Source organism: Bos mutus, chromosome 8 (genome assembly GCF_027580195.1).
Source record: "Bos mutus isolate GX-2022 chromosome 8, NWIPB_WYAK_1.1, whole genome shotgun sequence".
Classification (NCBI taxonomy): Eukaryota; Metazoa; Chordata; class Mammalia; order Artiodactyla; family Bovidae; genus Bos; species Bos mutus.
Genome location: NC_091624.1, coordinates 90,105,653 through 90,177,741, shown reverse-complemented (window position 1 = coordinate 90,177,741; position 72,089 = coordinate 90,105,653).

Here is a 72,089-nt window from a genome sequence, read left to right as displayed (position 1 = left end):
GAGAGAATAAGAAACAATTCTTGAACTTTAGGAAGTTAGCCTTTGATTACTAAGCTAGGGTGAGGGTAGCAGAGTGTCAATACCTAGCAATGTCAGGTTCTAGGAGGAAAAGGCAAACATTGAAGACTGTGTGTCACAAAGCAAACAGGTGCTCACTAATACAAACATTTCCCTGGAGGTCTTGTCATTCTCACTCTTTCTGTAGCATAAACCTAGGCACAAAGGAATGAAGACAGAGTTTCACTTTCCCAGTAGGTTTGCCCTCTTTAATTTACCCTCTCTTTTTAAGACCAAGAAAATTATAACCCTTTGAAACATTAAAATTTTGAACCAGTTGGAAGCTTTTAGTAAGATATAATTAATAGTTGGGAGGAACTTGACTAGACATTTGGAATGAATTGAACCATTGTCTAATTATCATACTAAGAAAATCTTTTTCAAAAGAGGCTTGGATATCCAAATCACTTAGGAAACTTAAAAATGCCACTTTAAGTGAATTGTTGTGATGTTTATATATTGAAGCTCTCCTGAAGTTGTATAAACAGGAAACTACAGGACTAAAATGAATATTTTAAAACCATTAGCCACTGAGTTCCTTGCTAATTGTGTAATTTTATATACAGTGAAAATCTAGCACAGCTTAAGTTTTTCATGAGATAAGACCTTTTGAATTTGAAATTCCATTTTATTTCATTGCAGTTTTAATTTATTGGTTAGTACTATGTTAATATATCCACTTAACTTTCAACATTTTTTGCAAATGCCTTGAATTTTTAACTCCCTAGCATCTCTGAAACAAATGATAGCACATAGGCAAGGCGCTCCAGCTCCACTTGTCTAACTACAGATGAAAAAAGGCATTAAGCAGAGAAAATAATCATTAAAGGATCTTTTACAGTTGGCTGAGGGATTGTTATGATTGGAATGGGAGGGACATTAACTTGCACATTACTCAAAGCAAAATATAATGATATATTTTACAAGTTAAAGAGGCTTTGCATTCTACTAAGATCATTTTCAACCATATAGAAGAAACAGCTGAGCAATTTCATAGTATCTTTTTGTCTCAGTGTATTGGATTGAAGCATAATTGATCCCTACTAGTTTTTATGAGTTGGGTACAAATGCACACCATTAATGTAGAACCTATTCAAATACGCCAGCTCTTTAATAATACACTTCTACTGGAAAGACCTGTTTAGTCCTTACACCAGAAGTCCTTTTCAGAGATGCCTGCTTGATACTCTGGCCAAAATTCAGCACAGCTCCAGTCTCTGATAACAATCACATCATAACCTCATTGAGGGGTGCTGAATAAACATTAGGTTAGAAGCCTATAGACTTATTGTTAACTCCTCCTTGGATCTTTTGCTCCAGGCTCTCCAATGCCACAAACAGAAAGGAGTGTGATCACAACTAGTGATCATAATCCTTTCAAACATCACAAATCCTTATTTTCTGCTTCAAGAACATCTAGAGTTTATCAAATGTAACTGCACATGCCCTGAACTGTGCTTTTTTCCACTGATGTCACCCAAATGTCATGCTCATTTACCTAGGAAATCAAAGTTCAAAGAAATAAAGAAACTTGTTCACGGTCTTGTTTTAGTAATGAGTAAAGTGGGAATTTAACTCACAGTTTCTGACACCAAGTCATTGTTTTTTGTCCTGTAAGAAGTTTCTATCCTAAATGATGCACAAAATTGAACTTTATCTAAGGTTAATCTACTTCACAACCACTAGACAAATGGGATCATCTTCCTCTATCTCTAAAGGTTGGTTCTATTCTGATTCTGTTGTAGTTGAAAGGTTTTATTACAGCTGTCCTGTGAGTTTACCCCTGGACTGAAACAATTCAAGCAATCAACCTCATGTTCAGTTAATGAGTAAAGTTTAAAGGAGTGTCTAATATATGCAAATCTTCATTCCAGTCTCACTGAGAGGAAGAATTATATACGGAGAATTATCAATCACATACTCATACACAGTCATATATTCAAGAATGTCAACCATGGCATTATAACAGCATAGAATTGGAAACACTTCAATTATTTTCTGTGTATTACCAGTCTTTCCTAATCCATCCTAAAAGTTGTCGCAATTTCAACTTCTGAAAGCCTAGCTCTAGTAACTTTTAAGCTCAAAAGCTGTCATCCTTTACATCCTTTGCTTCTCTTCTCTAACTAAATAATTGTAAAACTTCTCATTTGTCATCCAATGGGCAGTGTCTTGAGGTGGGCATGGCAACCCACTCCAGTATTCTTGCCTGGAGAATCCCATGGACAGAGGGCCCTGAAAGGCTACAGTTCATGGGGTCCCAAAGAGTCAGACATGACTGAAGCAACTTAGCATGCACACACGGGCAGTGTCTTGGGCCTTTAGTTAGTTAGTTAGTTTTAAACCTGTAGGAAGTGTGATAGTATTCTAACAAAGTTTGCATGGCCCTCCCCTACAACTCAGTTTTTCAGTAAGTATCACTATTGTTCAGGCAATCTAGGTGACTCCATGGACTATAACCTACCAGGCTCCTCTGTCCATGGGATTCTCCAGGCAAGAATAATGTTGTGGGTAGCCATTCCCTTCTCCAAGGGATCCTCCCAACTCAGGAATCAAACCTGGTTTCCAGCAATACAGGCAAATTCTTTATCATCTGAGCCATCAAGAAAGCATAAAGCCTATCAGGAAAGGTTAAAATTTAACATATTATAAACAGGAGCTGTCCTTCTCAAGGTGAATCAACAAATGAGAAAAATATTTCCAACTATGGTGATTTTTTTCATGGGAGCTGAGGAGTGGGTGGGGGGGGGGGGCAGGTGGTGGGGGAAACTGGAATAGGCATTGCTCTCCTTTAAACTGGAGAAGTAAATGGCAACCCACTCCAGTATTCTGGCCTGGAGAATCCCAGGGACAGAGGAGCCTGGTGGGCTGCTGTCCATGGGATTGCACAGAGCTGGACACAACTGAAGTGACTTAGCAGCAGCAGCTCCTTTAAACTGGATTCTTAATGTCAATCATGTATCATTACTCATAGGCCATCAAACATGTCTTCATTTTTCTGAATCCCAGCTGTGGAAGGGGTTAAGCTTCTATCCAAAGTGATTTGGGACCAGTAAAAATCAGGGAATGTAGATAGATCAACATATCAGAATTAATGTGCCTAGAGTAGAGGAAAATATTTGATGATTCCATTGTCCTTACACTGGAAAATAAACATGACTTTAAACTACCAAAGCACCACTTTCTGTACCAAAATAAACTCTTGGAAAAAAGCAAGTCAAACATAGTAACTAGAAACCTAGAGGGAAGAGAGAAGAAAAGGGGAAAATGACCTAACTTCACATGCCTCCATAGGCTGCACAGCCAAACCAAAGGATAGCAACCTGCTGCCGTAACACTTACATTAGTATCACCCTTTGTACTTTACTAATCAAAGTGTAAGTTGCTCAGCCGTATCCAACTCTTTGCAACCCCATGGACTACACAGCCCATGGAATTCTTTAGGCCAGAGTACTGGAGTGGGTAGCTTCTCCCTTCTCCAGGGGATCTTCCCAACCCAGGAATTGAACCCAGGTCTCCCACATCACAGGCAGATTCTTTCTGCCTGAGTCACAAGGGAATTTTATATATATAATCTTATTCAATCTGAATTTATGTTGCATTTTGGTAGCACTGTGATATCAGAGATATTCATATCCTAATTTTCAGAGCCTGTGAGTATTTTTGGTTACATAGCAAAGATAATTGTGATTGCAGATGGAATTAAGGGAGATTTCTTTGGAATATCCAGCTGGGTCCAGTGTAATTCCAAGGGTCCTGAAAAGCAACAGAAGAAAGTCATGTATAACTGATTCACTTTGCTGCACACCTTAAACTAATACAACATTGTAAACCAACTATACTCCAATTGAATTTTTTTAAGAAAAGAAGAAAGTCAGAGGGAGATACAACTACAGAACTACAGAGATGGGGTATTAATGACTTTGAAGATGGAAAAGGGGAACCACAAGCAAAGGAATGAGGATAGTACCTATAGGTCATGTAAGTAAAGGAAACAGATTATTCTCTGTAGCCTCCATAAAGGAACAAAGCCCTGACATGGCCTTGATCTTAGCATAGGGAGATCCTTGCCAAACTCTGAACTACAGACAGTAAAATAATAAATGCATGTTGCTTTGAGACAATACATATATGGCCATTTGTTCAACAGCCTTGGGAAGGTTTTTATGTATACTCCTATTTTAACATATGTATTCACACCATCTCCCTTCTACTGCTTATGTATTCCTTGTGGGTATGGTTGCCTTACTCATTTTGGCATCTTTCAATCTAGAATGCTTATCACAAAATTTAATAAAGACTATAACTGATATAACTTCTGCTTTTTAGTCTCTGATTAATATTTTACTTTTGAGTCAAACTTTCAGATTTTTGCTACCATATACTGATGTATCAACTCCCATGTCTATGAGTTTTGAGAAGACTAAGTCCACATTTCATTTATTTAGTGCCTGAAATGTAAAAGAAACTTAAAATATATTTGATATTAAAGGAAGAAAGGAAGGGAAAAAAAGAAGAAAGAAGGAAGGGCGTAAGCTATGAAACTAAGGCATGACCACAGATATCATGATACTAAATACTTAAGAAAGTTCAAGTTTACAGCTTCACATAATTAATAGTGCCTAAGGCAATGGCACCCCACTCTAGTACTCTTGCCTGGAAAATCCCATGGACGGAGGAGCCTGGTAGGCTGCAGTCCATGGGGTAGAGAAGAGTCGGATACGACTGAGCAACTTCACTTTCACTTTTCACTTTCATGCATTGGAGAAGGAAATGGCAACCCACTCCAGTGTTCTTGCCTGGAGAATCCCAGGGATGGTGGAGCCTGATGGGCTGCCATCTATGGGGTCACATAGAGTCGGACACGACTGAAGCGACTTAGCAGCAGCAGCAGCAGTCCAGAATAGGTGTTATTTACATATTTGCTTAATGACTGTCTAGATTTGCTTAAAGCTTTGTTAAACGGATGCATATCAAACTTTCTTAAGTTTATTTGATTAGCATATTCAGGAATAGTCTATGTTCTATTACTGAATCTTTAACTTTTTACAAGTGGATAACAGATGGGCCAAAGATTTCCAAGTAACATATATAATCAACCAATAGAATGACAGTATTATGAAAACTGAAAACATTTTAATCTTCTTATAAGGACAATTTGCACTTCACCCTTAGTTAAAAATAGATTTGCAATCTTTTGCTTAAAGTCAAAAAACATCACCTCAGTTCAGTCGCTCAGTCATGTCCAACTCTCTGTGACCCCATGAACTGCAGCCCGCTAGGCCTCCCTGTCCATCACCAACTCCCAGAGTTCACCCAAAACATAGGAATTGTCCATTTTAGCATGAAAATACAAATATAATGTGAATCAGGTAATGACACAAGATTCTGTGACAAACTTTCCTTATAACTTCAGAAATTTTAATTTTATTAACAATGTTCATGTCAGACCATTCATTTTTAGACTTGATATCTGAATAAACTCCTGCCTCTTAACTCTATCACAGAAGCTAATAAAATATTTCAGCTTCAGGTAACCTATTTTATAGGTGATTACTGCACCAAACTGTGCCATTGCTTTCATTTTCCTGTTAGTCTCACTTCTACTTGGATGGTTTTGTTTTGTTTAGCATGCAAACTGATTTGTTCCTTTGAGTTCCTGATGTTTTTAACCAGATGATCAAGTTTAAACTGATCTGAGATTTTTATAAAACAGAGCTGTTTATCCATTGGCTACAACTATATTTTCCTTTCTTAGTGATTAAAACTTGGAGAGCCATATGCTCACTCTTATCTAAGTCATATCCTTTTGGGTTTTGGCCTTAGTCTTTCCTGCTGTTGGCAAACAAAAGGGAATGCTTCCAATATGTAGGTCTGCCCTCTAGTGAAACCTATAAACCAAAGGGGACACTCGTTTTTAAAGGTGGATTTAGTTTTAAATTACCTTTCCAAAGTAGATAATTCTCCAGGTTCCCTCTCAGATTGATATGCCAAGCCAGCCACTTTGTTAGAATTAAAATGGCCTCTTGAATTTGCAAACTGCAGATGGCGAAGGCATATAAATGTATTAGTTGGAAAACAAGCTTCTATAAAGATTCCTAAGCAGCATAAATTATGAATGTATTTCTCACTTACCTTTTAATTGCAGGCACAACATGTAACTTAAATGATATACTGAAGGAAATCTCCCCCTAGTTATACTTGCCCATCCTAGTTGATTGAAGAGGTTTTGAATCAACTGAGAGAGAAAACCTATTTCCGTCTAAGTAGGTCACAGATCTGAATACTATTAATGAGTTGAGCATAAGGTATTTTCTATTAATAATTTATTTTTTCACTGCAGTTCCTTCAGTCTTTCTATATCTCTGTTCTAGTTTCCACTTTACTACAGTATTTACAGTACTCACAAGCAAAGTTGTGCCTTCCTCCTTTTGTTTCTGACTCAGTTTTCTAGTTTATTGTCTCTTATTCAAGCAAAAGTGAACAATTGAAAATATTTAGATATCAACTTTCCATATGAAAATGGAAAAACAGAGAATTATCTTCAGTTAGGTTTGGAATTGTGATTTCTCTTCCTTGAATTTTAATTCTCACTTGATTAGCCAAACAACATGCTTGATCACTCCTATCATTTTTTAAAAAAGCATAACATTAAAGTGTGGCAAGGTGGTGGAATAGGAAGAATCTGAGATTATCTCCTTCTAGCAGCACACCAAAATTATAAACGAAGATCATGGCATCTGGTCGCAGCACTTCATGGGAAATAGATGGGGAAACAGTGGAAACAGTGTCAGACTTTATTTTGGGGGGCTCAAAAATCACTGCAGATGGTGACTGCAGCCATGAAATTTAAAGACACTTACTCCTTGGAAGGAAAGTTATGACCAACCTAGATAGCATATTCAAAAGCAGAGACATTACTTTGCCAACAAAGGTCCGTCTAGTCAAGGCTATGGTTTTTCCAGTGGTCATGTATGGATGTGAGAGTTGGACTGTGAAGAAGGCTGAGCGCTGAAGAATTGATGCTTTTGAACTGTGGTGTTGGAGAAGACTCTTGAGAGTCCCTTGGACTGCAGGGAGATCCAACCAGTCCATTCTGAAGGAGATCAGCCCTGGGATTTCTTTGGAAGGAATGATGCTAAAGCTGAAACTCCAGTACTTTGGCCACCTCATGTGAAGAGTTGACTCATTGGAAAAGACTCTGATGCTGGGAGGGATTGGGGGCAGGAGGAGAAGGGGACGACAAAGGATGAGATGGCTGGATGGCATCACTGACTCGATGGATGTGAGTCTGGGTGAACTGCAGGAGTTGGTGATGGACAGGGAGGCCTGACGTGCTGCAATTCATGGGGTTGCAGAGAGTCGGACACGACTGAGCGACTGAACTGAACTGATCTGAACAGAAAAACTATCTGTGAGAATGACCTGAAGATTAGCAGAAAATATTTTCCACATCTAAAATATAAAGAAGGAACCACAGCTAAACTGGTAGAAGGGATGGAGGTGTGCTACAGTCAAAACCCACACTTCTAGAAAGGTAACACACAAATAGGAGGGATGTCACAATTATAGTGGTCCTTTCCAAGGAATGAGATTTCTTAGCTCTACATTGAGCTCTCCAGCCCAGAGATCCTGAAGCAAGCTGCTGCTAAGTCACTTCAGTCGTGTCCGACTCTGTGTGACCCCATAGATGGCAGCCCACCAGGCTCCCCCGTCCCTGGGATTCTCCAGGCAAGAATACTGGAGTGGGTTGCCATTGCCTTCCCCAATGCATGAAAGTGAAAAGTGAAAGTGAAGTTGCTCAGTCATGTCCGACTCTTAGCGACCTCATGGACTGTAGCCTACCAGGTTCCTCCATCCATCGGATTTTCCAGGCAAGAGTACTGGAGTGGGTTGCCATTTCTTCTCCTCCTAAACCAAGACAAGCCCCCAAAATGTCTGGCTTTGAAAACCAGCAGTGCTTAGATTTGATAGAATCAGTGAGCTATGGGAAGCAGAGACTTCACTCTTAAAGGCAGGTACAAAATCTCACACACTCTGAGTCCCAGAACAGAGGCTTTAGTTTTAAGGGAGCCTGGGTCAAACCCACTAGCTGATATTGCAGAGCTTCCTGGAGGGGCAGGAGGAAACTCTGGGGACAAAGACACTAGCAACAGTCACTTTAGTGTAAGTCACTTTAGTTGCTTACACTATCACAAGGACACTAGTGTTGGCAAATGCAAAGTGCCATTTTAAAGTACTTCCTTTAACCTATTAGCAATAGGGGCTTACCCATCCACCACTTGGCTGGCAGCCCTGCACCCCCCAGGTCACACAGTAGACTGCAAGGAAGACTATCCCACTCTCCAGTGGGCCAGCAGCCAGCACAAGAGGCAGGTCCTCACAGACAGCCAGTCCAGCCCAACCACCCCTGCCACCAGGGCACCTATGCTACTCAGCCTCACTGTAGCAGAAGAGCTCACAAGCTCACACAGGGGCACTCGATAGGTCTGGTGATGAGGGGAGCATGCTGCTGGGTCCGATAGGACATCTCCCACTTAAGGCCACTTCTCCATCAAGAAACTAAATCAACCTGCCTAAGACTTAGAAATTAACAAATACAATTGGGCAAAATGAGGAGATAAATACATTCTAAACAAAGGAACAGACAAAATTTCAGGGGAAAAAAAAAAACCTAAATAAAGTAGTTATAAGCAAACTATCTAATATAGATTTCAAGATAATGAGCAAACAAATGCTCACCAAACTCAAGAGAAGAACAGATTAACAGAGTGAGAATTTCAACAAAAGCTTATAAAAATAAAGAAGAACCAAACAAAGCTGAAGGATACAATAACTGGAATAAATATACTAGGGGGAATCAACAGTACATTAGATGATACAGAGGAACAGATCAGCAAACTGGAAGAAAAAGTAGTAGAAATTATCCAAGATGATCAGAAAAATAAAAATGAATTTTTAAACTGAGAATAGGTTAAAAGACCTTTGGGACAATGTCAAGCATAATAACATTTGCCTTATAGGGATCACAGAGGAAAAGAGAGAGAAAGGGATAGAGAACTTATTTGAAGAAATAATAGCTGAAAACTCCTCTAATGAGAAAAGAAACTGACATCCAGGCCCAGAAATCACAGTCCCAAGAAAGATGAATACAAAGAGGTACACACCAAAACACGTTATAACCAAAACAGTAAAAACTAAAGAGAAAATCTTTAAAGCAGCAAGAGAAAGTACCTAGGTATGTACAAAGAAAAACCCCATAACAATATCAGCTGACATTTCAGCTAAAACTCTGTAGGCCAGGAGGGAGTAGCATGATATATTCAAAGTGATGAAAGGAAAAAAGCCTACAACCAGGAATACTCAACCTGTCGAGTTTCAAATTCAGATATGAGGAAGAGTTAGATTTCTACAGAAAACAAAACAGAGTTCTGCACCACCAGACCAGTTTTACAAGAAACACTGAAAGGACTTCTATAAAAAAGAAAAGAGGCACAATTAGAAATACAAAAATTATGAAATGAAAAATCTCATGGTAAAGGCAAATATAATACATATTATATCTCTATATAATACATATTGTATATATATATAAAGGTAGGTAGTGGATCAACCACTTATAAAGCTATTAGGAAGGTTAAAAAACAAAAACAGTAAATCATATATATTCACAAGTAATTAAGGGATCCACAAAATAAGACATTATATATTAAGTCAAAAACACCTAGTCAAGATAATTAGGTACATAAGGATTCTCTAAGGACCATGAAAGAAAATAGAAACTGAATAAACCATATGAACATTGGAATGTATGGATCAATAATTTAAAATAAGTGTAACAGTACATTAGGAGATGAGTGAAGATATTCACAATATAAGCAAGAATAAGACATCTTATAATAAAACTGGTACAAATCATGAATATATAAACAGGAGAGGATAATACAATTTAATAATAAACGTGAATTGAGAGAAGATTATATTGAAAACAGAAAGGAAAGGAAAATGAAGATAAAAATAAAATGAGGAAAGCTATAAAATCAAAACTAAAATGTGTGGAAATAGAAGTAAAAATGAAGTTTTTTTGAAGTTTTTTTTTAACACAAAAATGTCCATATTGAGAACATTTTTGATAAAAGGCTCAGATAAAATAAAACAATGATACTGTAAAGTTTTTGTTATCCCTAAAATAGCAATAATCATAAAAGTGAAAATCAAAGTGGAATAGGTGGTCATCTCATGTGCCTTCCTAATACCTTATACAAACCTCTACCATAGTGTTTTCCATTCTTTTTCAGTATAATCTGCTCATGTACATCTTCTCTCAGAGTCAATAATATATCTCAGAAGAACAAGTGTAGGCTTATTTTACCTTTGTCTTCTAAAGTTTACACAAAGGTATTACACTCTATCACAAACCATGGCACTTAATGGACATCCTCTACATACTGGATAAATGGAGCTGAATTGGTTTTTGTCTACCACTTTCAATTCTACTGCTCTTTTACTTTATTTCTTGTGGCCTCCTAGATCATACCCCAAAGATAGTTGACTTCAACTAGTTATTTTGATGTCTAACTGTTTGCTCTGCAATTGGTTCTAAAGCTTCCCCATTCTCTGACCAGTTCATCTGATCTTCTACTCTACTACAATGCCTGATGATGACAAGTAGATGCACGGCAAATACAAAACCCAGACCTGTCTCCCAGTTTTCATTGCCCATGTGATTGCACTAACATTTAGAAAATTGTTAATTAGTGGACTGGATAGAGAGAAGAATGAAAGACACTATCAGATACACTATACAGAGTGCTGGAGGAAAACATGCTGTCAGATAGCCTTAGGAATAAAGCAGCCTCTCCCTTATGTAAGCTGATCCACAAAATAGAACATACATGCCTACCCTGGAGAAAGACTTTTTTGGAGACAAATTGGATGAAAGTCAGAAAGTCAACCTATTTTTAAAAATTTCCTTGCCTGACTTTTAAAATTTTCAACAATTTCCCTTGCTGTTGATTAGGAGATAGATATAGAATTATCGGGTTTCCCTTGTGGTTCAGCTGGTAAAGAATATGCCTGTAATGTGGGAGACCTGTGTTCAATCCCTGGGCTTGGAAGATCCCTTGGAGAATGTAAAAGCTACTCACTCCAGTGTTCTGGCCAGGAGAATTCCATGGACTGTATAGTCCATGGGATCGCAAAGTCAGACATGACTGAGCGACTTTCACTTTCATAGAATTATCTCTGTAATTAACTTTGTATTTGAAGTTCTCATATTGCTACCATCTTTCTAAGCCAATTAAGCATACCTTTATCATGCCTCCTGGTGGGGTTATTAAGTATGTGCTAAATGGTTTAATTAAAATCTGTCCTATTTCCCTAATGCCCATTTGGAAGAATACCTTTCTCAAAATAGCAATTAAATATATAACAACCCATTACTTGGGAAGAAAAAGAATCACCAATTGTTCACTAAAGATCAACAAGCAGACTTTCAATTATCTCATTTTATATCCTACTTTATAAATATAAAATGACATGTTTCTTTCCCTTTCTAACTGTATTGGCCAAAGTAATCCCCCAAGTTGGGAATTTAGATATCTTATAATAGAAAGTGTCCTACTACTATCATTAGAGTCGATGGGAAATATACAATGGCAAATACAGTGATGTTGTCAATAGGAAAGATGCATGGTATGGTGAAGAGAGATTATTTTTTACAGATGAACCTTCACTAATTCTAACGTTAGGGAAGCACTGTGCCAATATCTTTATAAATAGTATTGCAAATCCTTATAAATTTAATATTACTATTTGCCTTTCATAAATGATGATAATGTAGCTTGGGGAGGTTTAGTGGTTCTGCCAAATTCATTAGCCATTAAGTGGAGGACAGAATCTGAACCCAAGTTTACATGACTCAGAATCTGTGTGCTCCATCAGTCAGTCAGTTCAGTCGCTCAGTTGTGTCCCACTCTTTGTGACCCCATGGACTGCAGCATGCCAGGCCTCCCTGTCCATCACCAACTCGTGGAGTTTACTCAAACTCACGTCCATTGAGTCAGTGATGCTATCCAACCATCTCATCCTCTGTCATCCCCTTCTACTCAAGCCTTCAATCTTTCCCAACATCAGGTTCTTTTCAGATGAGGCAGATCCTCACATCAGGTGGCCAAAGTATTGGAGTTTCAGCTTCAGCATCAGTCCTTCCAATGAGTATTCAGTACTGATTTCCTTTAGGATGGACTGATTGGATCTCCTTGCACTTCAAGGGACTCTCAAAGTCTTCTCTAACATCACAGTTCAAAAACATCAGGTCTTCCGTGTTCAGCTTTCTTTGTAGCTCAACTTTCACATCCATAAATGACTACTGGAAAAACCAAAGCTTTGACTAGATGGACCTTCGTTGGCAAAGTAATGTCTCTGCTTTATAGTATGCTGTCTAGGTTGGTCATAACTTTTTTTCTAAGAAGTTAGCGTCTTTTAATTTCATGGCTGCAGTCACCATCTGCAGTCATTTTGGAGCCCAAGAAAATAAAGTCTGACACTGTTTCCACTGTTTCCCCATCTATTTCCCATGAAGTGATGGCATCAGATGCCATGATCTTAGTATTCTGAATGTTGAATTTTAAGCCACCTTTTTCACTCTCCTCTTTCACTTTCATCAAGAGGCTCTTTAGTTCTTCTTCACTTTCTGCCATAAGGGTGGTGTCATCTGCATATGTGAGGTTATTGACATTTCTCCCGGCAATCTTGATTCCAGCTTGTGCTTCATCTAGCCCAGCATTTCTCATGATGTACTTCTACATATAATTTAAATAAGCAGTGTGCTCCATAAACATTCACTTTTTTTCTTTCCAGAAGAATCAATGGAAGCTTTAAGTGTAAGTCACATATTACAAACTTTGGCTGAACTTTATCTTACTTCTTTTCCCTAAGATCTAACTTTAGGTCTCTGCCCTTTCACAAACAAAGGATGTGACCTTAGGGAAGCAACAGCACCACTCTAGACCTCAGAAAGGGTGGGATTTTTTTTCTTTTACACTTAAGATTCCTCCACAGGAAACAGCATAGCAGTGAGAACATGCTTATGGATGCTTACAGAAATAAGCAATATGTCCCAGACTAGACCCCATACAGAAGAGTATATATTATGGTTGAGGCAATGTTCTAAGGTATTTAATCCTTACGTGATAGTAAGGATTCTTAGCCAAATTATTAGCTTTCCTTCCCTAAACAAGGTCCTGACACAAGATGGTTTGAAATGATTTGCAAAGTTTAATACATACTCACTTCCTGTGGCACTCACAATAATGTCTAATGTAGACTGGTAGGGCAGCACTGCTGCTACTGCTAAGACGCTTCAGTCGTGTCCAACTCTGTGCGACCCCATAGATGGCAGCCCACCAGGCCCCACCGTCCCTGGGATTCTCCGGGCAAGAACACTGGAGTGGGTTGCCATTTCCTCCTCCAATAGTGTATCCTAAATAGCTAACTATTTGAGCTAGCTTCATTATGTAGGGAATGCTGCTGCTGCTAAGTCGCTTCAGTCATGTCTGACTCTGTGCGACCCCATAGATGGAAGCCCACCAGGCTCCCCCATCCCTGGGATTCTCCAGGCAAGAACACTGGAGTGGGTTGCCATTTCCTTCTCCAATGCATGAAAGTGAAAAGTGAAAGTGAAGTCGCTCAGTCCTGTCCGACTCTTAGCAACCCTATGGACTGCAGCCTACCAGGCTCCACCGTCCTTGGGATTTTCCAGGCAAGAGTACTAGAGTGGGGTGCCATTGCCTTCTCCGATGTAGGAAATAGAAGACTAAATTCTCCAAAGCTGGATTCTCATGCATTTTCTGCCAACAATAAATTCACTATAAATGAAAAAATTAAATTTTAAACCTATGAATATCTTTAAATGTCTAAGATACACAACAGAATTGAGCTGTCTTTGTACTTACTAAGTTTGTTCAATGATTGAAAATCATTTGAAATAGTTATTTCTGAAGTCATTGATTAATTTACAGTTGTTCCAGGAATCTCTACTTTTAATTGTTTCTTCTGTGTCCAATAAAGCAATCCTTGAAAACAGAAACCTAGAATTCTCTTCACACAGGAAGCAAAAACTCAGACTTTCTGGCATAGCTTATACTGGGCTTCTGGAAATTAATTTTTAATAGTCTTGGTATACAAAAGGAATTGCTGTTAATCCTAGAGCATGTTCAGTTCAGTTCAATTCAGTCACTGAGTCGTGTCCGACTCTGCGACCCCATGAATCGCAGCACGCCAGGCCTCCCTGTCCATTACCAACTCCTGCAGTTCACTCAGACTCACATCCATCGAGTCACTGATAATATCCAGCCATCTCATCCTCTGGCGTCCCCTTCTCCTCCTGCCCCCAATCCCTCCCAGCATCAGAGTCTTTTCCAATGAGTCAACTCTTCACATGAGGTGGCCAAAGTACTGCAGTTTCAGCTTCAGCATCATTCCTTCCAAAGAAATCCCAGGGCTGATCTCCTTCAGAATGGACTGGTTGGATCTCCTTGCAGTCCAAGGGACTCTTAACAGTCTTCTCTAACACCACAGTTCAAAAGCATCAATTCTTTGGCGCTCAGCTTTCTTCACAGTCCAACTCCCACATCCATACACAACCACTGGAAAAACCATAGCCTTGACTAGACGGACCTTTGTTGGCAAAGTAATGTCTCTGCTTTTGAATATGCTATCTAGGTTGGTCATAACTTTCCTTCCAAGGAGTAAGTGTCTTTAAATTTCATGGCTGCAGTCACCATCTGCAGTGATTTTGGAGCCCCCAAAAATAAAGTCTGACACTGTTTCCACTGTTTCCCCATCTATTTCCCATGAAGTGCTGGGACCAGATGCCATGATCTTCGTTTTCTGAATGTTGAGTTTTAAGCCAACTTTTCACTCTCCTCTTTCACCTTCATCAAGAGGCTTTTGAGTTCCTCTTCACTTTCTGCCATAAGGGTGGTGTCATCTGCATATCTGAGATTATTGATATTTCTCCCGGCAATCTTGATTCCAGCTTGTGCTTCTTCCAGCCCAGCGTTTCTCATGATGTACTCTGCATAGAAGTTAAATAAGCAGGGTGACAATATACAGCCTTGATGAACTCCTTGTCCTATTTGGAACCAGTCTGTTGTTCCATGTCCAGTTCTAACTGTTGCTTCCTGACCTGCATACAGGTTTCTCAAGAGGCAGGTCAGGTGGTCTGGTATTCCCATCTCTTTCAGAATTTTCCACAGTTTATTGTGATCCACACAGTCAAAGGCTTTGGTATAGTCAATAAAGCAGAAATAGATGTTTTTCTGGAACTCTCTTGCTTTTTTGATGATCCAGTGGATGTTGGCAATTTGGCCTCTGGTTCCTCTACCTTTTCTAAAAGCAGCTTGAACATCTGGAAGTTCACAGTTCACGTATTGCTGAAGCCTGGCTTGGAGAATTTTGAGCATTACTTTACTAGCATTCTTTAAACCAATAATCAGGAAAATAATGAAAAACAGAGAGAAGGGGTATAGAGAATGCTGCTTCAGGATCTGTCTTAACAACATATATTTATTCATACAGGATGCAACTGGTATGTATTTAGAATCTTTGAGTTAGAAACTGAAATTTACAAAGCTGAGGCCCAAGTCAAGAAACATAATCAGGAATTTTCTTGATGGTTATCTGAACAAGTTCACTAAATATAACAGCAAAATGGGAAAGAAGACAGTATTAGACATGTTAGGTGGGATTCAGCCAGGAACACATAATATCTTCTCAAAAAAACAAATGAAAGGAACACTTCAAATAGTAGAAATATCTCCCCTAATTAGAAATATCTGCCCCTTCATGGGTATATCAAGGCAATAGACTCTCCCATACCAAAGTCCTACTTACTAATTTTTATTTTGTCTATTTACAATATTATATTAGTTTTAGGTGTACAGCACATTGATTCAGTATTGTTGCAGTTTATAGTCCGTTGTTGGTTACAAGATAATCGCTATAATTACCTATGCTATATAATATATAATTGTTGTTTATCAATTTTATACATAGTAGTTCGTATCTGCTAATTTTATACCCTTAATTTGTCCCTCCCCCTTCCCTCTATCCTTTGGTAACACAAGTTTGTTTTCTATATCTCGTTTGTTTCTATTTTGCATATACATTCATTTGTATTATTTTTTCGATTCCATATATAAGTGATTTCATACAGTGATTGTCTGACTTCTTTCACTAAGCATAATATTCTCTGGGTACTTCCCCATTGCTGCAATTGGCAGGATTTCACTCTTTTTTGTGGCTTAATAACATTATATGGTGTGTGTGTGTGAATCACATCTCCCTGATCTATTCATCTGTTTGTTTTTTTTTTTTAAGAGAAGGATATTTATTTAAAATATCATGTTAGTTTCAGGTGTACAGCATAGCAATTCAGTTATACACACACACATATACATATATTTATATATACATATATATATGATTATTCAGATTTTCTTCACTTATAGGTTATTACAAAATATTGAGTATAGGTCCCTGTGCTATACCATATGTCCTTATTGGTCATCTATTTTTTATATAGTAGGGTATATATGTTAATCTTTACCTCTTAATTTATCCCTCCCCACAAAATACCATCTGTTGATAGATACTTGAGTTGCTTCCATATCTCGGCTATTGTAAACAATGCTGTCATGAACACTGGTGTGCATGTATCTTCTTGAAGTAGAATGTTCACTGTTTTCTAGACATATACCCAGGACTGGAATTGCTGGATCATATGGTAGTTCTATTTTTAGTTGTTTGAGAATCCTCCACACTTTTTTTCCCATAGTGACTTCAACAATGTACATTCCCACCAACAGTATACAAGTTACTTTTTTATTTATCTTTTTCCTTTCTGCATTTTTAACAGTAGCTCAACAGCTTTAGCCCTGTACTATGGTCTGCTTAAGAGTCAAACAACTCTGATGGAACATTAGTAGTGGTTAGAACTGGTCTCTCTTCTTTAAAGCAAAAAGTAGTCCCCTCTAATGTTACTGAATAACCTTTTCCTCTCCCCCAACTACGAGCTTTTCTGCACAAACATAGAGAGGAGGGTGCAATTAGAAATCAGATAATCATCCTAAGAAAGAATAGTGCTCATTACATATTTTAACACTACCCTTCATTCTAAATAGTTAATTATGGATATCAAGCATTAAAGTAGAAAGCCTTGCAGCCTGTACAGAAACTCTCTTGAGTTTCTCCCATAAAAGCCAGAGAAGATGATGACAGTCCAGCTGCTCAGCAAGGACTGCTCATCCTTTATGGGCTCCCAGAAACTTACATGCAGCATAAAGAAATTCATATTTTTATTGCCTCATATTCTCTCAGCATGAAGAAGAATTTACATTTCTTAATTGGATTTCTTTCTCTCAGCACAAGAAATTGCAACTATCTCACTAGACTCTACTGCTTAGCAGCCCCCAAGAAGCAGTTGTATAACTTATTTATAAGGAGGGTGTAGGGCAAAGTTTTTCAGTAAAGTCCAAGGGCTACTTATAGTAGGATTGCTAAAATGTATTGAATAAGTGCAGTTCTAAGTGAAGTGAAGTGACTCAGTCGTGTCCGACTCTTTGCAACCCCATGGACTGTAGCCTGCCAGGCTCCTCCACCCATGGGATTTTCCAGGCAAAAATGCTGGAGTGGGTTACCATTTCCTTCTCCACTCCTAAATTACAAACTAAGGGTGGGATTCAGAAATCTGTATTTCAAAAGTTCTGTATGCTTTTCATTTATGCATAAAGTTGAGAATTACTGATTTAACAGAAATGTCATAGAGTTGTGAACCCATAACTTTTTCTTTAACTGTTTTTTCCTAGGTTAATCAGTATGAAATGGTGAATTCTACCCATGTTCTTTTAAGTTCTAAGGATAGGATATTTGTAAGACATGTACCTGGACTTCATACAGTTAGAAAAGTCCTGAACTTCTTAATTCAAAAAGGAAGCTTAGACTTCTAAGCCCATTCCTCTAAATCACAGACACAGTCAGTTTCTTTTCTACAACTGTGAACTCTGAAGGCACAATCTTACAGATTAAAAATGTTCTGTAGAATGAGACCCTAGTACAGCATTAGGAATATTGTCAGTAATACTGTAATAGCTTTGTATGATGATAGATGGTAGCTCTACTTACCTTGGTAATCATTTTGTAATGTATTGAAATATCAAATCATTATTTTGCATACCTGAAACTAATATAACATTGTAAGTCAATTATACTTCAATTAAATAAGCATGTAAATAACTTTTAAATTAAAAAAAATGATATCCAGTTTCATTTCAAAGTTCCAGTGAAAATGGACACTTTGATATGGAGCATTTAACAAGTTTTCTGGATCTCTCAATTACCAAGTTTTAGAGTTCAGTGATGGGACCAAAACTTGACTATTTAGAAGTTAAATGTTGTATATATATATATATATATATATATATATATATATACATACCACTTCTATTGGTAGTTGCAAAGATGTATTGAGCCAATATAATCATAATTTTTGCTCTATATGCTGCTTAGGTACCTGTAATTATATTAAGTAATTATGTGGTTCTTGAAAATATTAAGAACTAAGCTGAAAACTCCAAGCTCTTCCCTATTGATAACTGCCTCAGAACCACAGTTAACTGAGCCGATTGAGAAGCCAAAAAACAAAAACAAACAAACAAGAAAAACTGATGAAAATGTGTCAGGTACTCTTCATGTGAGTTCACATATTAGATGTTCTATATTCATTTTCTCAATTAATTTGAACTTGGTGGAGTGTATACTGGGCTTCCCTGGTAGCTCAGATGGTAAAGAATTTGCCTGCAGTGTGGGAGACCTGGCTTTGATCCTTGGGTTGGGAAGATCCCCTGGAGGAGGGCATGGCAACCCACTCCAGTATTCTTGCCTGGAGAATCCCCATGGACAGAGGAGCCAGGCTGGCTACAGTCCATGTGGTCACAGGACACAATTGAGCGAGTAAGCACAGCACAGCACGGAGTGCATACTATCTCCATTTTCCATATAAGGAAGCAGAGAGACTTTAGAAAGCAAATAATTTTTCCTGACCACATTTTTATCTGTGACTAAGATAAAATCTGAGCTAACATCTGATCATCTTTAAAGCATGTGTTTTCTCCAGCCAGAAAGAACAAAGAAATTAGATTAAGCAGCAGAGAAATAGACATAAGAGAGAAAAACCATAAAGAAATTTCCATGGTAGGCTTTACTGAAATTAAGACGTTTCTAGGAGAAATTGTTGTCCTGAGTCAAATTGCAGAGAATAGGGGTTATGGTGTATTTCATAGGCATGGTAGTGTTCCAGTAAAATATGTTGTAATGGTGTCCATAAGTATCTGGTACCCTTAAGAAAGAGTAGAGCTCTGGCATCTATTCTAGTTTGAACCCCACATGGCTACCGTAATTTATCAGAATGCCTTTACACATTAGTGTAACAGAGAGAGAACAAAAATATCTGATAGCCAACCACTTTTGCAAACAGAGCAAAAGTGTCTTACAACAAAGTTCTTTTCCTACGAATAATGTCAACTGGAGACATTTTGGGTCCAACACAACATTGTCACTAAATGTTTTCAGTTAAACGTTTTTCTTTCTTTTGTCTAAAAGTAGTTACAAAGTCTAAAAAAAAGTAGAAATTATTTTAAAATGTAAGTCTCCAAATAGGTGAAAACTTTATACATAAAAATTTTCATTATGAGGGTTCAGGATGGGGAACACATGTATACCTGTGGCAGATTCATTTTGATATTTGGTGAAACTAATACAATTATGTAAAGTTTAAAAATAAAATTAAATTTAAAAAAATTTTTCATTATGAAATATCAAAGATTCTGAAATTAGCAATCAGACGTTTCCTATATCTTTAAAAACAGAAATCCATGTGTATGTTTCATATTTCAAAAAGGCTATATAGATCTTCAAAGTTTTTTTTTTTTTTTAGGCTTTGGAGGTTGGGGCAGAATAATTATTATTAAGAGAGAAAAGATATATGAACTTGATTCAGCAGTAGCTGAATAAGTTTTAGCCAGAAAATTACCCAACCAAACTTTGAATTAAAATTTTATAAAATATCATTAATATTTTTATAAAGAGATCTTTCTTTCTAAGAACCTTCATGGTATCTGATAAAAGTTTCTATTAATATATTGATAATTTTCAAAATATAATGAAATGGGAATCATCAATAGTATCAACCTCAGAACTGAGTAATCCAAAAACAGTCTAATCTAATTAGTTATGGTCAGGCCCTAGGACAGAAGGTCCAGAAGAGACACTTTCTGAGGGCAAAGTGATTACAGAACTGACTGTTCAGGAGCTAATTCACAAGCAAATATGTCCTTCTACTGCAGTGAGCTATTTCTGAGTTCTCTGCAATCCTAAAGTTCTTCTTGGTTGCATTATTAGCTACATGAAGAAGGCAGAAAGGAGAGAAATAAGGAAGTAAGGGGAACAAAGATCTATCAGCCCATACTCCAAAAGCATGACCACTCATATAGATTATATTTGGGATTTCCATTTTTTTAAAGAGCTTCCATAGTGAAGTTAGGTATATCAGATCAATGTTACAAATATTTGCTCTATAGCACCACTGCGTTAACATCTTCAGTATTCTAGGCACCTCACATCATATTCTATTGCTTCTATCCAACTGACTTAGACTAAGTAGCAATCTCCTTCTTAGGAATGTCTATTGGTCCTTCTCCCCTCTCCCCTTACTGAACAAAACTGTGCTCAATATTTGCTATGAGAGAAAATGTTCATACAGATATATGCTGACATCAAGTGGAACTACTCTTTGTCCCTTCTGCTTTGAGAATACTTTTCTATCATCAACTAGCCTTCTTTCAAAGCAGAGAGTCTGGTGAGGAAAATGAGAAAAAGGGATAGATAGCAAAGGAACTTACTAAATATTTATATTTGTAACAAAAATCTCTAACTAGAAACCATAGTAAGGTAGCACTCTTAACATATTCAATTGACAAACAGCAACAGATAAAACAGATAACATCAATTTTAGTATGAAAAAAAAATTAATTTGAAGGACAAAGTTTAGTATGAGAACACTGATTATAATCTATGAATTAGGCAGAATTCCCCTTTCAGTTACTTGAAATACTGGACAAGAACATCTATATTCATTTGTCAGGAAAATCTTTTTCCTTCAGGCAGTTGTGTCTCAAAATAAAAAAAAAAAATGAAATTAATCTGAACATGCCTAATTCACCCTTTCCAAATTCATCTAGCAGAGCAAGTCATTCCACTTCCCAGGCGGCTAATTAATAACAATAATTTTTTTTTAAATAAAGGCAAAAAATAGCAGGATTTGAGGCAAGAATCTCCCCCTAAAAATCCCCATACAGGAAAGTTTCACCTTTTTGTCTATCATGGTTTCTGAAAATTCACTAGCTCACTACCAGAGATTCATTCCTTTGAGTAAAGATGCCTTAAGTAGAGTTTCTTTTCAATTTAAATGACCCTCAGAGGCAAAATACCATTAACTCCTAAAATCTTTACTATACTGGCAGAGATTAGAATAACTTTAAGGAAGAGAGGGGTCACAGAGAATGACTCATTTTTCTCTGAGTATCTCTCATATATATATGAGGTATAGGTATTAATAAACTTATTTTTCTCTTTGAAAGAAAGAAAGAAAGAGATCAGAGTGGGACTGGAAAAGGGAACAAGATTACTGGTAAAGACCAGAAAAAGTAGTGTAATAACTAGATCCCAGGGCTGGGTCAGGAGCATTAGTTCCAGTTAACATTGCTTCCTTATATCTCAGAAACTCGATGATCACTGCTGTAAAAATTAATGGGTTGAACACACTGAGATCTAGAGTTCCATCCAATACTATCAGTTATGGCATAACTGGAAGCAAATATAGAGGTGGAACCGTAGCCTAAGTTGCTGAGGGTAACAGGAGAGGGAGAAATGTAAAAGGAATTCATAACATAAGACAAAAGATAACTATTTCCACTTCCTTAGAGAATCTCAGCTGCTTAAAATTAAATCCACATTTGTTTCTATTTTGCTTCACCCATCAGTATAAAAATGCAATATAAAAATACCGTCTTGAATGGTATAGACAGTTTACTCTCTTATAACCAAAATATAAAACCTATGGAAATGTAAGTAAAATTTTTTAAATGTACATTCTAAATATTTTTATAGATATATTAATACATATTCTACCCTTAAGCCAGGATCAAAGTCCCACTCTCAGTCCCACTTCAGTCTCTTCAGTCCCACTTCACTTAGAGGAACAAGACTGTGATAGCAGACTCATTTTAAGCTGAAACCCAAATCATTATAATTACACACAGTTCATAAGTGCAAATGGTACCCATTTCTTGGCAGATTAAAAAGCCAAGTGATGAGAAATATTGCTGAGCTAAACATGTCTGTTTAATAAGCCATGCAAATAAACACTCCTATTATCCCTTGACACACACACACAAATTGTATCTGTAAGTCTAATAAAATCTCATTTGTTTTACCTAAAAGTCCTATGAACCACCTTGTGCCTATCTGTGTGTGCTTCTTATTCTCTATTAACTTATGCTTGGTAGGAATTAAGGCTTTTATATAATTATTCTTTCCACTGGTTTTAAATTATTAGGTCAGTGCATGCAGCTGGAGCCAGTGGTACAATATGAAACTATTAGAAAAAAATATTGAAGATCAAATGATATTAGCAATTTTATATTTTAAAATTTAGACTGTAATTAGGCCTATGGGTTTTTGTAATGCCAGCTTTTTGGAAATACTGTACGATGCTAAGTTATATTCACAAAACACTTTTTTCTAGTTTCAGATTTTTATCATAAATTCCTCTGGCTGCTATATCTACAAACTTTTCAGCATGTCATATCACTACATGTAAATATAAGATCTATTCTTAGCTTTAAGTTTAAAGATATAACCAATTAAAAAGCTTCATAGAATAACATGACAAATATCTTCAAATTTAAAATACTACTGCTAAGGAGTAAAGAAACCTGAAGTGCCAAAGAATTGATGCTTTTGAACTGTGGTGTTGGAGAAGACTCTTGAGAGTCCCTTGGACTGCAAGGAGATCAATTCAGTCAATCCTAAAGGAAATCAACTCTAAATACTCATTGGAAGGACTGATGAAGCTGACGCTCCAATACTTTGGCCACCTGATGCAAAGAACTGACTCACTGGAAAAGACCGTGATGCTGGGAAAGAGTGAAGGCAGGAGGAGTAGGAGATGACAGAGGATGAGATGGTTGGATGGCATCACTGACTCAATGGGCATGAGTTTGAGCAAGCTCTGGGAGATGGTGAAGGACAGAGAAGCCTGGCATGCTGCAGTCCACGGGCTCACAAACAGTCCGACACAACTGAGCGACTGGACTGAAGGAGTAAAATAAATTTAGTGACTAAAAAAGTTGAGAAATTTCTCAAGGGATAAATTTTGTGACCTTTCATTAATAAGTGTTTTTAGAATAGAAAATTAGTGGCCAACTATCTGCTGATAAATCCTTTAACAGTTGGGCTTTATGTAACTTGTTAGGAAGGAAAATTCTTCTTTTTCATACCAATGAAAAAAACACTAAAAGAAAGCTTTGTAAATAAAGCAAAGAAGGGTTGCCCCTATCACAGGCTCATTTATGGTGCCTCTATGGGAAGCTGTTCAAGAGTAGAAAGATATGACAGATGTAATTCCAGATTCTGTCAATGTATGAGCAGGAAAATGAAAAAGGTCTACTGTCAAGTATATTTGTCAAGTAATCAAAGTTTGGTTTCATAATCTCTATTCTGTTCTTTTTTTTTCCATTCTGCAATGTCCTTTCATCTGGGAATCTGGATGTCCTCTGACTTCTACTATAACCTTTCACCAATCCTTAACTTTCAGGAGGAAACTGACATAACTATGTAACTACAGGCTCTTCTTTTATATCTTTTCCAGTCTAATCTGTTGCTGGATCATCTTTCTTTAACATCATTGCCTTATTACTTTTCAGAATATGAGTTGATCTACAGAGAGCTCATTGCTTCCCAAGACTGTTCATTTCTGATTTAGATAATACTATTACATTTATTTTCAAAAAATTATTCCTTGTGTTAAACCAAAATCTTCATCCCTTTATTTTCTTTCCATAGATTCTGGTTCTGCTACCTATTTTTCACACAATAGTCCTTTAAAAATATTAAAGGTCAGATATTTTATATCTGAGTTATTTTAACGTACTCCACAACAAATATCAATAGTGCTTTATACCATTTCTCATATAAGACACGTTTTATTGTTACTGAGACATACCATGGTTTCTGCATAAAATGGAGAAACTATGCAAGTGAAAGATAGTAAAAAATAAAACTGAAATTGAGTGTGGGAGGTAAAGGTGAATGAGTGAGAGGAATCCAGTTGTTATAATAATTCTGAAGAAATATTAGTGTTAAGACTATATGGTCAAAGAAAACATTCTTAGATCTCACTGGAGTCAATATAGATTTCTTGCTTCTCAGGAATGTATTTAAAAGTAGAGATGCTATGATTAGAACCGTCAGTTTCAACTGCAATTTCCACAATAGCATAGACATGTTATGGTGAGCCAATTTTACCACATTTGAGTATCATTATCTGAAAAGTGTAAAAACAGTAGTGAATCTGAAGTTTAATGAAATAATATGTGTAAATTTTTCAGTGGTAGGCTCATAGGCTTATAGTAGTTCAATAAATAGTTTATGCTTTATGTTTTCACTGGAACAAAACTGATAGTTTTCCAGTGCAAACTAAATGAAAAATAATGGTTTTATCATTTTTACTGAGAAAGAGAACATACTACCTGGAACGTTAATGAATACATCCCTAGAGTTCTGTAGTTGGAATGTTTGGCTAGCAAAGGGAGATACTTAGCATTTACTGGTATTTTTTGGAGGGGAGATTGGTTCAAGACAGTGGAGTAGAAGGACCTGTGCTCATCTTTGCAGCACTAAAACTGCAACAAGCTGTTGAACAACCATTGAAAGGAAGACGCTGGAACCCACCAAAACAAAATACCCCACATCCAAGGACAAGGGAGAAGCTGCACAAAACGGATCTCCACAGGACTTGGGGAAAAGAAACTCCACTCTTTGAGGGTACAAACAAAATCCTGTGCACATCAAGACCCAGGAAAAAGGAACAGTAGCCCCAAAGGAAACTGAGCCAGACCTACCTGTGAGTGTTTGAGGGTCTCCTGCAGAGGCATGGGTCAGCAGTGGCCTGCCATGGGGAAAGAGGCACTGGTAGCAGAAGTCCTGGGAGATCAATCTCGGAGTAAGTCCTTTAGGAGGTCCCCAGTAGCCTTACCATAGAGCCTGTAGATTCCAGGCCTAGGGTGCCTCAGGCCAAACTAACAGGGAGAGAATGCAGCCCCAGTCATCAGCAGACAATTGGATTGAAGTTTTACTGAGCATGGCCCTACCCACTACAGCATGACCCAGTTTTCTCCACAGTCAGTCCCTTCCATCAAGGAACTTGCACAAGCCTCTTATTCTCATCCACCAGAGGGCAGACAGAAGAAATAACTACAAGCCCATCAGCCTCCAGAACTAATACCACAATCACAGTCTTTTAGAAAGCTTGGGAAGGAAGCAATTTGAAAAATGAATTCAAATGTCTTAGCTGGAGTTTTTATTCCTGATGCTTAAAAACATGATTTTAAGGTATAAACTGTTAAAGATGAGGTCACAAGTTAGTAGTGGTAAATTAAATACTAGTTTCCTGAAACAAAATTGTTAGAAAGCATTATCAGCAGTAAGTGCTGAAGGTAAAAATGTGAAAATTTTGTTTAATCACTGGAATGGCCAATAGCATCCAAGTTTAAGAAGACAGATAGATAGATTTATATTTAATATAAACATACATTTATTTAATATATTTATTATTAATATATATTTATTTATATTTATTTTTATTTATATATTTATATATATTTTTATATTTATTTATATTTGTTTAATATATATTAATATATATATTAAATATATAACATTTAATATAAATGTATGTTTATATCATGCTGTGCTTAGTCACTCAGTCATGTCTGACTCTTTGTGACCCCATAGACTCTAGCCCTCCAGGCTCCTCTGTCCATGAGGATTCTCCAGGAAAGAACACTGGAATGGGTTGCCACGCCCTCCTCCAGGGGATCTTCCCAACCCAAGGATGAAACTCAGGTCTCCCGCATTGCAGGCAGATTCTTTACCAACTGAGTCACCAGAGAAACCCAAATATGTACATAATTGTTAAAAGGTTAAAAATTAAAACAATTTAAAATCAAAATAATTGGTATTGGAATGTTTAATATTTACCTTATAGAAGAGAAAATTACAAACACTCTGCATTTTTCTCTGCTTCCATTAGGTATTTGGAATACTGACAGGTCAGTGAAGAATTTAACTTTTAATAATGAAATATTTCTTGTGGATCTACTATATACCAGATACCTTACAATGTGCATTATATAAATAACTCCCTTAAATTTCCCCAAATCATGGGATTATAATTAAAGTTGCCCTATTTGGCAAATTAGGAACAAAGGAGAAACAATGACACTGAGACTGACTAATTTGCCTGAAACCTGGAGCTAAGATGGTAAGATTGGAATCAGGTCTGAATCTCAAAGCTATGCCCTTATCATAGGTTTGCTATAGTTATTCTAATCAGAGTAGTAAGGCAATGGCTTGAAAAATTATTCTCAGGTACTCAAGTCCCACTTTCAGTCAGTTCAGTTCAGTGGCTCAGTCACGTCCGACTCTCTGCGACCCCATGAATCACAGCATGCCAGGCCTCCCTGTCCATCACCAACTCCTGGAGTTTACCCAAACTCATGTCCATCCAGTCAGTGATGCCATCCAGCCATCTCATCCTCTGTTGTTCCCTTCTTCTCCTGCTCCCAATCCCTCCCAGCATCAGATATGCAGATGACACCACCCTTATGGCAGAAAGTGAAGAGAAACTAAAAAGCCTCTTGATGAAAGTGAAAGAGGAGAGTGAAAAAGTTGGCTTAAAGCTCAATATTCAGAAAACTAAGATCATGGCATCTGGTCCCATCACTTCATGGGAAATAGATGGGGAAACAGTGGAAACAGTGTCAGACTCTGTTTCTTAGGGCTCCAAAATCCCTGCAGATGGTGACTGCAGCCACGAAATTAGAAGACGCTTACTCCTTGGAAGGAAAGTTATGACCAACCTAGATATATATTCAAAAGCAGAGACATTACTTTGCCAACAAAGGTCCATCAAGTCAAGGCTATGGCTTTTCCAGTGGTCATGTATGGATGTGAGAGTTGGACTGTGAAGAAAGCTGAGCGCAGAAGAATTGATGCTTTTGAACTGTGGTGTTGGAGAAGACTCTTGAGAGTCCCTTGGACTGCAAGGAGATCCAACCAGTCCATCCTAAAGGAGATCAGTCCTGGGTGTTCATTGGAAGAAATGATGCTGAAGTAAGTCCCACTTTCAGTTCAGTTCTGTTCAGTTGCTCAGTCATGTCCGACTCTTTGCGACCCCATGAATCGCAGCACGCCAGGCTTCCCTGTCCATCACCAACCCCCTGGAGTTCACTCAGACTCACGTCCATTGAGTCAGTGATGCCATCCAGCCATCTCATCCTCTGTCGTCCCTCTCTCCTTCTGCCCCCAATCCCTCCCAGCATCAGAGTCTTTTCCAGTGAGTCAACTCTTCACATGATCTGGCCAAAGTACTGGAGCTTCAGCTTTAGCATCATTCCTTCCAAAGAAATCCCAGGGCTGATCTCCTTCAGAATGGACTGGTTGGATCTCCTTGCAGTCCAAGGGACTCTCAAGAGTCTTCTCCAACACCACAGTTCAAAAGCATCAATTCTTCGGCGCTCAGCCTTCTTCACAGTCCAACTCTCACATCCATACATGACCACTGGAAAAATCATAGCCTTGACTAGATGGACCTTTGTTGGCAAAGTAATATCTCTGCTTTTCAATATGCTATCTAGGTTGGTCATAACTTTCCTTCCAAGGAGTAAACGTCTTCTAATTTCGTGGCTGCAGTCACCATCTGCAGTGATTTTGGAGCCCAAGAAAATAAAGTCTGACACTGTTTCCACTGTTTCCCCATCTATTTCCCATGAAGTGATGGGACCGGATGCCATAATCTTCGTTTTCTGAATGTTGAGCTTTAAGCCAACTTTTTCACTCTCCTCTTTCACTTTCATCAGGAGGCTTTTGAGTTCCTCTTCACTTTCTGCCATAAGGATGGTGTCATCTGCATATCTGAGGTTATTGATATTTCTCCCGCCAATCTTGATTCCAGCTTGTGTTTCTTCCAGTCCAGCGTTTCTCATGATGTACTCTGCATTCAAGTTAAATAAGCAGGGTGACAGTATACAGCCTTGATGTACTCCTTTTCCTATTTGAAACTAGTCTGTTGTTCCATGTCCAGTTCTAACTGTCCAGTTCTAACCTGGCAGATTTCCGGGTTAGGCAAATACCCTAATATGACAGGAAGATTAGATATATTTGAAGTGTATACTTCCTGGTTACCAGATGATTATAGAAACTATATAGTTCTTTTTTTTAATTTAACATGTTGGCCTTAGTGAAGCTATTTTATTCACTCTAGAAAAAAAAATCTTTCCTTCCACTTTAAGTGAAGTTCACACATTAACAATTCCATGGGTAAAACCTACATAAGCTATTAATAATAACCAAACATTTTCTGTGGATCTACCATGTACTAAGTCTTCCAGGGCGGCACTAGTAGTAAAGAACCCATCTGCTAATTCAGAAGCCGTTAAGAGACGTGGGTTCCATCCCTCGGTTTGGAAGGTCCTCTGGAGGTGGGCATGGAAACCCACTTCAGTAATTTCACCTGGAGAATCCCATGGACAGAGGAGCCTGGTGGACTACAGTCCAAAGTATCGCAAAGTTAGACATGAATGAAGTGACTTAGCATCCACGCATGCACCATGTGCCAAATCCTGTGTGATGTGCCTTACATAAATCATCCCATTTAATCTTCTTTCTCAACAACCATGGACTGTAACTAAAATGAGGAAAAAATAACTGAGATTAAGTGCAATTTAGTCTCAAAAGTAGATTTGTAATTTTCCAAACCTGTGATACATTCTCAATAATCTTGCATTTAAAACTAAAAACATTATGAAGTAAGGCAGTTTATTTTCAGAAAAAGAGAGGGAGAGAGAAAGAGATGGTTTCAAGTGACATGTAATCTAGATTCTACAAATTTAATTCATCCATTCAACTGCTATTTTTTGAGCAAGCCCTTCAAATCCTTCCTTGGAATACCAGTGACCCAGAATCTAATATTATAACTCACTTAATACTTAATATTCTGGGAGTCTATCTTCCTTACCACAGTTTCCTTATCTGATTTATAGCTCTTACTTTTGGAATTTTTGTTACCATTTGCCTGCCTGGAGTGTTTACTCTTGTTTTTGCATTTGACATTTACAGATTTCCTTGTAAATTCCCTCAGATGTGTCTGGTTTTCTGTCTATGCCAAGTAGGCCAGTAGTCAGCAAAAAAAAAAAAAAAAAAAGTACCTAATGTTAAAGGAGAAGAAGGCAATGGCAACCCACTCCAGTGTTCTTGCCTGGAGAATCCCAGGGACCGCAGAGCCTGGTGGGCTGCCGTCTCTGGGGTCGCGCAGAGTCGGACACAACTGAAGCGACTTAGCAGCTTAGCAACAACAGCAATATTAAAGGAAATGGGTAAAGACAAGCTATTTGTGATCTGACCTTTGCTGCTATGAATGAGAGACCTGAGTCATTCTCATTTGCTCTAGATTGCTGTGTGAAATTCAAACTTTCCCAAAGGAAGCAGAAAAACTGCTGCCATGTTCCACCTCACTGCAACTGCTGATGAATGCAGTTATCCCTGTGAATTCCATGCACATTGATTATATTTACTGTATAACTTGGGGTAGAAGATCTAACAGATTAGAAGATGACCATGTGCTTTGGCACAGGTTTGTAAATAAGAGTCCTATCACTGGTCCATAAAATGAACATGATGTTACCTTTTCTCATTTTAAATTCTCTGGAAATTATGCATTACACTTCTGCCCACTGCTTCCTCATAGTGTGAAATAACTTAACTGGAAAAGAGAATCTATTAATAATCAAGCACCTGGAGGTCTGCAGCTAAGCAGTAAAGATGATGTGAAATCTGTTGATAGTGACTCTGGGTTCCTGAGCTGTGAAGTTAAGTTTTTAATAATATTTCTAATCAAATGGCAACAGAGTTATCACTTTTTCAGGCTTTGTTTCATCTGAAAACAACAGTGAAGATTTCCATTCAATCAAATAATTTCCATTTGTTCAAAAAGGTATTTACTGTGTATACTTTAGTGGTGGATATCAAAAATAAAAACAAATATTAATTCAAGATATTATCTTACAGGCAACATATTAAGAAATTTTCATGCATAATTATAGGTAAAGAAGCTACTCTTTAGAAAGGTTAAGTAACTTGCCTAAGTAATAGAGCTGAGAGGTGACAGAACCAGGATTTGAACATAGAACAATTTCTTTTAAGGATCTGGTTTCTGAATTGCTATTGCTACTCTAATATGGTTTTCCTAAAAAAAAAGAGAAAAAAGCAACCACTAATGTTACATTCTCTGACTACAAGCTCATTTTCAATGAAAGAGATAGATACAGACATACAGAGTCAAGCCAAAACATTAATGAAAACAGCAAACCAGATGTAAATAAACTAAAAGAAAAGCAGCAAAGTGTAATGAATACAAAAGAAAGGAAGGAAGTATAATTCTTAATGGGAGAATAGTATCCATTCTGCCTTATACAGGTCCAAGAGTTAATGCACATGCTTCTAATTCCCCATTGTGTGTTTAAGCTCTTCATTTCCTTCATCTTACATGAACCCCTCTTTGTGACAGATGCTGCCAATTATCTCTCAGAATCTGTTTTTCCTTCTACAGCAATAGATATCTTGATAATTTATTTTGGAACATGGTTACCTGGAGTAGAGGCTAAATTTCAATGTGAATCAATCTTGCCTTATGGAATATAAATAGTGTCTGTACAACTTACAGAAATTTTTCTTAATGGTAAGAGTATGCCCCTTCACTTTTCTCTGACTTGATAGCTATGAAGTAGAGCTGAATCCATATCTTAGACCACGAAGTAAACTTTGGAGAAGAGGCTCCTTATTGGAGGAGCAGTAAGATCTATGCACTCTGATTACCCTAGAAAGTAGGGAAACCTATTATTATTACCTCTAAAATGTTACCTAAAAGTGAAATAAACTTAATCTTGTATATTCTTGCAATAATAATAATTAAAATTTTGTAATAGCAGATTTCTGATTCTCATACTGAATCAAATTCTAACCAGTCTAACCTCTTTTGGGGTTCATGAAATCAGGGTTTATTAACTTACAAGTCTTCAATGCTAATTAGGTTCCTAATTAATTCCTTATGTTTATTAAGGACATGGCATCTGGCCCGCATAATTTCTCTCCACTCTAACTCTCACCATCACTACATATAAATTCAGTGTTCCTACACTTGCTCTCCTTGGTACAACCCTATTATGTACACTGTACTCAAATACTTTCTACCTATCTATCTTCCCTAGAACTGTCTTATGAGAAGGCCTGAGAATAGCAATAAACAAAAGCAATTAGCACAACTCTTTGATCTTGGTTTCCTAATACTATTTCCCACAAAAACTCATGATTATTTTCTGATAAATGACAAATTTCAAGGTTGAATTAAAATAATATGCACCTGTAACAACTTGTACCAGGAAACAAAAAAGTGCTCAAAGAATGATGTGCATGCTTTCATGCTAAGTCTCTCCAGTCGTGTCCAACTCTGTGAGATCCTATGGGCTATAGCCCGCCAGGCTCCTCTGTCCATGGAATTCTCCAGGCAAGAATACTGGTGTGGGTTGCCATGTCCTCCTCCAGAGTTTATTTCTGACTCAGGGATCTAGCCCAGGTCTTCTGAGATGCAGGCAGATTCTTTACTATCTGAGCCACAAGAGAAAGCCCAAAGAATGATACAGGCATGTCAAAAGGACTTTGAAGCTAGCTTCAAAGAGTTTCCCACTGTTAAATAGGCCTTGGGGTATCCAAATATATTCAATATTCATTATCCACAGATCCCATATTTTTAAATCTGCCTACATGCTAAAATTAACTTATAACCCCAAAATCAATACTAATGACAATTTCAGTCATTCACAGAAAAACAAAGAAACACACACAAAAAAATGACTTATCTGATATACACATTCCCAGCTGAGCTCAAACTTCATGACACACCATCTACTTGCTTCAGCTCTCACTATAAAAAAGTGTCCTTTTCACAGTCTACTCAGTGCCATGTTTTTCATAATTAGTGCTTTTTGTTGTTCAGTTTACTCTTTAAAAGACTCCAAGTACAGTGCTGGTATGCAGCCTAGTGTTTCTAGGTGCAATAAGGTGAAATGCCTTAAGAAGATAATGTAGGAGATAATTTTTCATCAGACATGAGTTATAGTAATGTTGGGTGTGAGTTCAGTATTAATGAATCTACATAGTCACAATTCAGTGTTCATTGTGACATTATGGAGCATAGCATTACCACAGATAATAAGAATTAATTGTAAATAATAATAACACATTGTAACCTATTAATTAAAATAGAAACACAAATCCATACAAATATAATTTAATTAATTTAAAGTTTGATGAAAAATAAGATATTTTCATAGTCTCTAGTAGGCATTTTATACTAGATATTAATTGAAAGTATGTACAACCTGGTAGGATGCTTAAGAATGTGACATCTTTTCTGTGATATTCCTATAAAAGTTCCATATTCTGCATCTAATCATGAGAAAACATCAGTCAAGCCCAAAAGTATCCAGGTTATAAAATCAAAGAAAGATGGAGAAACTCTTCCAAATGAACACTAAGATGACATGACAATTTCATACAGCACAAAATTCTGGACTGGGTCACTTTGCTATAAAAACACTATTGGGACAATCAGCAAAACTTGAATGGGATCTTGTAATTAGATGGTAGTAATGCATCAGTTCTGATTATCTGATTTTTATCTGTATTGTGATTTTATAGGAGACCTTCTTATTTATAGTAGAGAGTCAGGAGTGATTAGAGCATCCAGTTGGCAACTTAATCTCAAATGATTCTGAAAAAAAAAAAAGTAATTTGCACTGTACTTTCAATTTATCTTTAAGTTTGTGGTGTTTTCAAAATTAAGGTGCTTTTAAAAATAGACAATGGTTTCAGTTTTTAAAAATCTACATAAGATATGTCTTCTACTAAGAAGATCAAACCAGTCAATCCTAAAGGAAATCAATCCTGAATATTCATTGGAAGGACTGATGCTGAAGCTGAAGCTCCAATACTTTGGGCACCTAATGCAAAGAACTGACTCACTGGAAAAGACCTTAATGATAAGAAAGATAGAAGGTAGGAGAAGAGGCTGATAAAGGGCTCAATAGTTGAATGGCATCACTGACTCAATGGACATTATTTTGAGCAAGCTCCAGAAGATGGGAAAGGACAGGGAAGCCTGGTGTGCTGCAGTCCATGGGGTCGCAAAGAGTCAGACCTAACTGAGCAATTGAACAACTACCAAGAAAAATACTATAACATTGTCCATTGTGCCTTAAATAGTAAGTCAAGGAGCTTTATAGTCTGATGAATAACACATGATTTTCTAAGGTTTATGTGATAATATAAATAAATTTATACTGAATAGCATGAAAATGTGCCCAGTTGCATATAGCAGTTGGTTGGTCTATGATCCTCCACTTCATAGGCCATTTATGAGACCCTATCCTTTCACTTATTAACCTCATTTTTATGTCTTAGTAATTTTACTCACAGTACATTCTTCATTCATCTGAGAGAGAAGTTCCTACAGGAAATTCTGAAATATATCAGTGCCACATGGAATGAGAGAAATTTAGTGCTTCCCTAATACAAAGCTTTTAGTAGCAGCTCCAGCCTTTTTTTTTTTTTTCAATTTGTGCCTATGAATCCCAAATTCATAGGCTTACTGATCAAATTTCTTAAAACTCCTCTTTCTTCACTAGACGCTCAGTAGTCAGTCTATATGTTCATAGTAGTGTCTAACTTCTATTTGTTAGACATGTGGGCTTTGCTCCCAGGGGTCATTTGCAAACAGGATCCACATAAATGAAAAAAATTCACATCACGTTATTATTAGTGTTCCATTTTGAAATAAGAGTTGTGTGCTAATTTATTTGAAAATCATGCCATCCCCAAAACATTTATTCAGCCGCATTCCCCAAAGATTCTTTTCAGTAACCAGGAAATATTAATACATTTGTATCAAACACAATCAGAGAATCTCTGTCAGTTGGGCATCAGGACTTAAATCTTAAAAAACACAGGTGACTGATGTTAGGAGTGACACATTTCTCAGGTCTTTTGATTCTTTCACATTTTTATGTCTAGTGGATTTACTTCTCTCCATTCATTTTTGCTATAGGGATGCAATTTTCAAGGTCCTGAATTTCTTTTTCACGTACAGTGATTGCTATTCTTAGTCCCAAAGGATTGTTCAGTGAAATACTATTTGATTTTGGTGCTCCTTTTGTCATTGAATCTAATGTGTATGACTAAATTTACCATTTATTTAAAAATTTCTACTAAAAAAATTAGAGTGGCATATATTGAACTCTAAGTAAAAGAATTACCATCATGTATAGTATAGCATAGCCACATCTTGCTATGTTTTGAAAGCTTGTATTTAAGTTATAGGACTATGGCTTAGTGTTTTTCTGGTTTGGACTGCAGTTGAAAATTCCTTTAGGGTGGCCTGTCCAGCTCACAGTGACCTCTTTTTCTGATAGGTGTGCCGTCATATGTGATTGAGCCCATGGAGCAAATCGGACCTAAATTTAGCCAAATATACTCTTTCTCTTATAAATCTTGGGGTTGCAACTGAGGAAAAAATTCCAGTCTTGGCTGGACTCATAAGTAGAGGAGAAACTTAGCAAATGCAGGATATCTGTATACATGAAATATCAGAATCAAATTGAGGGAGAACAAAGCTGATACTCAGTGAGATTCAGAGGCAGTGGATAGGAACAGAACAATGTGACTCAGATTCTAGAGAGCTGTGTTTGGATTCTACAAGATTCACAGGATCTTATCTTTTTTTTTTTTTGGCAGTTCAAATTTTGTTCTACTATTTTTTAAGATATGCTGTAGGAACATCAAATTATTCATAGTCTCTGAATTTCAGATCAAATGGTAATATCAGAGAAGCAAAAACTCACTGAAAAAAGATTCAGTTAATGCAAATTCCTGACCACCCCAAGCCAGTCGATGAAATCTGCTATAATGCTAAAAAGGACATTAAGAGTCTAACTTTGAAAGAGTGTGTGATGAAGAGGAGTATAAGAAAAATGATTCTTACTCAATTGTTCACAATAGCTATCACAACTCACAACATTTTACATAAGAGAATAAAAAGCTCACATTTCAGTGATTACACACACACATCACACACCTAATCATAAGAATATAATATATATTATGTATGTATATATAGTATACATAGCATATATGTACATGCATAAATATATAGAGAAAGTGTGTAAATATACATATAGTATATACGTACATATATAGGTATATACAGAAAGTATGTATATATAGATAGATAGATAGATAGATAGATAGATAGATACAAATGCACATACACAACTGTAGAAAATTCTGAAAGAGATGGGAATACCAGACCACCTGATCTGCCTCTTGAGAAATTTGTATGCAGGTCAGGAAGCAACAGTTAGAACTGGACATGGAACAACAGACTGGTTCCAAATAGGAAAGAGTCCATCAAGCCTGTATATTGTCACTCTGCTTATTTAACTACTATGCAGAGTACATCATGAGAAACGCTGGACTGGAAGAAACACAAGCTGGAATCAAGACTGCCGAGAGAAATATCAATAACCTCAGATATGCAGATGACACCACCTTTATGGCAGAAAGTGAAGAGGAACTCAAAAGCCTCTTGATGAAACTGAAAGTGGAGAGTGAAAAAGTTGGCTTAAAGCTCAACATTCAGAAAACGAAGATTATGGCATCCGGTCCCATCACTTCATGGGAAATAGATGGGGAAACAGTGGAAACAGTGTCAGACTTTATTTTTCTGGGCTCCAAAATCACTGCAGATGGTGACTGCAGCCATGAAATTAAAAGATGCTTACTCCTTGGAAGGAAAGTTATGACCAACCTAGATAGCATATTGAAAAGCAGAGATATTACTTTGCCAAAAAAGGTTCATCTAGTCAAGGCTATGGTTTTTCCTGTGGTCATGTATGGATGTGAGAGTTGGACTGTGAAGAAGGCTGAGCGCCGAAGAATTGATGCTTTTGAACTGTGGTGTTGGAGAAGACTCTTGAGAGTCCCTTGGACTGCAAGGAGATCCAACCAGTCCATTCTGAAGGACATCAGCCCTGGGATTTCTTTGGAAGGACTGATGCTAAAGCTGAAACTCCAATACTTTGGCCACCTCATGGGAAGAGTTGACTCATTGGAAAAGACTCTGATGCTGGGAGGGATTGGGGCAGGAGGAGAAGGGGACAACAGAGAATGAGATGGCTGGATGGCATCGCTGACTCGATGGACGTGAGCTGGGTGAACTCCAGGAGTTGGTGACGGACAGGGAGGCCTGGCGTGCTGCGATTCATGGGGTCGCAAAGAGTCGGCCACGACTGAGCGACTGAACTGAACTGATGCACATACACAAAGTGGTTATCTCACAATATCTAATCTATCTCTCTATCTATATATTCTTAGAATAAGGCTTCACTGATGGCTCAGAGGTAAAAAATCTGTCTGCCAATGCAGGAGATAGGTTCAATCCCTCGGTCAGGAATATATCCTGGAGAAGGAAATGGCAACCTACTCCTGTATTCTTGCCTGGAAAATCCCATGGACAGAGGAGCCTGGAAGCCTACAGTCTATGGGGTTGCAGAGTTGGACACAACTGAGTGACTAAACAAATGCTATTATAAATTGTATTATTTATTTAATTTTAAATTTCCAATTGTTTGTAGCTAGTATATAGAAATACAGTTTTTATTTGTAGAACTTGTATTCTACAAACATACCGAACTCATTTATTGGTTTTAGTACCTTTTTTCTAAAATAATTAGGATTTTATAAATTGATAGTCATGTTTTCTTTTTTAACTTTAAGCTTTTTTATTTTCTATTGGGGTGTAGCCAAATAACAATGTTGTGGTAGTTCCGGGTGAACAGCAAAGGGGCTCAACCATACATATACATGTATCCATTCTCCCCCAAACCCCACTCTTATCCAGGCTCTGTGCCAGCCTGGATAATCATGTTATTTTTAATGAAGAGAGCTTTACTTCTTCATTCCCAAACTTTATATATCTTGTAACTTGTTTTGCCTAATTATTCTAAAAGAGATGGAGAAGTAAAGAGAAAAGGAGCTCCAGATTGAGGCAGAGAAGAATTCTTGAGTTCTAATTAGATTAGAAATGACCACTCATTAGATTGAGCTGAGCACTAATCTACACCAAAGTGTTAGGGAAAGAACAAAGGAAAATAAGCAGAATAATCTTTTGGGCTCACACAGGCCTGATAATACTTAGTGGAAAGGCTTCCTAATACAGGGGACATTTGGTAGAGTCGTCAAAATATAATGGCATTAAAAAGAGTCCAAATTAACCTTAAAATAAAGGCTCCTTTGGATTTGCCTGAACAATCTTAAAACCAAGACTCAAAAGGATCAAACTAATTCCATGCAATTAACTACAATCCAAAACAAATTCAACGGTATTTAAAGGAATATCTCAGCAGCCAATAATGTGTAGTTCATATTATCTAGAATGTGAATGAGTGAGAAAATATAATTCAAATCATGGGGAAGGTCAAACAATTTAAACAGTTCCAAGAATTTCACACAAGGTAAAATTAATGGAAACAGATATTAAAACATATATTATAAATAAATTTAAAATATTCAACCTGGATTGCCAGTCCAGGTTCGATGCAGGATACAGGATGCTTGGGGCTGGTGCACTGGGATGACCCAGAGGGATGGTACGGGGAAGGAGGTGGGAGGGGGGTTCAGGATTGGGAACACATGTACACCCGTGGCGGATTCATGTTGATGTATGGCAAAATCAATACAATATTGTAAAGTAATAGCCTCCAATTAAAATAAATAAATTTAAATTAAAAACAAACAAACAAAAAATATTCAAGATGATAGATGAAAATATGAACATGATGAAAAGAAAAACTGAAGATTTAAGAGTCCCAAAGAGACCTTCTAAAGATGAAAAATATAATAACTACAAAGAAAATATAATGGACATGATTTACAAATCAGAGACTTTAGACAAAGGAAATCAGTGAATATGCAGATATATTAAAAGAAATGATCCAAAATTTATAACTCAGAGGAAAGCTTAAAATACTGGACAAAATGAACAGAACATTAATGACATGTGGGTAAGTGTCAAGTTGTATAATAGATAATATAATTGTAGGTGCAAAAGGATAGTAAAGAGAAAGGATAGAAGAAAATATTTGAAGAAATATTGTACAAAATTTGCTAAATTATATGAAAATTAAGAAGATATAGACCCAGAAACTCAGGCAGAAAAAATATTTTTAAAAATAATATTTTTCTCTTACATTCCCACTTTTGGTAATATTGTTATTTTTTCACATGCTACAAATTCCATAATACTTTGTTTTTATTTCAGACACAAAATTATCTTTTAAAAATTAAAAACTAATTAAAAAACAATAAATATGATAAACATATTCACCTGCAGTTACCATTTCTCACACTTTGCCTTCCTTTTTGAAGGCATTGTCTAGGCTAACAAATTTACATATTATCTTGGCATTTAAAAGAAGGCCTTCCCATTGTCTTATACTTTCCATTGCTTTTATGATAAACCAATATGATTACTTATCAGTGTTCTATTGATTGATGTTTTTTTTTTCTGTCTCTTTTTAAGATTATTTTTTAAATATTTTCGACCTTTTCACTATAGTGTGTCTAGATGTAAGTATCTTTATGTTTATTCTGTTCAATATTCCTTGAGCTTCTTTTCCTGAAAGGTTAACATTTATCATAAAATTTGAAATATTTTTCAGCCATTATTTCTTCAAAAATTTCCTTCCCCTATTTCTCCTCTATTTCTCAGATTTCAAATGTATACGTATTGGACTAACTGATTTTTTTTTTTAACAAATTACTAAAGCATAGTTCATTTTCACAAGCTGTTTTTCCGGTTCCAGAATTTTAATTCCTTTTTTCATTTTTATTGCTCTCTGAAATTACCTGTTCATTTATTATGCTTATTTTCCCTTTATATCATTTAAATATTTAAAATAAGTACTTTAAAGCCCATGTCCGTTAATATTAACATTTCTGTTACGGTATTTTATTTACTTATTTTTCTTGATTTGGATAATTATTGAGTAACATTTTACATAGGTTTAACAATGTTTATTGTGTTCCAGACACTGTGAATGATACATTGATGAGTGTGGAGTTTTGTTGTTTTCTCTTTTTTTTTAATTTTGAGTTTTGTTTTTGAGGGCAGTTAATTTATGATCAGATCAACATTGACTTTTTTTTTTTCTTCACTTTTTGAAGAGGTTTTAGTGTGACACAGTTCAGGGCTAGAATAACTCTATTCATAATACATGTCTTTTTGGAGGTCTCAACCAAATGTCAAGGTCTCTCTTCGCTGTCTTATCAGACCTACATTTTCCAGTACTATAGTAGCACTGGAATTTCTGTTTAGCTAATGATTCCACTAGCTTTTCTCCACCATGTTTTACAAAAATTCTGCTTATATATATGACCTTAGTGTTCATCCAAAGGATTAATGCTACTGCCATGACAATTTGGGGCCTCTCTGGTAGCTCAGCAGTAAAGACTTCACCTGCCAGTGCAGGAGATGTGAGTCCAATTCCTGAGTGAGAGGATCCCTAGAAGAGGAAATGGCAACCCACTCCAATATTCTTGCCTGGATAACCCTATGGACATGTGTGCCTGGTGGGCTACAGTCCAGGCAGTTTCAAAAGAGTTGGACATGTCTTAGCATGTCCAACTGTCATTGTTGTTTAACAATGACAATTTGGGAGAGCTCTGTATCTGTGTACCTCTGACTTTTCTGGGACTCTAACCACACTTAAGTGAACTCCTTTAGCAGCAACAAATTCAAATTTCTAATTTCTCAGTTCAGTGAGATCACCAAAATGCATTCCCCTGAACTGTGGTCCAAAATGTACATCCAGGGTGAAATCCTATGCAATCATGTGTACCACCCTTTTCTTAGGAATTATAATCCTCCACTGTCTATTGTAAAAAGCCTGAAACTCAAGCTTTCTATAGTTTTTTCCAGGTTTATATAGGAGTTTATGTCAGGAAGCCTAGACTAGTTTCCATTATTTCAGGATGGTCAGAGCAGAAGTCCACCTAAAAGCAATTTTAAACCATAGGACAGATTACTTGTTTTCTTCTCACTTCAAAATTGAACCTCCAGAATGAGACTGATTGTTACCTTTTCAAGCAAAGAAGATTTAAAAGAAAATACTTCAAAGGTGATTTTACACAAGCCCCAATCTTACATTCTACTTGATCATCAATCTCCCTACAACTGTTAGTGCTGATATTAACGTGTTAGAGAATTTGGCTTTCCCAAATCTTCAAGTTCCAAATCAACAACCTCTCAGTCAATGTGGATTTCAGACCGTAGACTGAAAAGATCACTCTTAGAAATGCTACATTTTCTTCTCTTTTCACTTTCAGATATGGTGGTGGTTTAGTCGCTAAGTTGTGTCCAACTCTTGTGACCCCATGGACTGGATCCCATGAGGCTCCTCTGTCCATGGAATTCTCCAGGCAAGAATACTGGAGTAGGTTGCCATTTCCTTCTCCAGGGGATCTTCTGGACCCAGGAATCGAACCCCAGACTCCTAAATTGTAGGCAGACCCTGCATGGCAGGTGGATTCTTTATTGGACTGAGCTACGAAGGAAGCCTTATCTTATTTCAAAACAAGTTAATTCCATGTAATTAGAAAGGCCTAGGGCTCCCCATTCGGAGAAGGCAATGGCACCCTACTCCAGTACTTTTGCCTAGAAAATCCCATGGACGGAGGAGCCTGGTAGGCTGAAGTTCATGGGGTCGCTAAGAGTCGGACACGACTGAGCGACTTCACTTTCACTTTTCACTTTCATGCATTGGAGAAGGAAATGGCAACCCACTCCAGTGTTCTTACCTGGAGAATCCCAGGGATGGGGGAGCCTGGTGTGCTGCTGTCTATGGGGTTGCACAGAGTCAGACACAACTGAAGCGACACAGCAGCAGCAGCAGCAGGGCTCCCTGTTAGCTCAGTGGTAAAGAACCGGCCTGCATTGCAGGAGACCTGGGTTTGATCCCTGGGTCAGGAAGAGGCCCTGGAGGAGGAAATGGCAACCCACTCCAGTATTCCTGTTGGGAAAATCCCATGGACAGTGTAGCCTGTCCTTCCTGTAACCATGGCTACAGTCCATGGAGTTGCTAAGAGTTGGACATGCCTGAGCGACTGAGCACAGAGGAAGGATAAGCTTAAATCATGTTTGACCAGACTTCTGGTTGTGTGATTGTCTTGGTTCCATTCTTCTATCTGTCAGCATCACTTTCTAATTGACTTATTTTATGGGAACAATAAGACTGCACCATTTGTAAGTTTCACTTTTGTATACCACAATGTACTAGAAGGAGAAAAGTTATTTGTATAAAAGAATTTCTACCTGGATACAGATCACGAAGCAACAGTTGGAACCAGACATGGAACAACTGACTGGTTCAAAACTGCAAAAGGAGTACATCAAGGTTGTATACTGTAACCGTGCTTATTTAACTTATATACAGAGTACATCATGAAAACTGCCAAGCTGGATGAATCACAAGCTGGAATCAATATTGCTGGGAGAAATATCAAAACCTCAGATATGCAGATGATGCCACTCTAATGGCAGAATGAAGAGAAATTAAAGAGCTTCTTGCTGAGGGTGAAAGAGGAGAGTGAAAAGCTGGCTTAAAACTCAACATTCAAAAAACTAAGATCATAGCATCTGGTCCCATCACTTCATGGCAAATACATGGGGGAAAAGTAGAAATACTAACAGGTTTTACTTTTGTGGGCTCCAAAATCATTGAGGACAATGACTGCAGCCATGAAATTAAAAGACGCTTGCTCCTTGGAATACAAACTATGACAAACCTAGACAGCATATCAAACAGTAGAGACATAACTTTGCAAACAAAGGTCCATCTGGTCAAAGCTACTGGTTCGACCAAAACCAAAGCTACTGGTTCTTCCAGTAGTCAAGTATGGATGTGAGACTTGGGCCATAAAGAAGGCTGAGCACCTTCAGAATTGATGCTTTCAAATTGTGATGCTGGAGAAGATTCGAGAGTCTTTTAGACAACAAGGAAATCAAACCAATCAATCCTAAAGGAGATCAACCCTAAATATTCGTTGGAACAACTGATGCTGAAGCTACCGTTTCAATACTTTGGCCACCTGATGCAAAGAGCCAACTTATTGGAAAAGACCCTGATGCTGAGAAAGATTGAGGACAGGTGGAGAAGGGGGTAACAGAGAATGAGATGGTTGGATGGCATCACTGACTCAATGGACATGAGTTTGAGCAAACTCCAGGAGATAGGGAAGAACAGGGAAGCCTGGCATGCTGCAGTCTATGGGGTTGCAAAGAGGCAGACACGACTTAGTGACAGAACAGCTAACAACAAGATCACATGCTCCAACATTAACCTAGATTCCCAAATAAGGCTGAGTGCTCTGGAAAAGAGAATAGCAGCTCAATGCTTAGGAGGCAACTGTTTATTACAGTTGTAGTCTGATCTTATTTCTTTAATGTTATATCATAATCATTTTCCAGTCTTCAAAAAATTTATTTATCATATAGATAAAATAAAATATACTTCATAAATTCTGATACTGTTGTGAAAACTAAATAATTTTCTGGAAGCTTCTTTTTTTTATCCTGACCATGTCACTGTGAAATAAGTTAAAGGAAGATAAGTATTAAATACCCCAATTCATAGATAAAATAATTTTGTCATAATATGCTTAAATGGTTAGGTCAAATTTATAGAGAGACAAAATTAGTACAATGCCAGTTATCACACCAAACTTTCATGCATCAAACAATTCTCATTCTAAAACAGCTATCTATGTGTGGAAAGGATAGATAAATTAATAATTTTAGTCCGATTAGTTAAATTTCAAATAAAGACTTTCAGTATTTTTCAAATGAATAAAGATATTATTAATCAAAGGGCACATAATAAAAATTCATTTGTATGTTTAAATTTTTATTTTAAAATGTATTACGCTCCAAACTTATAAAATCATTTGTCCTATTCTATGGTTAATCTTTACCTATATATTATTATGTTCTTTCAGATACGTATTCACTCATTCCTCCGAAATTCTTTCTGTGTCACTAATTTGATACTCAATTCTTTTTCCCTCTCTGACCTCTTCTTTATTCTCTCCTTCCATTTCCTCTTTTCTCTCCTTAGTCCCACCTATTACCTCACAGCCTCAAAGACATACTAAATAGGTGAGAGAAAAATACTGGAGCACTTACGATTAACAAATTCAATCACAGTATCAAGTACGTGCATTACTATAGCTATATCCCAACCATATCCAAACTAACTTTTTTCCAAACACTTCACAACATACTACAATATGCATTCTCAATTATATAAATATTTCTTACATAAGTTTCATAACTTTAACCTCATACTTATTCCTAAGTCAAGAAAAAATAAATCAGATAGTTTATACAGAGGATTTATACAACGCCTGTACAAAACAAACACCTAATAAATATTGCCTATCTTCAAAGTGTTATAAGAAAACTACATATTCCTTAACTAATTATACCTGAAACAATAAAAGAAAAAAGAAAAAAAAAAACCTAGAATAGAAATTTCAACCAAAAAAAAAAACCCTCACCCATTGAAAATCTACATTGTTTCCTATTTCTAAGTACTACATGGTCATTTTGGCTTGTGGATGGCACTATTTCTCACAAATTTTTTTTCCACTACCAGGTCTATCCCTGTTTAGGAATTTTAGGCAGAAAAAAAATCCAACGAGTCCTATGAATGGAGCTGTATGAGATACAATTGAGGACTGTGTACAAGAAAGAGATTTGGTAATTACGAGAGTCTGAGAAATAATATTCCTAAACTATTATCAGCATTTTAAAAGAATGAGGTACTACTAGTCTTTTGAGCTGTTTGATTCATCCTATTAGTTTATTCAAAGATAAGAACTGCTGAAAATTGCACAAGATGAAATGTTTTGCATGAGGCCAAAAACTTCGTAACCTGAAGTAAGATTAAAGAGATTTTCTCTAGAGGATCAAGTTGGATATATCCTGAAGTGTTTTCCTGGTCCTCTGACCTGAGACAGAGCTCTCTAGCTCAGCCTCCCACTGGGTTGCTGGTTACCATCCCCTCCCTCTGGGGCAGAATTAATTAGTGTCTCTGGGAAGCTCTTCCAAACTTCTGTCCAAAGGGCATACATAACAGTGGCCCCTCAAGCATAATCATCCTGTCAACCTTTTGCCACCCTACAACCCATTTACACAGCTGATGTTTTAACACTTATAGTCCTGCAGTAAATTTAGCACAGCAACATGCAAAGTGCTACTCTCCAGAGAGACTATATTTAATATTTTCCTTTGCAGATTAGCAGCACTAAATTTACTTCTTCCTTCTTGCTATTTAGTATAGCCTTATATTTGGCATGCAACCTTAATAGAAATGTTTTCCTAAGCATTTGAAATACAAACAGCATCAAAACAATTTCGAGGCAGGGCACCAAATGAGCGTCTGTTGAAATAGGGAATCACAGCTGTAAAGGGATTGAAGACTACTGCATGTACACCATCCATCATATGTCTGTCTGAGGCACAGAAGTGGGGAAAGTTTGTCGCCTTTGCTGCTCCTGGGAGTATAGAGCCCATCAATCTAGCCATTTCAACGATGTCCGCTATGCCTTTCACTCTCCACCCACATTGGAGATCTGGAGCCTTTCTGCAGATGATCCCTGCCCTTCCATCTGCTTTGGCATCTGTGCTAGGAGCAGGAGCAAAGCCTCACAGCTGTGATTTCCCTTGCCCAAGCCTCCAGGACCAACTCTGCAGATGCTCTAAGCACAATATAATTGGGATATTCTTTCAACCACTGCTCACATATTCCTTTGAGTAATACAGAGACAAAAATCAAACCTATCAGAAGTAATCATGAAAAGAGAGGTTTCTTCTCTCTATCCAAAGAGCTACAACAAATTACTAAGGCAAACAATTTACCAAGATTTCTGCTAAGGATGATTCACATCACCGATAGTCTCCTGTGGAATGAATAGGAAGAAACACTCTATAGCACTAAAGATACGAAAACAGCTACAATCAGCAAATCAATTTAGAATTTTTTTGTTCTACAGTTCATTGTATATGTGTGCACATTTACAGAAACAATACATGCATATTGTAGAAACTTGGAAAAATATGGACAATTATTTAAAAGAGGGATTGGAAAATTATAGCCTTGGGACAAATTCAACCCATTGCCTATTTTTATTAAGTAAAGTTTTACTGGAAAACAATGATACCCATTTTTTTTAGCCTATTGTCTATGTCTGTTTCCTTGCTACAGCCAAAGGGTTTCTTAGTTGTAACAGAGACAGGAGATGGCCATCAAAGCCTATAACATTTATTATCTGGCCTTTTAGAAGAAAAAATATTATCTATAATCTGATAACTCAGATATAATCACAGTTACATCTTTACATAATGATTTCTCTCTTTAGGCCCTTAGGGAAGGAAAACACACCCTTTTCTGAAATCCCATTTTAATTCCTCTTTAAGAAGAAGAAATAATCAGATTTTAAGAAATAGACTTATGTATGTCTCCTAGTGAATAGAAAAGCCAGCAAATAGCAGGAGAATTAATCTTCCTTTTTCACATGGGCACTATCATCTCTACTGTTTCACATCTTCCTTTGAGACTGTTCAGTTGTAAAGTCTAGATTTGGACTGAGGCAGAGAGTGAAATAAGGATAAGAGGCTTATGGAAGCTTTCTGATGGGAAAGACTAACGGGAAACTGGGTCTTATTCTGATTGGCAGGGCCATGTTCAGTAAATCTTTAATCCAGTTTTCTGTAGATGGTTGGGGCTGTATTCCCTCCCTGTTGTTTGGCCTGAGGCCAAACTGTCTACCTAAGCCTCCACCAGAGATTCCTAGACACTCACAGAGAAGTCTGACTCAGTTTCTTGTGGGGACACTGCTCCTTTCTCCCTGCTCCTGGTATGCACAAGGTTTTGTTTGTGCCCTCCAAGAGTCTGTTTCCCCAGTCCTGTGGAAGTTCTATAATCAAATCTCACTGGCTTCCAAAATCAAATTCACTGGGGGTTCTCAGTCACTTTGCTGGGCTCCCAGGTTGGGACTTGTATTGTGGGACCCAGAACTTTCTTAACAGTGCAAGAATTTCTTTGGTATAATTGTTCTGTGGTTTCTGGGTCATCTGCTCAGTGGCTCTGTGGTGAGGCTAATGGCAACCTCTTCCGAAAGGGCTTATGCCACATGCTGTGTGACCCAGGTCTACTGCAGCCAGGGCCCCTGTCCCCATGGCAGGCCACTGCTGACCCATGCCTTTGCAGGAGACACTCAAACACTCAAAGGCATGTCTGGCTCAGTCTCTGTGGAGTCTCTGGGTCCTGGTGCACACAAGGTTTTGTTTGAGCCCTCTGAGTGTCTCTGTCAGGTATGGGGCTTGATCCTAAACACGATTTCACCCCTCCTGCTTCCCTGACATGTCAGTTGATCAAGAATCTGCCTGTAATGTAGGAGATCCCGGTTCAATTCCTGAGTAAGGAAGATCCCCTGGAGAAGGGATAGGCTACCCACTCCAGTATTCTTGGGCTTCCCTTGTGGCTCAGCTGGTAAAGAATCCACCTGCCATGTGGGAGATATGGGTTTGGTCCCTGGTTTGGGAAGATTCCCTGGAGAAAGAAGGGCTACCCACTACAGTATTCTGGCCTGGAGAATTCCATGAACTGTATAGTCCATGGGATCGCAAAGAGTTGGACACGACTGAGTGACTTTCACTTTAACCATCTTGTTGGGCTTCTCCTTTGCCCTTGAACATGGGTATCTTTTTTGTTTGTTTGTTTCAAACTACCACACAATTGCATGCTCAAAATTCTCCAAGCCAGGCTTAAACAATATGTGAACTGAGAACTTCCAGATGTTCAAGTTGGATTTAGAAAAGGCAGAGGAAGCAGAGATCAAATTGCCAACATCCACTGGACCACAGAAAAATCAAGAGAGTTTCAGAAAAACACCTACTTCTGCTTTATTGACTATGCTGAAGACTTTGACTGTGTGGATCACAGACTGTGTGGATCACAAACTGTGGAAAATACTCCAAGATATGGGAATACCAGACCACCTTACCTGCCTCCTGAGAAATCTGTATGCAGGTCAAGAAGCAACAGTTAGAACTGGACAAAGAACGATGGACTGGTTCCAAATTAAGAAAGGAGTACATCAAGGCGGTATATTGTCATCCTGCTTATTTAAATTATATACAGAATACCTCATGCAAAATGCCAGGCTGGATAAAGCACAAGCTGGAATCAAGATTGCTGGGAGAAATATCAAAACCTCAGATATGCAGATGACACCACCCTTATGGCAGAGAGTGAAGAGGAACTAAAGAGCTACTTGATGAAAGTGAAAAAGGAGAGTGAAAAAGCTGGCTTAAAACTCAACATTCAAAAAAACTAAGATCATGGCATCTGGTCCTATCACTTCCTGGCAAATAGATGGGCAAACAATGGAAACAGAGACAGTTTGAAAACTGTTGTGTATATCACATGGAGGAATTTTCTCCCTAAACTATGTCCAACTCACATGAACACTTTTACAGAATAATCATTTTCTTCTTCTCATTAAGTGATATCGAGAAATGACTCAAAGCTTGGCTTAGTCTTCACCTGAACAACAAATTCACCATGTTGCCAAAATGATGATTTATTAAAGTGAAAATGCAATATCTTATGCACTACAGAATAATGGATTTTTGTGCTACTGGTAGTAGTGTGCTGTGCTTGCTGTGCTTTGTCACTCAATCAGATCTTTGCGACCCCAGGAACTGTAGCCTGCCAGGATCCTTTGTCCAGGGGAATACTCCAGGCAAGAATACTGGAGTGGGTTGCCATGCCCTCCCCCAGGGTATCTTGCCAACCCAGGGATTGAACCCAGGCCTCCCACATTGCAGGTGGATTCTTTACTGACTGAGCCACCAGGGAAGCCCACTGGTTGTACTACTCTTGTCTTATTTCACTCACAGCCTAGTACTTTACCATTATTATCTAAATAGCTAGAATAATATATGTACCAAAAGATCATGTTCCCAACATTATTGAAATATGTATAATTAATTACTAAATATCCATGACACCAGTAAAACACTACATCTGACAGAATAACTGTTTCATTTGTTTCTAAAAACACATGATTGTGGAATTGATAAAACAGCTTAATAAATGATAACAGATCAAGCTTAAGATGTTGTGAAAATCCTGAAGGTTAGGCATAGAAAATACACAGAGAGGAAAGTACACTATTTACTCTTGGATTTATCCTCCTATATTTTTTCTGTTAATATTCATTAGTTATATGCACAGTCAGGCACAGCCTAAAAGAATTCTGCTGCTGCTGCTAAGTCGCTTCAGTAGTGTCCGACTCTGTGCAACCCCATAGACAGCAGCCCACCAGGCTCCCCCATCCCTGGGATTCTCCAGGCAAGAACACTGGAGTGGGTTGCCATTTCCTTCTCCAATGCATGAAAGTGAAAAGTGAAAGTGAAGTCGCTCAGTCGTGCCTGACTCTTAGCGACCCCATGGATTGCAGCCTACCAGGCTCCTCCATCCATGGGATTTTCCAGGCAAGAGTACTGGAGTGGGGTGCCATTGCCTTCTCCGAAAAGAATTCTAAAAACTGGTAATTTTATTAAACCATTATTGCATAAGAATTTTTACAGAATTTTTCATTAAAGCTTTTGAATTGAAGTAAGATAAATAAAAGAGACTAAAGAATATTTTAAAACAGTAAAAATAATATGTAAATATTAAAAGACAGATTTTATTTTAAGAACACTTATCTTTAGAGAAACAAATAAAACATTAGAGCTTTAAGAATAATAGAGGAAAGAGGAACAATGATCACTCCTATCCACACAACAGCCTCTAGCCTTCTCCCACTTCTCTTGGAATAATTCTCCACACATACAAAGGACAAAATGAAGCTGCCACAGTAATGGTTTGTTTAAGCACCATGAATGTGGTCTCCCATCAAGCATGGTTCAGGTCTTGCCCATGCATAAGGTTTCCTTAGTCAGGAATCACCTGGAGAAGAAACACAGTTATACCAGCTAAGTGAAATGAGGGGAAGTAAGGTGTGGTTGGAATGTTTCAAGAAAATCTCAATTAATCACAGGAAGAAGAAGAGAACTAGGAATTAGAAGTTAACTGGAACCAAAGTAGCAACTCTCAGGGTCTGTATGTTCTTTTTTTAATTTTCTGCTTTTCTCTCCATGTCTCTGCTTTATTCTCTTTTTCTCTACAAACCAGCTTTTTTCTGATCTACTTTTTTATAGCCTGCAGACTGTGTCAGCCCTGGCTCGTTTAAGTGCCCTGAAAACAATGAGCAGAGTAACTGTGCCTCAGATCCAAATTCCTAAGAAAGACAATCTAATTGGCTGCTTGCAAGCCAAAGGGTAATCTCTTGTTGGAATAGCTGTGGTCAGGGACTTTAAGTCACTTGGTACCAGTGTTGTCCGTACTCAGGCTATCAGGACAATTTGAGCTAGGCTGAAAATTGACCTAGTTTCTACTAAAAGTATAGTTAAAAAAAAAAAAAAAAAAAACTACTTTGGATTCCACCAGGTTAGCCAGGGCTTCCATTATCCCAGCTCTAAGAAGACTAGTCAGTCAGTCACTTCAGTTGCTCAGTCATGTCTGACTCTTTGTGACCCCATGGACTGCAGCATGCCAGGCTTTCCTATCTATCACCAACTCCCAGAGCTTGCCCAATTTTATGTCCATCGAGTTGGTGATCGCATCCATCTCATCCTGTTGTCCCCTTCTCCTTCTGCTCTCAATCTTTCCTGGCATCAGGGTCTTTTCAAATAAGTCAATTATTTGCATCAGGTAGCCAAAGTATTGGAGCTTCAGCTTCAACATCAGTCCTCCCAGTGAATACCCAGAACTGATCTCCTTTAGGATGGACTGGTTGGATCTCCTTGCAGTCCAAGGGACTCTCAAGAGTCTTCTCCAACACCACAGATCAAAAGCATCAATTCTTTGGCACTCAGCTTTCTTTACAGTCCAACTCTCACATCCATACATGACTACTGGAAAAACCATAGCTTTGACTAGACAGCCCTTTGTTCTCAAAGTAATGTCTCTGCTTTTTACTATGCTTTTTAGGTTGGTCATAACTTTCCTTCCAAGGAGTAGATAGATGTAGACAGAGATTGAAATGAGATCAGTGCATTTTATATGTTATAGATTATATTAACTTACATATTGTATGTATAACTATAACAGACATATGAGATCGTTTGGCATACCTCCCATCCAACCTGTGGTAGTTATTTTATCAAGTGCTGGGACTATTCTGGATGTTCCTGTGCAGGTGGTTTTTTTTGGATGAGAATTACATTTAAATAGGTGGAGCCAAGTTGCAGTTGGCTTCCCTGGTGGCTCAAGAGTAAAGAATCAGCCTGTATTGCAGGAGCTGTGGGTTTGATCCCTGGGTCGGGAAGATCCCCTGGAGAAGGAAAAAGCAACCCACTCCAGTATTCTTGCCTGGAGAATCCCATGGACAGAGGAGTCTGGCAGACTACAGTCCATGGGGTCACAAGAGTTGGACATGATTTAGTGATGAAACCACAACCACTAAGTTGTAATTATTCATTCTGGAAGGCTGTTTCTATTTAAAGTTTTCCTTCAGAACAGGCTTGTACTATAATAAACAGAACATAACAATGTATTAATTAAGAAAATAGTCCCGATTCTATTATGGTGCATCTTACTTTATAGAATGTGCCACATAATTATAGACACATAATTAATACAGATTAAGTAAAGCCTTTTGGGATAAGTGAAGAGATTATTGTTCTATATCTGAACAAAATTGCCAAAGTGTAGCTTTCTTATTTTCATTTCTTGTACATTATAATTTATGACCTAAGGAGAAAGGAGGCTGGAAACAGAAGCTAAAAAATTTTTTAAATAATAATTTTAGAAAGTTGTATAAAACGAGAGAGACAAATAATAAAATGAAAACTCAGGGAAGAAAAAGATGGAGTCCCTGTCAAGTTCTTCTGTGGAGTAGCAACTCCCACAGACAACAGCACTGAAGAACCAGCGGGGCTGCTCTTTGTTCCTGTGGTACCTTCTTTAGTGATTCAATTTCATAATATCAATATTGGCAAATAATATAAAATACATTTCCATGCTTCAAGTTTTTATGTATAAATTGACTTAATCACCATAACAACTGAGTTATTATATTCCAAAATTCATAGAATAAACACTGAAAATCAGAGGGTAAAGAACATCTTTAATGTTTTAAATGAGAAAGTGAAAGGGCAAGAACTTGTACCTGCAACCTTTTGAAGTCAAACCAATACCTATGCACCATGGATTTTTCTCTGCTTTGCAACCTTATAAACCTAATCAATAATGGGGGAGTTGGAGAGAGACATATTTATAGCAATATAAGTGTTTATATCAATCTCAAGCCTCAAGACAATGTCAGTCAAAGGAACACAGTTTGGAAATAAAAGTAATTCCAACAATTTAAAATCTTCATTTCTATTTTTCTAGTACAATGAAGAAGACTTGCAGAACAAAGTAATACTTCTTTCAAATTTCTTTTTTGTTTCTAATGAATTTTTTCATATTGCTGTTGCATCAGAACTCCCAAAATCTACTAAACTTACTGTCAGTCTTAACCCACACATACATTCTTCTCTTCCCTTTCTGTCTTTCCTTCTTATGCTGAATTTCTAAGCTCTGAAAAGTTTTTCATAAATTATCTTATTTAGTCATAACAATATTATAGCAAAATAAATATTAGCCTCAGAGAGGGTGACTCGTCCAAAACTTCAGCTGTAAAAAATGGCAAAGTAGCTGTACCTACTTTCAAAACCACAGACTTTCTAGTGTAACACACTTCCAGTTTTGTTTTTCAGTTTTATATACCAAGAAATCCTAGAAACTACTTTAGAAAATCTGAATTTTTTGATTTTCTGATGTTTTCCCTTCTGGATAATTGACTTCATATCATATATGTATGGGCTAATGTAGCCCAGACAGAAGTAAAAAGAATTAGAATAACCAAAGGTGCTGATTTTCATTATGAACATCACTGGAGCTTACACCAATACTTTACATGAACTGAACTTGATAGCATCAACAGAACAGACAGAAATCTCTATATTTTATACATGAGTGACTGTGAGATTTCTGAGGTTTAATGTTAAGGTCACCAATTAAACAGGATCCTGAAGCTCCAGAATCTTGCTTATGAAAAAATGGGTTATGAACTAGCAGGAAAAAAAGGATTAGCATTTATTTTCCTACCATTTCTTAATCTTCTGAAACTCTGTCTTATTTTCTAGAAAGATATTTTCCTAAAAAGACATTTCCCAATGTAAATATCTGTTGACTGAACCCTAGTTGTTCTTGTCATCATGGTTGTCTTGGTCTAAGTGAAACATAATGGTTTAGGGATTTAGATGATTCTCAGCACTCTAAAGATTGCATATAGTGGAGCCCAAGTGATGTTGCATTATTGGCAATCATCCTGGAACTAATAACAGCAGTTATTGGGCCTATAATCTCCTAGGAATTAACAACCAAACTCTTTTTCTCAATTTGTAGGACATCATCATTACCATTAAAAGGCAGTTAAGATGATAATGTGCCACTGTAACTCATACAGTGGGCAATAAAGGGTTATAAGTGAAAGTGCTGAGACAGCAGTCTTGACTCAGCCTATAGACTTAAATGTTCTCCCTTTTGGGCTGCTGCTTGGAAAAACTTTAAAGTGACAGGATACAGGCACTCGAGATAAATGGGTTTTTGGCTGGTTTATTTGTTTCACGGGGATAACTCCCTTTCTAGTGGCACTGCAGAAAGTCAGTTCTTTCCTACTCAAATGACAGAATTTCCTGTGAGCCTGCTTGTTCAGTGATTCATAAAAATAACCAAGGATTTCAGAATAAAGCAATGCAACTATAACACACAGAGAGAGTTGAAAAAGCAGTGGTCTTAAAGGAGGAAGAGATATAAAAACTAGCCATGATTGGGTAAGACAAGGGATGTGTGAGGTGTAAAGCAGAGAAAGTGACAGAAATGTAATTCAAATCAATAAACATTTGATGAGTCCTGACTGCATTGCAGGCATTATGCTATGAACTTGGCCTTCATGATCCTTTCCTACCTGGAGTTTACACTTATCTGAGAAGATAGACATATATGATAAACATGTTTTAAATGCAATACAGTGAAAAGTACAGGATGCCATGAGAACAAACAGCAAGGAATAATTCTAAGCAAATAAAAAAGATGTCAGTACCAGGAATTCCCTGTGATCCAGCAGTTAGCTCCATGCTTCCACCACAGTGGGCACAGGTTCATCTCTGGTTGGGGAACTTAGATTCCACAAGCTTTGCTGTATGACTAAAACAAACAAACAAAACCAAAACAAAGAAACAAGATTAGTACTGAGCAGCACAATGACAGGTGGAGAAAATAAATGGATCAGTATGAATTGAAGCAAAACCTATAAAGCCTTAGAAATTACCAAAATAACTGGAAATAGAAAAATCTACAGAAGTATATAGTACATAGAAGTACATATGTACTACCATAATAATAATAATAATGGCTACCGTTTACTTAGATTCTGCATTATGTCATGCTAAATGCTTTATGTGAAATACCTTAATCTATATGACAATTTGATTAGGTGGATATTAACATCTCATATTTATAGATATATTAAACTGAAATTCAGATAACTTGCCCAGTGTGACATAGCTAGCAAATATCAAAATCAGGAGCAGAATTTAAATCAGGCTAACTAATTCATTCTTTTGACCAATATGTTATATTTCAATTTGTTGTTGTTGTTATTGTTTAGTCACTAAGTGGTGTCTAACACTTTTGTGACACCATGGAGTGTAGCCCGTCAGACTCCTCTGTCCACGAGATTTCCCAGGCAAGAATAATGGAGTGGGTTGCCATTTCCTCCTCTAGGGGATCTTCTTGACCAAACCAGCATCTCCTGCCTGGCAGGCAGATCCTTTACCATTGGGCCACCAGGGAGCCCTGCTGTATGTTAATACCCAGAGTTAAATGAAGAATAACACACTAAATTCGATAGCCAGATTCACTAACAGCATCAAGAAAGATATTAGGGACTAGAGCGAAGACTAGAGAATAGAGGAAAAACAGCAATATTTGGACATATAACTATATGAGCATTTTATTACCAATCTGCTACCGAGGTAGGGTTGATGTTCAAATTTAGCTGAATTTATATAGGTTACATAGAGATCATGGTAAATAAATATAACATTCATTTAGCATACCTATAAAATATAATTCCTCAGCATTTTGTTTTTTGAATAATTTCTATTTGTTTCAATGACATCTGCTCCCAAACACATTTAAATACTTTATTCAATGGTGGTAATAATAGAAAAATTATTTATCATCAGGAAAAGAAAATAGTAATGGTAGGGAAACACCAAAACTTCTGATTGAAGAGGGCTACCAAAAAATGAGAGAATATGATTTGTTTCTGAGCTTTGTAGAAATAAAGGCAAAGAAATACACAAGATACAACACATAGTCTTACTGTCTGTCATAAAGGCAATCCATTTGATGAAAAGAAATAAAGTTCTTCTGCAATGTAAACATTAAGAGGAATTTGTCATTAGGCTCCTCACACAAGACAAATTGAGCAACATAAAGAATCCATTAATAATTTCTGCCATAATTATCTTCTTAGGTTATTTTCAAATAATCTTTTTCTTTTTAGATTTATGGGAAACAAATTTTGAGCTGCTAGTGACTACATCTCTACCAACTTGTGCCAGATAAGTGATTCAACACAATAAGATCCCCCACCCCCAGCCCAGCCAAAAAAAAAAAAAAAAAGAAACTGCACTGCTAAACTGCCTGGGAGGGGAGAGTGGATTACATGATGGCATAACTTAGAATCGAAGTTTACCTATACCTTCTGCTGTTCTCAGGGCATCTCCCTACCCTGAAATCCCTTCCCACATTTTTCTTGAATTCCATGACATATTCCAGGACCTTCTAAAATATTTCCACTTTTGTTAACTTAGCTCAAGGTGTTCCCTTAATTTGTAACCCAAGTACTTAATTAATATAATCGCACATTTAGGAATCATAGGTACTATTTATAGACTACCTGAATCAGTGTTGTTATCTCTAGTTGAGAAAAATACATTAGAAATTTTAAACACTTTGCCCAAGTAGGTTTGAATTCAAATGTGTATTTGAGTCCAAATCCCATAATCAAATTCCAATCCAAGGACATTCCAAAGCAATAAACAGGGTCCAAACATAGAAATGATGAGTTCAGACAGAAAAAGGACAAAACCAAAACAAGAACATATGTACATTTAATTAAAATTGGGAGAGGCAGCACAGTAGGTGGATGTGCTGTCTTGGCAAGCAGGAGAGTCAGACGCTAGCTGTGCCTTAGCAAATCATCATCTATGTGAAGTGACCTGCCTAGAGCAAAATTCTGAAACCCTTGGTAACTCAATTCCTTCATGTTTAAGATATTTGCAAATGTCATGAAAGAGTTAAACAAATTAACTATTTTAGTTTGCCTTTTCCTTTGCTTTTCTATATCTTTTCAAAAGTATGGTATAGTAGAAAATAGAGAAAGTAAAGTCAATCAAACTTTTTGTTCCTTTGATCCTGTCAACAATCCTGTCAATAATCAAAAAAATCACTTTGTCAGCCATTGCCATCCCAAAGTTCAATACCCTGCTGTAACTTGCAGACTTGAGTTTAGGAGTCCTTTAAGTCAGTCATGACTCAGCTATTATTTAAGTATCCTCAGAAACAATGGACTGGAAGGCTTTCCATCCTAAGCTTGGCTTCTACTATGACTGAGACTGCTAGGCTCAAAGGGCTTGCTAACAGTGAAATGCTGCTTAACTGAGCTCAAAGTTCTAAATCCCTGCCTAGTTCCTAACCTGTCCTGCCGTTTCCCACAAGAGAGGCCAAAGTACATGCCTATACCTCTAGGCATGATGCTCCTATGGACTGACCAACTATAACACAATAATAGCACTAATATGCAAAGATTAATGGATTACTGCATCTCCTGATGGCATGTCCTTTCTCCCACATTGACTTCCTTGTATATTGTCTCTGCTGCTGCTGCTGCTGCTAAGTCGCTTCAGTCATGTCCGACTTTGTGCGACCCCATAGACGGGAGCACACCAGGCTCCCCCGTCCCTGGGATTCTCCAGGCAAGAACACTGGAGTGGGTTGCCATTTCCTTCTCCAATGCATGACTCTAGCCTAAAACAATTCTGTCTTCACTCCCTGTTTTTCTGCTGGTGTTTCTTATACCAAAGTGTATCATTCCTTCTAATCCAAGTCACTCCTTGATCTTACTTTTTTTTCTCCTTTCCCACTGGCCTACAAATACCATCCCAGCATACCCCACAGTAGAAGTCATCTACTTTATGGTAATTTTGCATTTTGAGCCTTGAGTTCTTCACTTACTTAATAATAAAAGGAGACAAAATAGTGAGAAATATCTCAACTCTGAAATTTACAATTTTGCATTCTACACCTAATAAATTACTCCAAATGTTTCTTTTGACTTTGTGTCTTCTTGAAGTCATAACTTTCTACTCAATACTACAAACTCTTAGCAGTTAGGGAATTTTTTCTTCATCTTTGTTTCTGGTATTCTCTTCTTTCTCTAACATCAGTCTTTCTCCCATAGCTAGAGTAATGCCTTATACCTAAGAAATACTGAAAGCTTATCCAATTGAATTTAAGGGATTTTCCTTAGCCAGGGAAATTATATAACAATACTTCAAAAAAGAAGGTCAGGAGGCTATTGAAATAATATAGGGCCAGGTTTGTAGTGATAAAGGAAAAATAGATTCTGGATATTTTGAATATAAGATATGAGAGAAGAGACTGTGATTGCCATTAGAATGTTCCACATATACTTCTTTTCTCCATTCTTTGGAGCATATTTTCTCTGTGATCAAGTGTTTGTTTGTTTGTTTTAATTCTGACCAGTGAGAGGAAGCCCCTTCTGGGTTGAGCATTTAACTGTTGGTGGCCCTCAAGAGCAGCTTGTTTTATCTGTCAGGACAGAGGTTGAAAGCATTTGAGATGGTGGCCCCTTCACTAAATGAGAAAAGTCCTCCAGCTGACTCATGATGAATGTAGCATGAAATAAAGAAAAAGAAAAAAAAGAAAGAGAGAGAGAAAGAGGGAGGAAGGAAGAGTGTAGGGAGGAGAAAGAGAGAAAGAAATCTTCCTTGTTGAAAGCACTGAAACATGGAGAGTGATTCTTACAGCAGCAGAGCTTAGTTATCCTTATTGATAATAATTTCCCTAGAAGTACAGTAGTGCAGTAATAAAACCTAAAATGCATGGTTCTTGTTTTGACTAGCTGGTAAAAAAAAAAAAAACAGGAAAGAGTGATATTATATTGAAGAGTAGGAAGATGGTAGTTTATGTTATACAAAAAGTACAGCATTTGGTTAAAATGTTAACTGTAGCAACTTGAAATGCAGATAATGTACTATAAGAACTTGTAACTTTACAAGAAAAACAGCTCGTCAATATATGTGATGGCTGTTAGTGGTGGCATTTGACAGGATATTACTAATACAAGAATAATTGGGGGAAATGATCAGTTTGTAAGCAAGAATGTAAAAGATTAGGATAGGTCCAAAACAGGCAGATTTCTAGCACTGGAAAAAAAGCGACTGCAAAAGAAAATAGTAATTTAAAAAGTTATAAAATATGTTGGGTGATAAAGGCCAATCAAACCTCACCCTGTGGTAAGGAGTAGACATTTTTTATAAATCTAAATGAATTAACAGGTTGAATTAATGTGGTATTGAAGAAATTCTAGCAGTTCTACAAAATGCTCCCTGGAAAGATGTTAAAAAATGACATTCTCCCACCCAAAGTTTCTTAGGCTCAAGATAACTACATTTAAGTTCAGAAAGAAAACAACAGATATGACAAAAAGAACCATAGCTGGGCTATTGGTGCATGCTTCTTACTGGATTCAAAGAGATAAAAAACCAAGTACATTTCTGGGTCTGATATTCTGAGAAAAAACAAAAAAACAAAAACATCCCCTAAAATCTGGATTAAAAGGGACTACAACTACTTAAAAGCCAAAATGACCCATAGGACCTTAAACTTCTACAGGTAGGAAGCAGGCAAAGAAACCTGCTCAGTCATCAACAAGAGCATAGTCTCCATTGCTCTTTCAAATACAGCCAAGGGGGATAATGAGAAATAGGAAACCCCAGAGCCTGAAGCTAAGAGCCATAAAGAATATGTAATTTGAGAGCTCCAGGAAGCTGGTTAAAGAATTTCATTAAGCAACATTCTTCATTCCTAGGAAAAGAGATCTTAAAATTTTTTTTATCAGTGGGATTTTACACATTCAGCAGAGCAGTAAAACTGCTGTGCACCTCCAAATCTTTCTCTTTATTAATGGAAATATTTACTGTGATTCTTTAGCTGAGTATTAGTTTTCTGATGGTATAAAATATTTCTTTCTAGTTCATAGGACCGTGGATCTAGAAAAGCCATACACAAACCTCTTTTAGAAAGAAGCATGTATAAACTAATGATCTCAGCTTTGACTCTGAAGGAACAAGTAATGCTTTTTTGTTATTTTTCTTGGAGAGGAAGTAATTGATTTCATGTGCAAGAAGGAAGGTGAATCAAATAGTTGGCAGTAGGTAGAAGTATTATTAGTCATCTGTTACAATTTTCTATATTCACTAATTTCTTACCACTTCCAGACTATAAATATAATACCCTTAATTTTTTTTAACAGTATGTCAGGGGAAGCAGAGAAGAATAATGAGTTTTCACTAATGAGTTGTGAGTATAAGTAATGCATATTCTAGTGGCAACAATTCAGTCTATTGTCAAGAATTTAATAAGAAGGGTAAGACCTTCTAAAGCTCTCTTTTTGCCTCTGGCATGAAGATCAACAATTTTCAAATAAGTGGCTACTTCAACTGTCTGGGTCCCTGAACGATTACAACACAGAGTCTCCCACTTAGAAGAAGGTGGTGTGAGAGTGAAAAGGTGGTGTGAGCAAAAGATTAACCTTTGTTATTTAAGCCACCAAGATTGCTTATTATCACAGCATCAATATACCTATTCTGACCAATACAGGAAGCAACATTTCCATACTAGTATATGTTGCAGTAAGCTGTTTTGTTGTAACTATGTCAAAATTATATTATTTTTGTTATTGCTAATATATAGTTCAATTAATTAAACCAGTGCAAATGAAGTATTAGTTTCTTAAGAGATTTTAAAAGTTTTACTTAAATTTGTATTTAAGTTAAATGTTTGTATTTAAATGCTTTCTTGAGCATCTCTTTCTTAAAAAAGCAAAGTGAAATGATGAAGTGACAAAATAACTACTAGTCCATGTTAACCAGATGGGTATCTGATCACTTTACTATAAAAAAAAACTTTTTTTGAGTGATTCAATAACGTTAGAGTAATTTCCTTTGGAACAGTCATAAGCTCAGACTGACGTGCAGTATTTTTTACTTTCAAAATACTAGACATATTATAAGTATGTTTCATATTATACATATGTTTTAAGATTTAAAACATAATGGGAAACTCTAGTGAAATCAAAGATAGATCAACATAACCACAGATTTTAGGTATTCCCAGGACTTAGGATCATGCATTTATTTCAATAAATACCATTACTAGAAGGAAACGGATGAAACTACAAAGACTAAAACCCTTTGGGACAGTCAAAATTATTTGAGTCTCTTAAAAACAATGTTTCCTAATACTATTTCTCTTATCCTAGTGAAAGGTGACAGCTTCTTCTCATTCCCTAGGGCATATTTCAAATTCTGTGTTTGGAGATCTAACTTTTAAAGCCTAAATCATCCTTGATCCAGAATCCAACAATGCATCTTTTTCGTTCAATCCAGTTTCAGGCAAAAGGGTAGATAATGAATTTGACAGGATTAATTTTTTTTCCTTTAGATCACAATGTTCACTCTTCAGTGAGACTATTAGGTGGTTTATTTGAAGGTTTAGGTAAAGCAAAGCTTTTTTAATTATTTGGATTTCTTTACTGGCTATTATTAAGTGGTCAGAATTTAAAAGATTAACATAGTTTAATCAGCTAAAATGTCTTTGGACACAATCAGAAATCATTCAGTGCCATTAGATTGTTCATCAAAAGAGTCCAAACAAAGCAATTAAACTATTATTCCTCCTTCTAAATATTTGGTTTCATAGCCCCACTGCCTTTGTTCTATAACTAAGGAATCTTTTCTGTATGCTTCACTGGAGCTGTTCTATCATGTTTTTCTTACAAAAGACCACTATTATCTAGATAGGATATGAAACATTATCCTCTACAATCCTCTATCACCTAGTCCTTTCTTCTAAGGATATCTTGATTCTTTCAACTACTTGAAAAAGGACAATTTAATGAGTTAGCCTTCTAGTCAGACAGGCCTTGAAAAGTTCATCAATTTCCCAGCCTCTGGCTTCTGTTAAATGGTCATATCAACATTATTCCATGTACCACAGGTGTAGTCATAGACTTTTAATGAAGTGATACATATGACATAGTAGGCATATAGCATAGTGATAAGTAAGGGTTCATCAAATGACAAATGCTATTAGCTCATCATGGGATAAAAAACAATACAGGAAGGTTAAAGGGTGATAAATTTGTATCATCATAATAATAAGTAACACCTTGAACTTTTGGTTGATATGTTTTCTGAGAACAAGGAGCACAGTTCATAACAAATCTGGGTGTTTAATTTCATGTCTTGTACAAAGTAGGTATTTAATAAATGTTTGGACAAGTGACTGAGTATTCACAAATATGGAACTGAAATTTATGTCCATCTTCCATTTTTCCTGCCAGTTTTTGTGTGGTCATGTCACTTTTACCTTAACTCTATGGATTTCATAAAGGTTTGTTGTGGGTGCAAATAGGAAGGTGCACATATGAGAGAAGGATTTGATTGCTTACTTTGGAGCTTTGTTTTTATTTGTTGGCTATGTAGTGGTGGACAGCACAAAATATTTTCTCATATTTAGAAGTTAGTCACACCACAATCCAAAGTTTAAGGCTTCTAAATTTATTCTCAGTTGGCAAAAAGAATATTTTCATTTTTCAAAAGGACTTGAAATGCTCAAACAGTTGCAAAACAACTCTTGGAAGGAAGATTTTAATGAGTCAAATGTAAATATATGTAAATAAATTAAACCCACACAAATTAACTTTCCATGCAAGTGCTTACAATTAAGAGAAAAGTGTCTGAAAAGAGACATTTTGGTTTTGCTTAGTTTTAGTTAGCCAAGAGAATAAATTATGTCCAAGATTATACTGAACCTATTATGTGGAAATTTAGAAATATCACTCATTTCCTTGGGCGTCCACTCAGAGTGTAGTTTCCAAGCTAAGGATAAATCCAAACTTCAGAGGATCCAATCCATGTTTTAGATTTTCTTCTCCCAGTTTGTTGCAGCAGCTAATGAGAGAACAACATAATCAAGAAAGCTAATCCGAGGCGGTCCTAAAATGACGGAGGAATAGGACGGGGAGATCACTTTCTCCCCCACAAATTCATCGAAAGAACATTTGAACACCAAGCAAATTCCACAGAACAATTTCTGAATGCTGGCAGAGGACATCAGGCACCCAGAAAAGCAGCCCATTGTGTTCGAAAGGAGGTAGGACAAAATATAAAAGATAAAAAGAGAGACAAAAGAGGTAGGGATGGAGATCCATCCCAGGAAGGGAGTCTTTAAAAAGAGAGAAGTTTCCAAACACCAGGAAACACTCTCTCTGGTGGGTCTGTGATGAGTTTGGAATCTCAGAGGGCAAAATAACTGGGAGGAAAAATAAATAAATAATTAAACCCCACAGATTACGTGCCTAACAGCAACTCCCAGCAGAGCAGCAGCCCGGACGCTCACATCCCCCATTAGCAAGCAGGACCTGGACAGGGAGTGGCGGTCTGAATTGCTTAGGGTAAGGACCAGGCCTGAATGCCCCAAAGGCAATCTGAGGGAACTAGCTTGAGATAGTAACCCATACTGTGGGATAGCCACCCCGCGAAAAGCCCTAACCTAAGACACCATGAACTTCCAGATGTTCAAGCTGGTTTTAGAAAAGGCGAAGGAACCAGAGACCAAATTGCCAACATTCGTTGGATCATGGAAAAAACAAGAGAGTTTCAGAAAAACATCTATTTCTGCTTTATTGACTATGCCAAAACTTTTAACTATGTGGATCACAATAAACTGTGGAAAATTCTGAAAGAGATGGGAATACCAGACCACCTGACCTGCCTCTTGAGAAACCTGTATGCAGGTCAGGAAGCAACAGTTAGAACTGGACATGGAACAACAGACTGGTTCCAAATAGAAAAAGGAATACGTCAAGGCTGTATATTGTCACCCTGCTCATTTAACTTATAAGCAGAGTACATCATGAGAAACGCTGGACTGAAAGAAGCACAAGCTGGAATCAAGATTGCCGGGAGAAATATCAATAACCTCAGATATGCAGATGACACCACGCTTATGGCAGAAAGTGAAGAGGAACTCAAAAGCCTCTTGATGAAAGTGAATGTGGAGAGTGAAAAGTTGGCTTTAAGCTCAACATTCAGAAAACGAAGATCATGGCATCTGGTCCCATCACTTCATGGGAAATAGATGGGGAAACAGTGGAAACAGTGTCAGACTTTATTTTTCTGGGCTCCAAAATCACTGCAGATGGTGACTGCAGCCATGAAATTTAAAGACGCTTACTCCTTGGAAGGAAAGTTATGACCAACCTAGACAGCATATTCAAAAGCAGAGACTACTTTGCCAACAAAGCTCTGTCTAGTCAAGGCTATGGTTTTTCCAGTGGTCATGTATCGATGTAAGAGTTGGACTGTGAAGAAAGCTGAGCGCCAAAGAATTGATGCTTTTGAACTGTGGTGTTGGAGAAGACTCTTGAGAGTCCCTTGGACTGCAAGGAGATCCAACCTGTCCATTCTGAAGGAGATCAGCCCTGGGATTTCTTTGGAAGGAATGATGCTAAAGCTGAAACTCCAGTACTTTGGCCACTTCATGCAAAGGGTTGACTCATTGGAAAAGACTCTGATGCTAGGGATTGGGGGCAGGAGGAGAAGGGGACAACAGAGGGTGAGATGGCTGGATGGCATCACTGACTCGATGGACGTGAGTCTGAGTGAACTCTGGGAGTTGGTGTTGGACATGGAGGCCTGGCATGCTGTGTGATTGATGGGGTCATAAAGAGTTGGATAGGACTCAGCCACTGAACTAAACTGACTGAAGACACCACCCGGTCCTCTCACAGAACAAAGGACTGAGCAGAGCTAGCTGGCTGAGGACCAGCCCATCCCCCACCAGAGACAGGCAGGCGAGGGCAGCCAGAGCTGGAAGGGGGCAATCACGGCCCCAGAGAGGCATCCTATACCAAACTGCAAGCAGACTTCATTGCTAACCAAGACTTCTTGGGATTCTAGACAATCAACATCCACCAGGAGGGTCACAGCCAGAGATCAGCTCCCCAGAAGAGACACACGGCACACCTGAGAAGGCACACCCATTGTACATGCAGAAAACCGACCGGCTGCGACGGGGGAGGCAATAAATTGCAGCCTTCAACTGGGGGCAACTATGCTCACCAAGACCCTGTTCACCTGTGCTGCTCAGACCTGGGACGGGCACAAAACGCAGGCCCAACCAAGTCTGCGCCTTTGTGGAGTACCTGAGAACCTGAACCTGAGCGGCTGAGACCTGGGGAGTGCATACAACCCAGGGCCAGCATCAGACAGTTCCCGACACAGCAACCTAGAGCCTGAGTAGCGTAGACTGGGAAAGCACACACGCCGTGAGCGGGGTCAAACCCAGTGTGGCTGAATCACTGTGAGCACACGCCAGTGATATTTCTTTGCAGTGTTCCTCCTTCCCCACAGCACGACTGAACAAGTGAGCCTAAAAAAAGTGACCACCACTGCTCCCCTTGTGTCAGGGCAGAAATTAGACACTGAAAAGACCAGCAAACAGAAGAAGCTAAAATAAACAGAGGGAACTGCTTTGGAATTGACATGTGCAAATAGATCCGTTTCGATATTTAGCAAAACTAATACAATATTGTAAAGTTTAAAAATAAAATAAAATTTAAAAAAATTAAAATTAAAAATAAATAAATAAGTAAATAAAACCCTATAGTTAGCACCGACTACATAGGAAGGGGCCTTCAGACCTTGAGAAGTACAAGCTGGACCAAGGAATTATGTGAAAATGAATTGACCCCACACTGTCTGCAACAGCTCCAGAAAAAGTCCTAGGTATATTTTACTATTATCATTTTTAAAATTAATTTTAAGTCCCCTATTACTCCTTTAATTTTCATTTTTATAACCTAATATTACCTTGCAAAAAAAAAAAAAAAAAGACCCTATTTTTAAAGCAAACTTCATATATATATATTTTATAATTTTTGTGACTTTTTTTTAAATATTGTATTTTTGAGAATTTAACCTCTACTCTAGATTTTTAATCTTTGCTTTTTGGTATTTGTTATCAACTTTGTACCTTTAAGAACCCAATCTTCAGTACCCATTTTTACTTGGGAGCGAGATCACTGGCCTGATTGCTCTCTCCCCCTTTTGACTCTCCTTTTTCTCCACCAAGTCGCCTCTATCTCCCCCCTCACCCTTTTCTTTTCTACCCAACTCTGTGAATCTCTTTGTGTGTTCCGGGTTGTGGAGAACACTTAGGGAATTGATTACTGGCTGAATCTGTCTCTCTCCTTTTGATTCCCCCTTTTATCCTCCTGGCGACCTCTGTCTCCTTCTTCCCTCTTCTCTTCTCTGTGTAACTCTGTGAACATCTCTGAGGGATCCAGACTGTGGAGAGCACATAGGAAAGTGATTACTGGCTAGCTTGCTCTCTCCCCTTTTGATTCCCCCTCTTCTCCTCCTGTCACCTCTAGCTCCCTCCTCCCTCTTCTCTTCTCCATGTAACTCTGTGTCCCTCTCCAGGTGTCCCTCACTGTGGAGAAACTTTTCATCATTAACCTAGATGTTTTATCATTGGTGCCCTATAGATGGAGAAGTCTTGAGGCTACTGTAAGAATAAGACTGAAAATGAAAGGCAAAAGGCTTAAGTCCAAATCCTGAGAACACTTGAGAACTCCTGAATCCAGGGAACATTAATCGATAGGAGCTCATCAAATGTTTCCATACCTACACTGAAACCAAGCACCACCCAAGGGCCAACAAGTTCCAGAGCAAGACACACCATGCAAATTCTCCAGGAACACAAGAACATAGCCCTGACCTTCAATATACAGGCTGCCCAAAGTCACACCAAACCCATTGACATCTCAAAATTCATTACTGGATACTCCATTGCACTCCAGAGAAAAGAAATCCAGCTCCACCCACCAGAACACCAACACAAGCTTCCCTAACCAGGAAACCTTGACAAGCCACCCATCCAGCCTCACCCACAGTGAGGAATCTCCAAAATAAACAAAACTCCACAAACTGCCAGAATACAGAAAGGCCACCCCAAACTCAGCAATATAAATAAGATGAAAAGGCAGAGAAATACCCAGCCGGTTAAAGAACAGGATAAATGCCCACCAAACCAAACAAAAGAGGAAGAGAAAAGGAATCTACCTGATAAAGAATTCCAAATAATGATAGTGAAAATGATCCAAAACCTTGAAAACAAATTAGAGTTACAGATAAATAGCCTAGAGACAGGATCAAGAAGATGCAAGAAAGGTTTAACAAGGACCTAGAAGAAATAAAAAATAGTCACTATATAATGAATAATGCAATAAATGAGATCAAAAACACTCTGGAGGGAACCAACAGTAGAATAATGGAGGTAGAAGATAGGATAAGTGAGGTAGAAGATAAAATGGTAGAAATAAATGAAACAGAGAGAAAAAAAGAATTAAAAGAAATGAGGACTACCTCAGAGACCTCTGGGACAATGTTAAACACCCCAACATTTGAATCATAGGAGTCCCAGAAGAAGAAGACAAAAAGAAAGACCATGAGAAAATACTTGAGGAGATAATAGTTGAAAACTTCCCTAAAATGGGGAAAGAAATTATCATCCAAGTCCAAGAAACCCAGAGAGTCGCAAACAGAATAAACCCAAGGCAAAACACACGAAGACACATATTAATCAAATTAACAAAGATCAAACACAAAGAACAAATATTAAAAGCAGCAAGGGAAAAACAACAAATAACACACAAGGGGATTCCCATAAGGATAACAGCTGATCTTTCAATAGAAACTCTTCAAGCCAGGAGGGAATGGCAGGACATACTTAAAGTGATGAAAGAAAATAACCTACAGCCTAGATTACTGTATCCAGCAAGGATCTCATTCAAATATGAAGGAGAAATCAAAAGCTTTACAGACAAGCAAAAGCTGAGAGAATTCAGCACCACCAAACCAGCTCTCCAACAAATGCTAAAGGATCTTCTCTAGACAGGAAACTCTGAAAGGGTGTGTAAACCCGAACCCAAAACAATAAAGTAAATGGTAATGGGATCATACTTATCAGTAATTACCTTAAATGTAAATGGGTTGAATGCCCCAACCAAAAGACAAAGCCTGGCTGAATGCATACAAAAACAAGACCCCTATATATGTTGTCTGCAAGAGACCCACCTCGAAACAAGGCACACATACAGACTGAAAGTGAAGGGCTGGAAAAAGATATTCCATGCAAACAGAGACCAAAAGAAAGCAGGAGTAGCAATACTCATATCAGATAAAATAGACTTTAAAACAAAGTCTGTGAAAAGAGACAAAGATGGACACTACATAATGATTAAAGGATCAATCCAAGAAGATATAACAATTATAAATATATATGCATCCAACATAGGAGCACTGGAATATATAAAACAAATGCTAACAAGTATGAAAGGGGAAATCAACAATAACACAATAAGAGTGGGAGACTTTAATACCCCACTCACACCTATGGATAGATCAACTAAACAGAAAATTAACAAGGAAATACAAACTTTAAATGATACAAAAGACCAGTTAGACCTAATTGATATCAATAGCACATTTCACCCCAAGACAATGAATTTCACCTTTTTCTCAAGTGCACACGGAACCTTCTCCAGGATAGATCATACCCTGTGCCATAAATCTAGCCTTGGTAAATTCAAAAAACTTGAAATCTTTCCAACATCTTTTCTGACCACAATGCAGTAAGACTAGATGTCAATTACAGGAGAAAAACTATTAAAAATTCCAACATATGGAGGCTGAACAACATGTTGCTGAATAACCAACAAATCACAGAAGAAATCAAAAAAGAAATTAAAATATGCATAGAAACTAATGAAAATGAAAATACAACCACTCAAAACCTATGGGACACTGTAAAAGCAGTGCTAAGGGGAAAGTTCATAGCAATACAGGCTTACCTCAAGTAATAAGAAAAAAATTCAAATAAATAACCTAACTCTACACCTAAAGCAACTAGAAAAGGAAGAAAGGAGGAACCCCAGGCTAGTAGAAGGAAAGAAATCTTAAAAATTAGGGTAGAAATAAATGAAAAAGAAACAAAAGAGACCATAGCAAAAATCAACAAAGCCAAAAGCTGGTTCTTTGAGAAGATAAATAAAATTGACAAACCATTAGCCAGATTCATCAAGAAACAAAGGGAGAAAAATCAAATCAACAAAATTAGAAATGAAAATGGAGAGATCACAACAGACAACACAGAAATACAAAGGATCATAAGAGACTATTATCAGCAACTATATGAAAATAAAATGGACAACTTGTAAGAAATGGACAAATTCTTAGAAAAGTACAATGTTACAAAACTGAACCAGGAAGAAATAGACAAATCTTAACAGACCCATCACAAGCATGGAAATTGAAACTGTAATCAGAAATCTTCCAACAAACAAAAGCCCAGGACCGGACAGCTTCACAGCTGAATTCTGCCAAAAATTTCGAGAAGAGCTAACACCTATCCTACTCAAACTCTTCCAGAAAATTGCAGAGGAAGGTAAACTTCCAAACTCATTCTATGAGGCCACCATCACCCTAATACCAAAACCTAACAAAGATGCCACAAAAAAAGAAAACTACAGCCAATATCACTGATGAACACAGATGCAAAAATCCTTAACAAAATTTTAGCAAACAGAATCCAACAACATATTAAAAAGATCATATATCATGACCAAGTGGGCTTTATCCCAGGGATGCAAGGATTCTTCAATATCTGCAAATCATTCAATGTAATACACCACATTAACAAATTAAAAAATAAAAGCCATATGATTATCTCAATAGATGCAGAGAAAGCCCTTGACAAAATTCAACATCCATTTATGATAAAAACTCTCCAGAAAGCAGGAATAGAAGGAACAAACGTCAACATAATAAAAGCCATATATGACAAACCTACACCAAACATTATCCTCAATGTTGAAAAATTGAAAGCATTTCCCCTAAAGTCAGAAACAAGACAAGGGTGCCCATTCTCACCACTATTCTTCAACATAGTTTTGGAAGTTTTGGCTACAGCAATCAGAGCATAAAAAGAAATAAAAGGAATCCAGATTGGAAAAGAAGAAGTAAAACTCTCACTGTTTGCAGATGACATGATCCTCTACATAGAAAATCCTAAAGACTCTGCCAGAAAATTACTAGAGCTAATCAATGAATATAGCAAAGTTGCAGGATATAAAATCAACACAGAGAAATCCCTTGTATTCCTATACACTAACAATGAGAAAACAGAAAGAGAAATTAAGCAAACAATTCCATTCACCATTGCAACGAAAAGAATAAAATACTTAGGAATATATCTACCTAAAGAAACAAAAGACCTATATATAGAAAACTATAAAACACTGGTGAAAGAAATCAAAGAGGACAAAAAAAAAGATGGAGAAATATACTTCATGGATTGGAAGAATCAATATAGTGAAAATAGGTATACTACCCAAAGCAATCTATAGATTCAATGCAATCCCTATCAAGCTACCAACAGTATTTTTCAGAGAACTAAAACAAATAATTTCACAATTTGTATGGAAATACAAAAAACCTCAAATAGCCAAAGCAATCTTGAGAAAGAATGGAACTGGAGGAATGAATCTGCCTGACTTCAGTCTCTACAACAAAGCCACAGTCATCAAGACAGTATGGTACTGGCACAAAGACAGAAACATAGCTCAGTGGAACAAAATAGAAAGCCCAGAGATAAATCCATGCACCTATGGACAACTTATCTTTGACAAAGGAGGCAAGAATATACAATGGAGAAAAGACAGCCTCTTTAACAAGTGGTGCTGGGAAAACTGGTCAACCACTTGTAAAAGAATGAAACTAGAACACTTTCTTATACCATACACAAAAATAAACTCAAATGGATTAAAAATCTAAATGTAAGACCAGAAACTATAAACTCCCAGAGGAGAACATACGCAAAACATTCTCTGATATAAATCACAGCAGGATCCTCTATGACCCACCTCCCAGAATATTGGAAATAAAAGCAAAAATAAACAAATGAGATCTAATTAAAAATAAGAGCTACTGCACAACAAAGGAAACTGTAAGCAAGGTGAAAAGACAGCCTTCAGAATGGGAGAAAACAATAGCAAATGAAGCAACTGACAAACAACTAGTCTCAAAAATATACAAGCAACTCCTACAGCTCAATTCCAGAAAAATAAATGACCCAATCAAAAAGTGGGCAAAGAATTAAACAGACCTTTCTCCAAAGAAGACATACTGATGGCTAACAAACATATTAAAAGATGCTCAACATCACTGTTTATCAGAGAAATGCAAATCAAAACCACTATGAGGTACCATTTCACGCCAGTCAGAATGGCTGCAATCCAAAAGTCTACAAGCAATAAATGCTGGAGAGGATGTGAAGAAAAGGGAACCCTCTTACACTGTTGGTGGGAATGCAAACTAGTACAGCCACTATGGAGAACAGTGTGGAGATTCCTTAAAAAACTGGAAATAGAACTGCCATATGACCCAGCAATCCCACTGCTGGGCATACATACCGAGGAAACCAGAATTGAAAGAGACACGTGTACCCGTGTTAATAGCAGCACTGTTTATAATAGCCAGGACATGGAAGCAATCTAGATGTCCATCAGCAGACAAATGGATAAGAAAGCTGTGGTACATATACACAATGGAGTATTACTCAGCCATTAAAAAGAATACATTTGAATCAGTTCTAATGAGATGGATCAAACTGGAGCCGATTATACAAAGTGAAGTAAGCCAGAAAGAAAAAAACCAATACAGTATACCAACACATATATATGGAATTTAGAATGGTAATGATATGGTAATGATAACCCTGTATGTGAGACAGCAAAAGAGACACAGATGTATAGAACAGTCTTTTGGACTCTGTGGGAGAGGGCGAGGGTGGGATGATATGGGAAAATGGCATTGAAACATGTGAATTACCACATGTGAAATGAATAGCCAGTCCAGGTTTGATGCATGATACAGGGTGCTCAGGGTTGGTGCACTGGGATGACCTAGAGGGATGGGATGGGGAGGGAGGTGGAAGGAGGGTTCAGGATGGGGAATACATGTACACCCATGGTGGATTCATGTCAGTGTATGGCAAAACCAACACAATATTTTAAAGTAAAATAAATAAATAAACAGATTTTTTTTAAAAAAAGAATGTACTTTAGGTCAACTATAAAACTGGAACATATACAATAGATTTAAGGATTGTATGACTGTAATTTTATGAAGTTGACATCTGCACCACAATTATATAAGAGAATATCCTATTTTTAGGAAATATACATCAAAATGTTTGGGGGTAAAGGGCCATGATGTGTTCAACTCAAGTTATTCAGATAAAAGTGTTTGTACGCATGGGGAGAGAAAGAGAGAGAGCACAGTGATAAAGAAAATACATCCACATCTATTATGTGGATGTATTTGTATTTGTATCTGTATATTTTTGGGTAAATTCAAAATTCTTTCTAAATAAAATTTAGAAAAGTTAAAAAAAAAAAAAGCTAATTCTAAAAGGTAAAATCAGAAAGCTTATGTATAATCCTAACCCTCTCTCCTCCAACTTACTACTATATATTCCTAATATTTGTAGGTACCCCAGCTTTAGACAATCCATCCTCAATTAACCAATAGTCTGTTCTTTATTTCTATCTTAACATAGAGATCAATTTTTAATAATCTGAATCCCTAAAACTATCATCCTGCCTGCAGATTTTGTCTCAAGAGTCACTTTGGTTTTGTCTATCCTCACTTTGAGACTTCTAAGAATCTCCTTCCTAAACTAAATCTAAACTCAGATTACATTTAAAAAATCCCCATGAATGACAGTTCTTCATAACAGTTAATGCTTTGCACACAATAGTTAACAAAATGACTACAGAGAAACAAACTTAAGGCTCCTTCT